General features: G+C 42.5%; 1 long non-coding RNA gene across 1 annotated transcript; it reads right to left on the bottom strand.

The window, feature by feature from the left end:
* Nucleotides 1-36,367: 36,367 nt before the first annotated feature.
* Nucleotides 36,368-64,825, bottom strand: LOC140728755 (uncharacterized). Its single transcript, XR_012099177.1, has 4 exons — nt 64,556-64,825; nt 58,239-58,297; nt 55,933-56,224; nt 36,368-37,767 (listed from the first exon to the last, which is right to left on the bottom strand). It is a non-coding gene; the product is annotated as an uncharacterized lncRNA (long non-coding RNA).
* Nucleotides 64,826-72,089: the final 7,264 nt, after the last annotated feature.

Here is a 72,089-nt window from a genome sequence, read left to right as displayed (position 1 = left end):
CCATAAGATACACCCAAAAGTATTCAGGAAGTAAAATCTTTGTTGTCTGGTGATATTGATGGATATGGGCTGCAAGGATATAACAGCGGAAAATGATCAATTGTCTGAGATCTGTCAGACTCAATCGGACAAATGGAAATATGAGTGCGAAATATGATGAGTTTCCTGGTTTGCTGAAACCTTGGTAAGGATTCATTTTCAAGCACATTTTGTGTATAATCTTGACAGCTACTGAAATATCACAGACAGAGTTAATAAGTTTAGGAACTAAACTGGCTCACATGACACCAGTTTTCTCAGACCTTTAGGAGATGAATTGTACCAATATTGATCAGATATTAAGAGCTTGCTTTTAGCACTAATACTCTTGGACAGCACAATAGGATGTGGACTAGATGCTTGTAGGGTATTGGTCAGGTCTACAATCCTGGGGTTGGCTCTGTATCTAACATGCTGAACACACACATACATGCTCACGCTCACATTCACTACCCCCCTCCCCGAGGTGATTGAAATAAAGGCAATATCAAATCGCCAGACTGCTGCATCTTTGTGCATTGTGCTTTAATGCACAGAATAGCTTCCACTGGAGACTGACAAAATATTTATTGAGATGAGGCTGATCAAAGCTCTGAGAATAGAGGCTGACTGTCAGTGGACAATGTCTGTAGCCCACTGGGAATAAAATCTCACGTTATCAGTGATCATTGTGCTTTACAGAGAATTGAAGAGTTGAAAGTATATTTTATTTATTTGTGCAGTACATTGTGATCTGCTGATAAAAGTCGCAACAACTTGGGACGCATCTCCAGTAAGTAGCATGTAGATTAAGAAATGATCCATCCAGATATAATGCTTATTCCAATGCTTTGGAGAGTCAAGCTGCTTCCCTGGACCAGGTCTCAATCATGGGATGCCATATTTTAGCACAACTCCAATAATCTGGCATCCACTTGATCAGAGATGCTGTTGGTGAGATATGTGGTGGTTTCTCTACCCTCTGTTTCCTTTAAATTCACCGGGGTTTTGTTCCCCACTCTCCCTCTAAATTTGCTGGGTTCAGTTCCCCCCACTCTTTAAACCCAGTGGTTCTGTTTCCAATGCTCCCTTTAAAACACAGGTCTCTGGTTCCCGTTCTCCCTGTAAGTTCACTAGTTCCACTTGAAAATGTATTATAATATTGTATAGCAGTACTATAGCATTCACTTCACAAAATAAAGTGAAATACGAGTGTGTTGGTGCATTAATAGGTGTAACATCTAATGCACCAAAAGATCTGCTGGTCACACAAGAAAATAAGAGCAGGACCACTTGATCCACCGATCAAGCCTGCCCCACCATTCAATACGATCATGGCTGATATACACTGTGACCACTTCATCAAATCAGGATCAGATCTAATATCACCGGTGTGTGTCGTGAAATTTGATAACTTTACGGCAACAGCACAACAAAACACATGATAAATAAATATAGATAAAAAACTAAGTTACCTGAAGTATGTGTGTATATATATGTAGACATATATTATGTATATATGTGTGTGTGTGTGTGTGTGTATATATATACATGTTGCACCTGCTGTAGACCTACTGTGGCGATAGGCAAATTGGACTGGAGCCAGGTCCTTCCAGAGGAGATGTTGATTCTAGCCGTGACCAATCTCTCAGAGCATTTCATCATTGTAGATGTGAGTGCTACTGGACAATAATCATTGAGGCAGCTCACACTGCCCTTCTGGGCATGTATAATTTCTTCCCTTTTGAAGCAGGTGGGGACTTCTGAATGTAGCAGTGAGAGATTGAAAATGTCTTTGAATACTCCCGCCAGTTGGTTGGCACGGGTTTTCAGACCAGGCACCCCATCAGGCCTCGCTGCCTTGCAAGGGTTCACCCTTTTGAAAGACTGCCATATGTCTGTCTCCAAGGCAGAGAGAGATCACAGGGTCATCAGATGCTGCGGGGATCCTCATAGCTGTGGTTTTATTCTCCCTTTCAAAGCGAGCATAAAAGGTGTTCAACGCCTCTTTGAGTGAAGCATCGCTGCCATTCATGATGTTGGATTCTACTTTGTAGGACGTAATGTTGTGTAAAACCTGCCAGAGTTGATGTGCATCTGATGTCACCTCCAGCCTCTCCCGAAATTGTTTCTTGGCTCTTGATATAGTCTTCTGCAAATCATAACTGGTTTTCTTATACAGATTAGGCACTTCCTGTACCTGATAATATGGCTGCTGGGTGTATGCTGGGCTCAGCTCCTCTTCTTTGCTGGTTCCCCATAACTGTCAATTTCTTGTCAAATACTTGTTGAAAATCTCAATACACTGTAGGTGGTTTCTGCATACAGCAGTTTGAGTAATGGAAATTCATCCTTACGGAATTCACAAATCTCTCCTGAGGAAGTACGAGATAAGGAATAAAAATCTGCTCTCAAATAAATTTGTGTGGAAAAAAGAAATTTTAAAAAATGTATTTTTTTTTTACAACTCACCTTTTGTGTGGCTTCACGTTACAGAAGATTGTGATAAGGACATGTTCTCTAGGAATACAACCTTCCTGTAATGTGAGGATTTCCTGTACCTAGCAGATTCTCCTCTATCAACTCTCCTTATCACATCTTCAAAGAATTCAAACAAATTTATCAAACACAATTTACATTTCATTAAACCATGTTGAATAGGTTCGATTATAGAAGGACATTTAAATTCTGTTAGAGCAAATTTTTATTCTGCATCTTTAATTTTTTTGGTACTGATTTATTAACTCTACAATGGGGATCTCCATTTCCCGACCTGTTGTAACCCAGAGCACACTCACACAGCACTCAACTTTCTAAATGTTAAGTTATTTGCTTTTAATTAATGATTCTTGCATCTTGCCAACATTAGATGTTATAAATAACTGACCTATCGTTCCCCACCTTCTGCCTTCCTCCTTTCTGAACGTGGGAGTCATGTTGGCTGTTTTCAGATCTTTGAATACCCTCCTTTAACTTAGCAAGTTTTGAAAATTTTCAACCAATGTCATCCACTTTTTTGGCAAAAACTTCCTTTAAATCCTTAGGCCAACCTTTTCCATTCCATGTGTCAATTTTTTCATGCACAAGTTCAGACGCGCCATACATCTCTTGTACCCCCATTCAATTCTTGTAAAAATATATTAATATAGACATATTTAGCAGTTTTACATGATATATTGATTTAATATAAAAACAAGATAAACATTACTTACCTTAATGAGACTTTTAACAAATATATTTTGTCTTCTTTTGTTTTCTGCCTTTTTCTTAATCACATATTCTTTCCGTAACTCAGACCCAAGCACTAGCTTCAGTTTTCCTTCTATTTCAGTCTGATGTTGTGTTTTACAGTGTCTATTAAGGTCATGTCTTCTATTATGTGAGTAAGTGTTTTCACAAACAATGCACAATGGTTTCCCTGACGGACCTGCTATAAATAAGAACTCATTTTCCCACTGTTCATTGAATTCACGCTTACTATCACTTTCTGTTTTTCTTTTGCTCATTTTCTTTTGCACTGTGATGGGTAACTAAATGTAAAACCAAGGATTAATTTTTGAAAAAGTACAAAACCGCAAATGTTCACAAAGGACGAACAAAGCACAACTCCGTAATGCACGGGTATCAATTGTAAACTGACTGTCAAAAACCTGCGACGCACCGCGGGTACAGCTGCCTGGCACCTCAGGATCAAACAAGTATCAAACGTGTATTGAACAGATTTGGAATGACTGCAGAACAAAAGTCCTTTCCTAGTTTGACTCATTGAACATTTTTTAACAATTGAAAACAGATTAATGTGAAAGAAGATAACATTCGCCAAAAGATGTGCATGAAATAATAAAATCACTAAAAATAATTGCTAAGTTTTAGATTTGTTATCAGTAAAACCCATTTCTAGCTCTAAGCTACTTGAATTCCTGTTATAATTTTTTTCTACAAATCGGTTTTTGGTTAATACTTTTTGCATGAGTAGGTGAAGTTTTTTATTATTATCACTGGGGTGTAATGTGCCACAGGTTGGCCATCCCTGCCTTAAGTGCAAAGTACTCTGTCCTAGCAATCTATCTGCCTTTATCCCCATGTGATTAGTTTAGTGCCACCAACCTCCAGAGATTTAATGTACACCTTCTGGAAAAGACATGACTCAGGATCCCATAGATCAATAGTGTTGTGTCTGTGCACAACTACATTTCAATTAAATAAAAGCATGCATGTGGGAGATGGCTTTAACTGGTGTATTCACATTGCAGCGAGAGAAAGAAAGAGAACAATGCGCATGCGTAGACAACAGATCAATACGTAGTGCCAAGGTGGGGGGGGGGGGGGTCATTACACGAAAAGAAAGAGATCACATTACACTTCCTCCCCCTTTAGATTAATGCAACATAAATCTACGTGTACAAAACGTTGAATTTCCCTTTCATAAACCCATATTCCAAATAAACATGCTTCCACAATAACAGTCCATGGTTCAGCCTTTTGGGTGGCGCTCCATTTCTTCCAGGATAGCACCTCTGGACCTGTGGAGTGGCATTGGGTTTGGCAGGTGACAACTTGTTTGTTTATCAGTGTCACGCTGCTGTCAGTGACGTAATCATCCCTGGGGAGGTAAGTTGGGTGACTGTAACGTGTCCATCTTGTTGGATGCGATCAACTCAGGCATGCTCTTCAGTTGAGCATTCAGTATCTGATCCACATGATGTGTCCATGTCTGATCTCCACCATCCACTACGTACAGCAGTAGTCCATTTCTTGTAGCTATCCTACTGGGTCTCTACTTGTCTTCTTGGTAACCATGTGCTAGGACTTCCTGTCCAATCTCGAAGCTCCTTGCTGCTTCACTAGGCAACTGGCTGAACTGTTTATTCTGTACTTCCCTCTGGAGATCATGTTTCAGGAGATCTGTGCGAGATCTCAGATTCCTGTTCATGAATAGCATTGAAGCTGTTTGCTTTGTTGTCACATCAATAGAGTTCTGACACACAAAACGGAAGTTGTCCACCTTGTCAATTGCTTTAATGGACTTCTTAATGGATAAGCCTTTCAGCTACCCCATTCATTGCTGGGTGGTGAGAAGCTGACTTGAAATGTCCGATGCCATTTTTCTTCATGAATCGTCGGAATTCTTCTGACGTGCATTGTGGTCCGTTGTCACTCACAGTGTGTTTTTGGCAAGCCATTTCTGACGAAGGTAGTCCTCAGAGTAGTCCTCAGCTGAGGTGGTTGACTTCATTGTAAAACCTCCAACCACTTTGAATGAGCATCCACAGCAATCAGAGACATGGAGTCCATGAATGGCCCAGCAAAATCAATATGCACTCTTTGCCATGGTGACAACAACCACACCCATGGGTGTAATGGTGTCTTTGGGTGGGGGGGGTGCATTTTGAACTTTTTGGCATCCTGAACAGCTTTTGGCCAAGTCTTCAATCTGGTTTTCTATCCCCAGCCACCACACGTAGCTCTGGGCGAGGCTATTCATCTTGACTGTAATCAGGTGTCCTTCATGCAGATTTTCTAACACTCTGGTGCACAGTTTAGAGGGAATGACAATACAAGATCCACACATCTTTGACATACCATCAGTTGGTCTTGTTTCACTGAGAACTCTGAAAACATTGGGTTACCATGAGCTGCCCATCCTTGCATGGTGATTTCAAGAACTTTTGACCATTTGGGGTCATTCCTCGTTTCCCTTTGTATTTCCGAATTTGTTACCGGCAACTGGTCCACCAATGAGGTGTAGAACACTTCTGTTGGGTCATCGTATGAAGACTTTTTTCTTCAGTTGCCAATTGTGGAAGGCGTGACAAGCCATCAGCATTGCTGTGTTGTTTGGTGCCCTTAACACTCTATGTCACAAGAGTGGGCTCCTATGAACGGGGCCCAATGTAGTAACTGGTGAGCAGTCATCACTGGAATTCCTTTCCTGGGATTGAAAATGGGCACAAGGGGCAGGTGACCTGTCACTAGAGTAAGCTTTTGTTTGTAGAGGTAGTGGTGGAACTTCTTTATTCCCCACACTAGACTAAGGGCCTCTCAGTCGATCAGTGCGTAATTGCATTCTGCGCTTGTCAGAGATCTTGATGCAATGCAATCAGGCATTCAGATCTATCTTTCATAACATGTGACAAACTAGCTCCAATGGCATAAGGGGATACATCACATGCCAGTCTGATGGGCGGAGATAGGTCATAATGGGTGAACAGATCATCTGATGTTATTAGTGTCTTTGATTCCTTGAAAGCTCTTTCACACCTTTCTGACCACTCCCACTTTGCTCCTGTCTGTAACAGTGTGTTCAATGGGTACAGCACTGTAGCAATGTTTGGGAGAAACCAGTGGTAGTAGTTTACAAGGCCCAAGTATGACTTGAGTTGTGACACATTTTCTGGTTTGGGATCCTGTAGCACAGATTCAGTCTTCTCTTGTGATTTATGTAAGCCATACTTGTCAATGACATGTCCACAACATGAGATCTCATTCTTGAAAAACCCACATTTCTCTCTCTTTGCACGCAGACCATACTCACTCAGCCTGGTAAGCACTTTACCAAGGTTCTGGAGGTGGTCTTCATCATTTTTGCCGGTCATGATAATGTCATCAAGGTAACATCGTGATCCTGGGATATCTTGGAGCACTTGGTCCATTGGTCTTTGCCAAATTGCTGGATGCGATGCCAAAGACTAGACTATACTGGAACAGTCCCTTGTAAGTGTTGATTGTGAAGAACTTCCTCTCAATCTCTTTTTGCAGATAGGCTGGTGACAAATTCCCTTTCTTGATTACCATGACAATGGACGTGGCCCACTCGTTCCACTCAACCTCGGAGAGAATACCAGATTCCTCCAAATTCTCAATTTCTGTATCCACTTTAGGATGTAGTGCGTAAGGCAGAGGACACACTTTATGCAATCTTGGTGTTGCTGTTTCATTCAGTTCAATCCTGACCTTCATGCCTTTGAGTTTACCAATCTCCTTCTCATTAGCATTAAGCAGCTGTGCCAGTCTCTGGTTAGTGCCACCATTTGGGCTGCCATTGCCTGATGATGCCACACTGAGAGCTTTGATTGAGTGCCAGTCTAGTTGGATTTTTCTCAACCATTCGCGTCCAAGATGTGCTAGCCCTCCAATTTTCAATACATAAAGCCCTAACTGCAGTGTTTGGCCTCCATACATCACATTTACTTTCAGTTTGCCTTTGGGAGACACTTTCTGCCTGTCTAAGTCTTTAGCATCACTGAGGTCTTCTCCAATGTTATCTTAGAAAACAGTCTGTTGTACTCAGCTTGTGGAATTATGGACAAAGCTGACCCTGTATCCAGTTCCAACTTCAGTTTGACACTGGACACATCTATCATGATCCAGATGATTTTGTGATCTGCTTCAGTTATACAATGCAGTTCTAGACATGACAGTTCACCTTTGTCAGACTCTATGTTGTCTGATTCTGTTTTACATTCGGTAACTGTATGCATTTGTTTAGTTTTGTACTTGAGACTTTCCACTCGGTTGTAGTTTTTGTATGCCACATTCTCTCTACGTGACCTTGTCTGTGACACTCTGCAGATTTTTTCTTTGAATCAACAGTCATTTGCATCATGGGAGGGACATTTTAAGCATTTCACATTCCAACCTCCTTTTCTGTAGTTCTGCTGCATCCTTTGCCGCAGTCTCTAGTGATATTGCAATGGTCAATACCCGTTCTAAGGTTGTGTCTCTTTCGGACAGTAGCCTGTTTTGAGTGCTTTGACTATACATGCCACATACAAGCCTGTCCCATATGCATCAGAAAGTCCATCTCTAAAGTCACAGTACTGGGAAAGTTTGCACAGTTCTGCAATGTATTCAGAAAGGCTTTCATCCTTTGACTGGTTCCTCCTGTAAAATCTAAAGCTTTCAGCTATTACCAGTGGTTTAGGGCTCAAGTGGTTTTGTAAAAATGTAATGATTTTATCGAACATCTTGATCTTTCCTCTTATTGGTTTTTCACCTGGCACCTATCAGCCTTCTCCTTCCCACCCTCCCCCACTTTCTTTATAGGGCCCCCTCCCCCTCCCTCTTCAGTCCTGACGAAGGGTCTCGGCCCGAAACGTTGACTGCTCATTTCCACGGATGCTGCCCAGCCTGCTGAGTTACTCCAGTGTGTTGTTGCTTTTGACCCCAGCATCTGCAATGTACTTTGTGTTATCGAACATCTTGCTTGCTGGCTTTGCAGGGTTACCAAGTTGCATAACAGACTGTAAGTCCTTGCACCCATTATGCTAAGAAGTGTATGGACTTTCTTTCACTCCTCCGTGTTGTTCACATTACAATACAGTTCAACCCTCTCCATGTACGGCTCCCAGCCTTCATTAGTACTGTCAAATTCATCAACCTTCCTGATTTAAGCCATTGCCATGTTATTTTCAATTTAAGTTCAGCACATCTTTCACTGTTATTCATGGGTCCTTTGGCATTCTCGTGCTGATTAACTCTTGCTGTTTCATCCTGTAACTGTCAGTGCAGTTCGCCATATTCTCTGACATCCAGGTTCGTACTCGTCACCAATTTATTGCATCTGTTCGCAACTATATATCAATTAAATAAAGGCACGCATGTGGGAGATGGCTTTAACTAGTGTATTCATTGCAGAGAGAGAGGGAGAAGAAAATTGCCCATGTGGAGACAACAGCACATGCACAGATCAATACGTAGTGCTGGGGCGGGGGAGGTGTCGGGGGAGGGGAGTCATTGCTCCAAAATAAATAGATCTATACAATACAAATAAGGCCACCAATGAAGAGAATGAAATGGGAACATGCAGACCCAAGGTAGCCTGGCTTTCCCCGACCCACTCCCAGCATTCTACCAACTTGCACCAAGAAATGAAGTTTCCAGCTTCTTAGAACAAACATTGAAAACTTTTGCAAACAATGCCCTCCGACTTTCTGCTGGACAGCCATCGGGATTACAACAAAGCAGTCAGGACGTCTGGGATCAAATCATCTTTGACCATTTCTCCGTTGACAGCCTATTTAATAATATTTTTATAGTTATGGCTGTCTCATTGATTGCTTAAAGAGGTGACAAGGAGAACTTATCACACTGTGAGGTGAAAACTTACAATTCAGTCATAACACTTTGCTTATTGGATAAAAGCAAAGGAACTAAGCCAAGCTAAAACTTACAGCTCATGCATTACAGATATCAAGAAATCATGGGGTTTAGATGCAGAAAATAGACACCGAGTTTAGCTTGGAATACAACTAGGAACTTGAAGTTTAGAAGAAATGATGGATTGAGGAACTTAATGGCTCATAAACTGAGAGAATAAAGATCATTCTATGTATTACTCTTATCTGAACCTCAAATGATACTTCAGCTGTGAAGATTGTGTTTATTATTTGAATAACACATATTGTAAAGTTCAGTTTTTTTTTGCCAACAACAGCTGTTATGGTTGCCATTGGCAACCAATGCTCTCTATCTTCATGTGATTAGCCTCACACTGAAAGATTTACAGTTATAATCCAAGAATCTTTTTCCTGGAATGAATGTTAACAGTTGATTACTTGGAAATACAGGCTGCATGTGATGATGTATTACTATTTAATTTCTATGCCGTCGTGTTTATAGACAAGCTTTTAATGAATGCGGAGGCCAAACTGGTCACACAGCATCAGTTGTTTCTGAGTTTCAGCTGCCAATGATAACAATTCCAATCAAGAATTAAGAGTCACAAACAAGACAAAATCTGCAGATGCTGGAAATCTGAGCAACACACACAAAATGCTGGAGGAACTCAGCAGGTCAGACAGCATCTATGAAAAAAAAGTACAGTCGATGTTTCAGGCCAAAACCCTTTGGAAGGACTGAATTAAGAGTGTGTGTTTTTATCACTACCTTGCTACTCTCGATAGATTGGACAGCACAATATGGTCCCAGGTGTGGGACATGCCTGCTGCTCAACCCCAAACTTCCTATGTACGTTTTGAACATTGTGTCAGCTGCCACGATATGGTGCTGGTCAGGTTTACGTCAGGCCGTCAAGCAGGCCTTGGCATGGCAGCTGACACAATGTTCAAAATGCACATAGGAAGTTTGGGGTTGAGCAGCAGGCATGTCCCACACCTGGGTTACTTAAAGAAATTATTTGTTTCACAGCATTTAGAAGAAAATTTGATTTCAGATAGGTGGTTTCTCTTGATGGAAGAGAAATTAGAGATATCTTTAAGAAGTATTGAGACTGAGGTAGGACCTGCCTACAAACTCTTGGACTTGGGAATCATCACCTCCCTTAACAACCGGATCCTCGACTTCCTGACCAACAGAACACAATCCGCAAGGATCTCAGAAACATTGGCAGCCCTCAAGGTCATGTCCTCAACTCTGCTCCCTGTAGCATTACTGCATGGTCAGATTTTGCTCTGACTCCATCTACAAGTCTGCTGATGACACCATAGTAATGGGTTCTCTCTCAAATAATGCCTCGTGATATGGTGTCATGACAACAACGTTTCCCTCAATATCATCCAAACCAAAGATGTCGTCAGGGAGGGATTGTGCATATGTTCCTACTTACATCAACAAAGCTGAGGCCAAGAGGGTTGAAAGCTCTTAAGAGTGCACCTCACCAATAGCCTGTTCTACTCCAATGACACCAACGCCATAGCCGGGTAAACTCTACTTCCTTAGGAGACTGAAGGAATTCAGCATATCTTCTTCGATCCTCATCAATCTTTATCGATGAGCCGTAGAAAGTTTCCTATCTGGATGCATCATGGTTAAGTGTGCAAAGTGCACTGCCCACGACTGCAAGAAACTGCAGAGGGTTGTGGACACATCTTAGCACATCACAGAAACTGGGGCCAAGGAGAGTTTCTATCCTATTTCACAAGACAATTGAACAGTCCCTTATCCTGATGAGAATACTCTTGACCTCACAGTCCTCCTTGTTATGGTTTTGCTCTTTATTAATTGCTTGCTCCACACCTTCTCTGTAACACTTACTCTGCATTCTCTCATTTTCCCCCTTGTCCTACCTCGATGCATTGTTGTAATGAAATGATCTGTATAGATGGCATACAAGACAAGTTTTGCAGTTTACCTGTGAAAATAATAAACCAATTTACCGATTTAATCACCTGATTATTAAATAACTGGGTTCACAGTGTACAATGTCACATATGCTGGTTCCAGCTCCTAACAGCTCAATCAGAGGCAAATGGGATAATCTGATTGTCATTTTGGTTGTTTGAAAGGGATCGGAGGACTTCCAGTGGCTGTAATGGAGTAGGTTGCAGTAGCTATGTGCTCCGAAATTATTCGCTTACTTTGCTGTTTAAACCTATCTCAATGAGAGCACCACGAGTAGAAAACACTCTAGAAAAGAGGTTACTTTAGAGACTTTGGCTGAAATGTCTCAACAAATGTCAGAGAGACTCGAAAAATTGGATAAACTGGATGACTTGGAATCCAAGTTTGACTTGTTACAGAATTCCTTCGACCTGGTTAAATCTGAACTGAAAACACTTAATCGGAAACTTGGAAGTATACAGCAGACTGTGAATGACCACGAAATTCGTATTAAGCTACACGAAGAATCTCTGCCGGTGTTGCAGAAGGATATCGAAGGTTTCAAGAAAATTTCTAAGGAACAACTTTAAAAATACGATGCGTTACTGAAGAAACTGACAGATTTGGAGACCAGGAATCGAAGGTGCAATATCAGAATTCTTGGGCTTCCTGAAAAACTGGAGGGTAATCAACCTATCGATTTTTGTGCTCAAATGCTGAAAGATTTATTCCCTGATATATTATTGGAACTACGGTACCCAAATTTGAGTACGTTCACCGAGTTACCCCGCCTAATTGGGATCCTGCCAAACCTCGCTCTATTATCATTCGCTTTTATGACTATCAGATTAAAGAACAGATCCTTCGTGACTCAAGGAAGAAACGCATATTACAATTTTGTGATCAACAGTTTCAGATCATTCAAGATTATCCACCGGAAGTTTTAAGAGCTAGACAGGCTTTTAAAGAGGTCATGTCTGATCTTTTTAAGCTTGGCTGTCGCCTTTCTCTCAGATCCGTGTAAACTCAAGGTTACTACTTCTGGTAATAAGGTTTCTTGGTTTACGAAGCCTGAAGAAGCTAAGAAATTTTTACATAGTCTCCATGCTTAAATTCAACCTTGAGTTGCTTTATGCTAAATGTTTTAATTTCAGGTGTTCGATCAAGTAATTGGCGCTTTGTTGATAACAAAGTTTCTTGGTTTTACGAAGTCTTAATCATTTGTTTGATTAAGTAACTGGTGCCTTGTTATCTTTCAAACTATGCAAAACATGCAGGCAGACTGCATCTATTTTCTCTTTTGCTGTTTTCTGCCTTTATATGGGTCCTCTAATGTTACTTTCTCGCAGCTCTTTTTAAACAAAACATTATATTCTCTGTGTTATGTTGATTTTTACCTTCCTTTTAGTAATTTGACTAAAAGTAATTATGTAGGGTGTACATGTAGTAACTACTGAGGAATGAAACTATAGGGTGTTTTGCTTTACCTTAAATTCATTCAGATTTTTCTTATCTTTTGATTATTTATACACCTTTCAGTCTTTTACTGTTTTTCAATAGTATACAATATTCTATATTTCTTATTGCTGGTTTTTGGTTTTTTCATTATTTTACCATATTGTCATTTTGTTTTTTTCCCCCTTGAATGCCTTAAATTAGTCCTGTAGGAAGCTATCTAAACCGCTTCCCTTTCTAATTATTTTCTATTTGTTTCTTTACTCCTTTTCTTTGCACCCGCAAGTATATGTTGTTTTACTTATTGATTTTCCTTATTTGTCTTTCCTTTTTACCAAGACTAATACTTGTATTTTCCCATGTTTTTTTCTCGTAAATAGCGAACTTATTTACTTTGATATTTTATTTTTGTATATATATATTTACAATCGTTTATTCAGCACAGCTATACATATATATATTTTTGGAGCCACTGGAGTTTTGGGTTGGGAACGTTAGAATTAGTCTTCAGCCTCCCTCGGCTAATTTCTCTCTTTGGGGGGAGGGAGGGGGAAATGGGTTCTTCCAGAAAGCTGATTGGAGGTTTTTACTGTTTTATTTATTCTCTATCTACATGTCTGATTACCTTTTATACATTACTAAAGGATACTTGATGGATTCTTTTATTAATATACTCAGCTTTAATGTGAAAGGTCTAAATAACCCTGTTAAATGAAATAAGATTTTTTCTTATATCCGGAAACATAAAACTCATATAATCTTTCTCCAAGAAACCTATATTCGTAAAGATGATATTTCACGCTTTTTCAAAGGATGGAAGGGTATACATTTTCACTCACCCTCTCAATCTAGATCGAGAGGCGTCTCTATCCTGTTTGATCAGAATGTATCCTTTATTCAACATAATGTAATTTCTGATACAAATGGCCGCTTTGTTATTGTTTCGGGTAGTCTTGAGAATAAACTAATCGTATTTGCGAATGTATGTGCTCCAAATACAGATGACTCCTTGTTCTTTGAACGTCTTTTCTCTTTTCTGCCTGATTTGAATCGGTATTCCTTAGTGATGGGTGGAGATTTTAATTTTTGGCTTGACCCTATATTAGACCACTCTTCAAGTAAAACCCCTGTCACTAATAAATCAGTCCTACTTTTTAAATCTTTTCTATTTCAATGTGGTATTCTCGACATGTGGCATTTTTACACCCCAAAGAAAAGGAATATTCATATTTCTCTCAGGTTCATCATACGTACTCTCGGATTGACTACTTTTTTATAGATAGAAACTTGCTTCCACTGGTACGATCCTGTGATTATAAGGAGATTGCTTTGTCTGATCATGCACCTGTGCTTCTGGCTTTAAGATTACCTGTTTACTCTGTATCAAATAGAAGTTGGCATTTTAACTTATCATTGTTATCTGATAAAAATTTTCTAAAGTTTTTGGAAAACCATATTACTTTTTTCTTTAAAGAAAATTTTAAAGGAGATACTGCTGGTACTATAGTCTGGGATACTTTTAAAGCATATATTCGTGGAGAAATTATCTTTTACTCTACCTATATAAAGAAAAAAGCTGACAAAGAAAGGTCTGACCTAGCAGCGATATTAAAAGATTTTGATCGAAAGTATGCCCTATCTCCAGATCCAACTATATATAATAAGCGTATTGAAATCCAATCCAAGTATAATCTTCTACTGACTTACCCAATTGAACGACAGCTGTTGAGAGATAAAACTCAATTTTACATTCACGGGGATAGAACAGGTAGTTTATTAGCTTAAAATCTTTTACAGTTATTCGTCAAATCACAGAAATTTTTAAAGATAATGGTACTAAGATATCTGACCACTCTGAAATTAACAACGTATTTAAAGACTTTTACCTTAAGTTATATCAGTCTGACTCTTCTCTAGATGATACCTATATGAATGCTTTTTTCAGTAATATCAACATTCCTACATTGTCTGCTGATAGTCTAACACAGTTAGATCAGCCTATTTCCAATGAAGAAGTGGCTGAGGCTATACGTGCTTTACATTCTGGTAAGACCCCAGAACCTGATGGCTTTCCTGGGGAGTTTTATAAAACTTTCACTACATTACTTACACCTTATCCTCTGTTTTATCAGAGTCCTTTAAATCAGGTAAACTCCCTCAATCTTTTTATGAAGCTTTTATTTCTCTTATTCTTAAAAAAAATAAAAATAAAAATCCAGTATGAATGTTCTTCATACAGACAGATCTCTTTATTAAATGTTGATGAAAAATCTTATCCAAAATCTTAGCTCGAAGACTTGAAAATATTTTACCATCTATTATATCACATGACCAGACAGGACTTATTAAAAATCATTACTCACATTTTAATATACATCGGTTGTTGAATGTGATATATTCACCATCCAAAAAATATCAGAGTGTATATTATCCTTAGATGCAGAAAAAGCCTTTGATAGGATTGAGTGGAATTATCGTTTTAAGACCTTAGAAAAGTTTAATTTTGGGCCTAATTTTATTCGTTGGGTTAAATTAATTTACTTGTCTCCTACTGCTCAGGTTATTACTAATTCAAATTTCTGAGCCCTTTAAATTACAACGGGGAACTAAACAAGGTTGCCCTCTTAGTCCTTTACTTTTTGCTTTAGCTATAGAACCCTTAGCAATAGCATTTTGAGAATCTAAGGACATTTCTGGTATACTAAGGGAAGTTATGACTCATAAAATTTCATTATACGCTGATGATATTTTACTTTGAAACACTGAGACTTCTTTACCTTCGGTTCTTTCTTTAATTTCCCAGTTTAGTTTTTTTTCAGGATATAAGCTGAACTTACATAAAAGTGAGCTATTTTCTTTAAATGACCTAATGTCATCAAATGCCAAATTTCCGTTCCAAGTTGTTACAAGTCAATTTACATATCTAGGTGTAACAATTACTAAAAACTTCAAGAATTTATTTAAAGAAAACTTAAACCCCTTATTGAATTATGTGAAAAAGACGCTTTCTAAATGGTCTCCTCTTTCTTTATCCCTAATTGGCCAAATTAATTCAATCAAAATGAAGATTCTTCCTAAATTTTTATATCTTTTTCAGGCCTTACCTATTTTTATTCCTAAGACCTACTTTGATTCTTTAGATTCAATTTTAACATCTTATATTTGGAATAATAAGCAAGCTCGTTTAAGTAAAGTTTACCTACAAAGAAATAAAGAGATGGGTGGATTAGCCCTACCCAATTTTAGGTTTTACTATTGGGCTGCCAATATAAGGAATATTACTTTCTGGTCTTATATTTATTGTAAAGATTGCCCATCATGGGTCTCCTTAGAAGTTAATTCTGTAAAAAATTCCTCTATTGTCTCTCTTCTTGGATCATATTCTTCTTTTTCAGCAAATAAAATAACAGATAACATAATTGTTAAGCAAACTTTAAGGATTTGGTCTCAATTTAGGATATTTTTTGGTTTAGTGAATTTTTCATTATCATCTCCCATTCTCCTTAATTATTTTTTTATCCCTTCCATGACTGACAAAGTCTTTAAGGATTGGGATGAACTAGGTATTAAGTGTTTTTGGGACCTGTTTATCTCAGGATTTCTTGCTTCATTTGACCAATTGTCAACTAAATTTGCACTCCCAAAAACACATTTTTACAGATACCTTCAAATTAGAGATTTCTTACATTCCCAATTAACTACTTTTCCTATAGGTCCTGATAAAAATTTACTGGATGATCTTTTAAATTTAAAACCTTTTGTTAATGGTTCTATTACTGGAATCTATAACTTGTTGATTGAATCTAGACAGGACTTTTTAGGTAAAATAAAAAAAGCTTGGGAGGATGACCTAAATTGTCAGATTTCTGATGACAGATGGAATAAAATTCTTAAACGGGTTAATAAATCATCTTTCTGTGCTCGTCATTCTCTTCTACAATTTAAAGTGGTTCATAGAGCTTACATTTCTAAACAGAAGCTGTCCAGTTTTTATCCGAATGTTTCTCCACTTTGTAATAAATGTAACTCAGCTGATGCCTCTTTAATTCATATGTTTTGATTTTGCCCTAAAATTGAAAAGTTTTGGCGGGAAGTATTCCATACCTTCTCACAATTTTTTAGGGTCCAATTTGACCCAAATCCCCTTACTGCCTTGTTTGGTATTATTGCAGATGAAGATATAACTTTAAATACTTCTAACCTACATGTTTTAGTTTTTACCTCTCTTTTAGCAAGAAGAGCAATCTTGCTTAAATGGAAGGAGTCTACCACTCCTACACATCTTCAATGGCTACATGATATTAAGTCTTATTTAAATTTAGAAAAGATCCACTGCTCAGTCTTAAATTTGAAACAATCTTTTTATGATATCTGGGGACCTTTCCTAAATTACTTTTCCAATTTATAAAGTTTAACAGTGCACAGACTTTTATGTATATTTTTATCTTCTCTTCTTAAGCGAATATGTTTTCTTTTCTAATTTATCCATTATCATCCATCAGCTTTTTTCATTGGTAGTTGGTAGGGGGTTGACTTTTTTATATAAATTTTTTTTTATGATGTATGACCTATCTTGATTTTTGATTACAGATTGTTATACCTTTATGTGTTATGCTATAACATTTTGATCAATTTTATCACAATATATGAATGTACACAAGTTACGTTGAGATGTATCTATGTGTTGCACTCTGTAAATCTTGTTTTTTTTTCTTCTGAATAAAAATATTGTAAAGAGAAAAAGGGATCAAAGCTGGGAACTATAAATTTTGGAATATTTGATTTTCAGGAGAGACAGGAAGGAAAAGGCATTGTTAATAAGAGGGGAAATAAGTACAGTTGTGAGCAATGGTGTAGGCTTCGAACTTTGCACAGTACAGGCCCTTCAGTCCATGATGTTGTGCCAACCTCTTAATTTCCTCCAAGATCAATCTAACTCTTCCCTCCTACACAACCCTGCATTTTCCTATCATCCCTTGTCTATCTAAAAGTTTCTTAACACCCATAATGTATCTGCCTCCATCACCACCTCGGCATTAGATTTTCTCGCACGCACCACTCTCTGAACAAAGAACTTACCCCTAACATCAGTACATTTTCCTCCAGTCAACTTAAAATGATGCATCCTTCTATTAGCCATTTCCACCCTTGGCAAAAGCCTCTGGATATTCACTCTGTCTCTTCTTCTTATCATCTCTATAAAGTCACCTCTCAATCCTAGCTTCACTCCAAGAGAAAAGCTCCAGTTCACTCAACCAATCTTCATATCCTCTGGTCCATCCTGGTAAATCTCTTCTGCACCTTCTTTAAAGCTTCCTCATTCTTCCTATAGTGAGACTACCATAACTGAACACAATATTCCAGCTGTGGTCTAACCAGGGTTTTATAGACAGGCAACTTTACCTTGCAGCTCTTGAATTCAGTCCCTCCAACAAATGAAGGCCGACACAACATGCACGTTCTTAACAATTCTATCAACCTGTACGAAGCCTTTGAGGAATCTATGGATGTTGGCCACAAGATCCCTCTATTGGGAAAAATCACAAAGAGCAGGGTCTCAGAACAGATCCCTGTAGAACACCACTGGTCACCGACCTCCAAGCAGAACCCTCACCATCTACTACTTCCCACTGCCTTCTATAGGCAAGCCAATTCTGTATCCATGCAGACAAGCTTCCCTGGAGCCCATGCCTCCTGACTTTCTGAGTGAGCCTACTATGAGGAGCCTAGCAAATGCTTTACTAAAATCCATGTATACCACATCCACCGCTCTACCTTCATCAATATGCTTTGTCCTCAAAAAATTCAATCAACCTCATGAGGCATGACCTGTTCCTCATAAAGCCATGCTGACTCTCCTTAATCAGACTATGCTTCTTCAAATACTCATAGCTCCTGTCCATAAGAATCCTCTTCAATAATTTGAAGTAAGACTCACTGGTCTATAAAGCCCAGGATTATTCTTGCTCTCTGTTCATCCCTTTCTCTAGAGTCCATGATAATTCCCTGCACAATAACAGAATATGACTTCATATTGTCTTAAGCCTATTCTATTATTGTGGTGAACTACATATACCTGTCTGGACACGCCCCCTGCTGACTGCCCCTGTGGCTCCTCCCACAGACCCCTGTATAAAGGCGATGGAGGTCTGAGCCCGGGCTCTCAGTCTCCAGGATGTAGTATGGTGGTCAACCACTGCTTGTTCCTTCTTCCAGTCAATAAAAGCCGATACCTCGCTTTTACGTCTCAGAGTGAGTTATTGATGGTGCATCAATTATGAAAGATATTTAGAGACTCGTGGAAAATTAGATATTGCGACTGGGGTCCTCACACAAAATGAGCCAGATGACAATGTCAATGCTTCTTTCCTGAGAATGTTTGGACTTGGTACAATTTCTGGACTGTCATCTGGGAATTTTCATATTGCTATATATGGGGGCTTTCTCTGCACCAATATGTCACTGTGACTAAATTTCAAAATGTCTTTTATTGGCTGTAAAGCAACATGGAATGCCCTGGGGTTATGATGGTGCTATGCAAGTACAAGATATTCTTTTCTGTAAACTGCTGAAAGCTGGAAGTTGGCTGTACTAGAGGAAGATGAGCAATGGAGCTGATTGAATTGCTCTTACTCCAAGGCCTGAACACTTTGAATAGCATGTATTTCATCCCTGTTTTGCGGACATGTGAATAATAGGGTTGAACCTCTGCCACTCTGGCAAAGAGAGGCCTACAGATCTTGTCAGATTTAGCGTGTTCATTGAATTCAAATACTTTGAAAACACTTCTTGCATTTGTCCCATGTATCAGTGAGCACCATGGCAACGGATAAATGAAAATGAGAAGGATGAGGGTTTTTAAAAGACTGCTACACTTCCTAGCTTTTTTTTCTTGAAGCGAGATTACTCTGACAAACTTAATTGAAGTCAACTACTTGCAGCAAGTAGAAGAAATTACTCTTTCATCGAATGGACAGGAGGGAAAAGCACACTAGAAAACACAGCCGTTTCTGAGCTGATGGAAATAATCCCAACAGTGCAGGTCGTAGCCAGCTGTGCAGCTTTACACTATTGCATGCAGTTCTCTGAAACAAATGCAATATGGGCCTGGGGATGCCAATCAGAGCCTCTTCAATGAGACTCTATATATGGTACGATTTCTAAGTTGTTATCTGGGCAATCGCAAGAAGTCTCTTGTTTCAAGGAGTGAGCATGAACTTTTAAAAAATGGGCTTGGTCTTTTGGAAATTGATATCGCAATTTATTAGCCCGATGAAAATAAGCCTCAAAAGGATCTGGTGAGAAAAGGTAAGTTTCTGGTAGTTTTTTCTCTGAGAAGGGGAGTGCAGTGGTGTTAGGGGAGCAGACAGCAGATCTTGTGGATGTGAATGAGACATCCAGATGATATTTTGCCAGGGTCAGGAACATCTAAGATCAGGTCCATAGCATTCGAAAGTGGAAAGGTGAGCATGTGTCACGGTAACAACATAGGTAGGAAAAGAGTTAAGGTCCTGAAGGGAGAATATAGGGAGCTAGGTAGGAAGCTGACAAGCAGGACAAGGATAGTAATCTTTGAGTTACTGCCTGTGTCATGCACTACTGAGGGTAATAAAAAGATGATCTGGCAGATGAATGTGTGGTTGAGGACTTGGTGTAGGGAGCTGTGTTTCAGATTTATGGATGATCGGGATGTCTTCTGGGAAAGATATGACCAGTACATAAAGGACAGGTTACACCTGAACTTGATGGGGAACCAATATCCTTGCTGGCAGATTGCTGAAGCAGTTGAGGGTTTCAACTAGTTTAGCAGGGGAACTGGAACCAGAGTGAGAGGTCAGAGAATGGAGCAGTTGGTGTACAGGTAGATGGAGTGTGTAGAGTGACTGTGAGGAAGGATAGGCGGTTGATAGGGCAAAATTGCAGTCAGTGGGATGGGTTGTGGTGTGTCTATTTTAATACAAGAAGAATCAGGAGCAAGGGTGATGAACTTAGAGCATGGGTCAGTACATGATACTATGATGTTGTGGCCATTACAGAGATATGGGTGCCATAAGGGCAAGAATGGTTGTTGGATATTCTGGGGTTTAGATGCTTAAAAGGGGACAGTAAGGGAATAAAAAGGGTGGGAGAGTGGCATCGCTAATAGTGGAATGTCATCACAACTTCTAGAAGTGAGGATGTCATGGAGGGATTGTCTATTGACTCAGAAACTGGGTGTAAGTCAGAAACAGGAAGGGAGCAATCACTATATCGGGAATATTCTATAAACCCCCAATAGTAATAGCGACACTGAGGAACAGGATGAGAGGCAGACTTTGGAAAGCTGCAAAAACAACAGGGTTGTTGTCATGGCAGTCTTCAACTTCCCTAATAAAGAATGGCGCCACCTTAGTGTAAAAGGTTTAGACTTGTTAGGGGCAGAATGTGTTAGGTGTGTCCAGGAAGGTTTCCTGACTCAATTCATAGACAGGCTGACTAGAGGAGAAACCATGGTGGATCTGGTGATGGACAATAAACCAGGACAAGCTTTCACTTGTGTGAGCTTTCACTGTGTGAGCATTTCAGAGAACTTGATCACAACTCCCTGACCTTTACCTTAGCTTTGGATAGGGTAGAAGATGGCATGGGAAGTATTTAATTGGTGAGTGTGAATTATGTTGCTATCAGGCTGGAACATGGAGGCAAAAAAGGACGGTAGGATGAAAGAACCATAATTGACAAGAGACGTGAAACATTTAGTTAAGAGGAAAAAAGAATCGTACTTAAACGTTAGGAAGCAAGGATCAGACATGGCTCTGGAGAGTTACAAGACAGCTGAGCAGAAGCTGAAGAATGGACTTAGCAGAGTGGACAAAAGAATGCCTTGGTAAGTAGGAAAATCTCAAGGCATATGTGAAGAACAGGAGGACGATTAAAGTGAGAGTAGAATCTATCAGGAACAGATGAAGAAACATGGAGCCCAAATTAGAAGAGGTCCTTAGTGAATACTTCGTTTCAGTATTCACCAATGAGAGAGACCTTGATGTTTGCAAGGATGGTGTAAAACAAGTTGATATGCTAGAACATGTTACGTGTTGATATAAAGAAAGAGGATGTGCTGGAGCTTTTGAAAAACATTAGGAGAGGTAAGCCTCTGGAGCAGACTTCATGCTACTAGGGAAGCGAAGAAAGAGATTGAGGTATGTTTGCTCCCTCACTTGGTTATGTGAATAGTACCAGCTGATTGGAGATGTTCAGGAAAGGGAATAGGGGTAATGCTGGGAGTTATAGACCAGTGAGTCTTACTTCAGTGCTGGGCAAATTATTGGAGAAAGTTATTAGAGACAGAATTTACAAGCATTTGGAGAAACATAGCCTGATTGGAGATAGTCAGTATGACTTTGTGAGGGACAGGTCATGCCTCATGAGCCTGAGTGAATTCTTCAAGAATGTGACAAAGCACATTGATGAGGGTAGAACAGTGGATGTGGTGTGTATGGAATTTCGTAAGGGGGTTGATAAGGTTTCTAATAGTGGGGTCATTCAGAAAGTCAGGACGTGTGGGATCCAGGGAAACTTGGCTGTGTGGATACAGGATACATAGAAGGCAGAGGGTGGTAATAGAAGAAGCATATTCTGCCTGGTAGTCAGTGACCAATGGTGTTCTGAAGGGATCTATTCTGGGACACCTGCTCTTTGTGATTTTTAATAAATTACTTGGATATGTAAGCGGAAGGGAGGGCTAGTAAAATTGCAGATGAAATGAAGGTAGGTAGAATTGTAGATGGTAAAGAAGCTGTTCATAAGCTGCAATTAGAACATTGACTAAATGCACAGCTGGACTGAGAGGTGACAGATGGAGTTGAACCGGTAAAAGTGTGAAGTGGTTCATCTTCTTCCCTCAGTAGCAATGACTAATACCAGAGCACATCTTTTTAAGGTGAGTGGAGGAAAGTGTAGGGAGATGTCATAGATGTGTATGGAACTGGAGAAGATAGTGGAGGTACTTAACGAATACTTTGCTTCAGTATTCACTATGGAAAAGGATCTTGGCAATTGTAGGGATGACTTACAGCGGACTGAAAAGCTTGAGCATGTAGATATTAAGGAAGAGGATGTGCTGGAGCTTTTGGAAAGCATCAAGTTGGATAAGTCACCGGGACCGGATGAAATGTACCCCAGGCTACTGTGGGAAGTGAGGGAGGAGATTGCTGGGCCTCTGGCGATGATCTTTGCATCATCAATGAGGACGGGAGAGGTTCTGAAGGATTGGAGGGTTGCGGATATTTTTCCCATATTCAAGAAAGGGAGTAGAGATAGCCCAGGAAATTATAGACCATTGAGTTTTACTTCACTTCAGTGGTTGGTAATTTGATGGAAAAGATCCTGAGATGCAGGATTTATGAACATTTGGAAAGACATAATATGATTAGGAATAGTCAGCATGGCTTTGTCAAAGGCAGGTTGTGCCTTATGAGCCTGATTGAATTTTTTGAGGATGTGACTAAACACATTGATGTAAGTAGAGGTGTAGATGTGGTGTATATGGATTTCAGCAAGGCATTTGATAAGGTACCCCATGCAAGGCTTATTGAGAAAGTAAGGAGGCATGGGATCAAAGGGGACATTGCTTTGTGGATCCAGAACTGACTTGCCCACAGAAGGCAAAGAGTGGTTGTAGACGGGTCATATTCTGCATGGAGGCTGGTGACCAGTGGTGTTCCTCGGGGATCTGTTCTGGGACCCTTACTCTTTGTGATTTTTATAAATGATCTGGATGAGGAAGTGGAGGGATGTGTTAGTAAATTTGCTGATGTCACAAAGGTTGGGGGTGTTGTGGATAGTGTGGAGGCTGTCAGAGGTTACAGTGGGACATTGATAGGATGCAAAACTGGGCTGAGAAGTGGCAGATGGAGTTCAACCCGAATAAGTGTGAGGTGGTTCATTTTGGTAGGTCAAATATGATGGCAGAATATAGATTAATGGTAAGACTCTTGGCAGTGTGGAGGATTAGACTCCTGGATAGGTACAAGGAGCTTAGAAAAATAGAGGGCTATGGGTAACCCTAGTAATTTCTAAGGTAAGGACATGTTTGGGACAGCTTTGTGGGCCTAAGGGCCTGTATTGTGTTGTAGGTTTTCTATGTTCTGTGTTCTATAATTACTTTACAGAGAGAATGCTAAGTGCCTGGCATGCACTGCCAGGAGTGTGGTCGTGTCTGATACATTAGGGACATTTAGGAGACTCTCAGACAGGCACACGGATGAAAGAAAAATGGAGGGTTATTGGCTATGTAGGAGGGAAGGATTAGATTGGTCATGGAGTTTAAATGTTGGCACAAAGTTATGGACTGAAAGGCCCGTACAGTGCTGTACTGAACTATGTTCTATTCTTAAATATTTTGTATGCTACCTGGTTAATGGAGGCCCTATGTCCCGGACCTAGACCCATCTCTACACCTGAAAGGTTGTTTATGTTGAACCAAGTGTGAGATCTGCAGCTGGACAGCTCTGGAAGAATGAAGATTTGAGTTTTATTTCCTGTTAAATAGTATTTCAGAAACAGCAACAACAAACTACTGAATCTTTCCCAAAATCACAAATGCCAGCAAAGCAAAATTCATCAAGTGCCATTCAGTGTTCTGCTTCTTCATTAAATTGCGTAAGTGGGCAGAGGAGAAACACGTGAAAAAAAACAAACAACTGCAGATCCTGAATATCTGAAACAAAAGCAGGAAATGAGGAAAACACTAAGCAACACACACAAAATGCTGGTGGAACACAGCAGGTCAGGCAGCATCTATGGGGAGAAGCACTGTCAACGATTCAGGCCGAGACCCTTCGTCAGGACTAACTGAAAGGAAAGATACTAACAGATTTGAAAGTAGGAGGAGGAGGGGGAATGCAAAACGATAGGAGAAGACCGGAGGGGGTGGGATGAAGCTAAGAGCTGATTGGCGAAAGTGATACAGAGCTGGAGAAGGGAAAGGATCATGGGACGGAGGCCTCAGGAGAAAGAAAGGAGGGGGGGGCACCAGAGGGAGATGGAGAACAGGCAGAGTGATGGGCAGAGAGAGAGTAAAAAACAAACAACTAAATATGTCAGGGATGGGGTAAGAAGTGGAGGAGGGGCATTAACGGAAGTTAGAGAAATCAATATTCATGCCATCAGGTTGGAGGCTGCCCAGCCGGTATATAAGGTGTCGTTCCTCCAACCTGAGTGTGGCTTCATCTTGACAGTAGAGGAGGCCATGGATAGACATATCAGAATGGGAATGGGACGTGGAATTAAAATGTGTGGCCACTGGGAGATCCTGCTTTCTCTGGCGGACCGAGCGTAGGTATTCAGCAAAACGGTCTCCCAGTCTGTGTCGGGTCTCACCAATATATAAAAGGCCACACCGGGAGCACCGGACGCAGTATACCACACCAGCCGACTCACAGGTGAAGTGTCCATAACTTCCGCCACCTCCAACAGGATCCCACTACCAAGCACATCTTTCCCTCCCCCCCCTTCTGCTTTCCGCAGGGATCGCTCCCTACGCGACTCCCTTGTCCACTCGTCCCCCCCCCATCCCTTCCCACCGATCTCCCTCCTGGCACTTATCCTTGTAAGCGAAACAAGTGCTACACCTGCCCTTACACTTCCTCCCTCACCACCATTCAGGGCCCCAGACAATCCTTCCAGGTGAGGCAACACTTCACCTGTGAGTCGGCTGGTGTGGTATATTACGTCCGGTGCTCCTGGTGTGGCCTTTTATATATTGGTGAGACCCGACGCAGATGAAGCCACACTCAGGTTGGAGGAACAACACCTTATATACCGGCTGGGTAGCCCCCAACCTGATGGCATGAATATTGATTTCTCTAACTTCTGTTAATGCCCCTCCTCCCCTTCTTACCCCATCCCTGACATATTTAGTTGTTTGTTTTTTTTCTCTCTCTCTGCCCATCACTCTGCCTGTTCTCCATCTCCCTCTAGTGCTCCCCTCCCCCTTTCTTTCTCCCGAGGCCTCCCGTCCCATGATCCTTTCCCTTCTCCAGCTCTTAAATTGGAAAATATACAAGCAACTTAAATTTTATATATAAAATTTGTTTTAGCTGTTTAGGTTTTGCTTTCTGTATTAATGTGTAAATGGAGAAAAATTTTTTTTTTAGATTTCTAAACATACATTTTCCAAAAAAAAACCCAATGTTACATAGAAATTCTTGTATTTTTTAATAAATGCAATATATTAAGTAATTTATAAACACAAGGAAGTCTGCAGATGCTGGAAATCCAAAGCAACGCACACAAAATGTCGGAGAAACTCAGCAGATTAGGCAGCATCAGTGAAAATGAATAAACAGGTAATGTTTCAGGGCAAGACCCTTCTTCAGGTCTACTGACCTGCTGGTGTTCCTCCAGCATTTTGTGTGTGTTGCTATTAAGTAATATACCACATTCAAATTAAAAACTTGATTACTTTGTAGTTATGTAGCCCAGGCCATGATTACGAACAGGTGCATATGATCAATGACATAATGTGTTGAATGATTAACTGAAGAGGAAACGAGTGTAGAAGGAATCAAACTAAGGACAAGCAAACTAAAAGTTGAGGGTGTGGCAGATGTGACAGTTTAATGCTCAAATCATCAATTCTGCCCCATGGCAAGAGTGAGCATAGCAACAAGACACAAAGAGGTCACCCTGCTTCAGCAAGGTCTCTCCCAAGCAGAAATTTCGTAGCAACAATAGTTTCAAGATGTGCTGTCCAAGCTCTTCTGAGGAAGCACATAGAAATGGGCAAGATTGAAGACCAGAAACAGAGTGGCCAGCCACAGAAACTGAGTGCAGGAGACGAGAGCTACATCAAACTGACTTCCCTTCTAAATCGGAGGAGGTTCAGCACTGCTGTCGGCTCTGAACTCACTGAAACCACTGGAACCCAAGTACACCCCTCTACAGTCCGAGAAGTCTTGTCAGAAGCGATTTTCTTGAAAGAGTTGCTGCCAGAAAGCCATTCCTCTGAAGTGGAAGCAAAGCCAAGAGACTCGCCTACACACAAAAACACGAGAGCTGGGGTGCTGAACGATGGCAGCCAGTGCTCTGGACTGACGAGTCAAACTTTGAAACTTTCAGCTCAAACTGGTGGCAGTTTGTCCATCGAAGAGCTGGAGAGAGTTTCCCAGGTGAGCCAACAGTGAAGCACAGAGGAGGTTCCCTCTAGGTGTGTGGCTGCATTTCTGCAAATGGGGTCGGTAATTTGATCAGAGTTAACTGAACCTTTAATGCTGAGAAGTACAAGCAGATTCTCATCCATCACACAATACCATCAGGAACGTGTCTGTTCAGTCCCATCTTCATTCTGCAGCTGGACAATGACCCCAAACACATGGCCAAGGTCATAAAGAATTATCTTCAGTGAAAAGAAGAACAAGGAGTTCTGCAACAGATGCTATGGCCTCCACAGAGCCCTGATCTCACCATCATCGAGGCTGTCTGGAACTACCTGGCTAGACAGAAGCAAGCGAGACAGCCAAAGTCTGCAGAAGATCTGTGGCAAGTTCTTCAAGATGCTTGGAACAACCTACCGGCCAGTTTTCTTATAAAACAGCATGACAGTCCCTAAGAGAATTGATGCAATTTTTAAGCCAAAGGACAGTCACACTAAATATTGATCTGATTTAGTTTTTACTGTTTCCTACTCTTTAGAGAATTTTTTGATATTTAGAAACTTTTAATTTCAATAGTTTTGAAAGCATCCTCACATTACAGAATTTTTTTACATGTGCCTCAGACTTTTGCAAGGCTGTCCTGGTAATGAAATGATTCCATTTATGCAGACATTTATAAGTTACTTTCATTCTTAAGTTGGAAAATATACAAAAATTACTCAATGTGGTAACCATATCTTCACAATGTTGCAACAAATGGCATCAAAAACACATGAGACTGAAAAGAAAGAATAGTTACTATAAAGTGGAAAGAGAGGAAACTAGTTCACAGAAACAAAAACGTACACACAAAATTAATCAGAGTCCAAAACTTCCACTATTTCCTGCCATAGATGCTCGAGAGTTCCTTCAGCATTTTGTGTGTGTTGTTCAAGATTCCCAGCATCTACAAAAACTCTTATGTACATACAGTGGACTTTTGAACTTAATTATATTATAAGACCTCAATCATATGTCTATAACGTAAAACAAAACTAATTGAAATAAAAACACGAATGGTGGGCTAACATGTATACAGAATTTTTACTTCTAGTGAAGCGTGTACATATGACATGGCATGCCATTCCTGTACTTTTACATATAACCCATAATGAATTATGTAACCAAAGAATGCTTAATCAAACAATATATTTACAGAATTACTCAAATATTACAGAAATATTAAATACACAGCACTTCTCCCTGCAGAGCTACAAACTGCAACTCAATACAGGATGCATCTCAACTCAAAAACGAAACATATTACTCTCTAATTGCTGTGGAGGATTTCTTTCTCCAGTGGGATAACATCTTTCATGACAAGGTTGTGGGGTGGGGTGGGGAGGGTCACTCTGCTTGGCAGGTGAGGCTTGTGGCCTTCACCGTGGTGGTTGTAGGAGCTGACTTGGGGACAGTGGTAATGTGGTGAACTACATATACCTGTCTGGACTGCTCCTGTGGCTCCTCCCACAGACCCCTGTATAAAGGCGATTGAGGCCTGAGCCCGGCCTCATTCTCCAGGATGTAGTGTTGTTCATTCTTCCAGTCAATAAAAGCCGATATCTCGCTTCTTACGTCTCAGAGTGAGTTATTGATGGTGCATCAATTTTATTGACTGGAAGTTAAAACATGGAAACCGTTTTACGTCTGGAAAGATTGGATTTGGACCCCCAAGACCCTGAAGCAGCTCTTGCCTTTGAACTCTGGCTTGCATGCTTCCAATCATACTTGGAGGAGGTTCGTGCCACTGACCCCGCTGTTAGGCACAGAATTCTCCTCTCGAGAGTCACCCCAAAAGTTTATTCATTCATCAGGGACCTCTCGACCTATGAAGGGGTGCTTGACGCCCTCAAAAGACAGTACCTGCGGCCGGTGAATGCCGTCTACACCAGACATCACTTGGCCACGCGCAGACAGTGCCCTGCGGAGTCGTCCGCCGAATTTCTCCAAGCTCTACAGGCACTCGTGCGGACTTGTGACTGCAAAATGCTCACGGCGGAACAGCATGCGGAAATCTTGGTACGAGACGCTTTTGTGACCGTACCAAGGTCAGTGTGTGTGCCAGCGGCTGCTGGAAAATGCTGATCTTACCTTACGCTCGGCGATCGAGACGGCTGACATGCTGGGGGCTGCTCTGCACGACGCTGACGCTGTCCAGCCGCGCGATTCCCCGCCGGTTCCATGGACACCTCCGACCCCGCTGCCACCGGTTCCCGTGAGCGAATTCGCCAACGCCGCTGCCAGTCACGGTTCCACGCACTCCCCGAACCCGACCAAGCGAAAGCTGTGTTATTTCTGTGGGCTTGAGAAACATCCTCGAAACCGTTGCCCAGCTCGAGAAGCGACCTGCTCCAGCTGCGGAAAACCGGGCCATTTCGCCAGAGCCTGTAAGTCTAAACCGCGCGTGGGGTCGAGCAGCGCTGCGTTTGAGACGTGGGGGCCGCCATCTTCCATGCCCGGATGTGGGCGGCCATCTTTGCTGGTGTCACCATGCCCCGCCCCTACCTACCTGTGTGAGACGTGGGGGCCGCCATCTTGCATGCCCGGATGTGGGCGGCCATCTTTGCCGGCGTCACCATGCCCCGCCCCTACCTACCCGTGTGAGACGTGGGGGCCGCCATCTTGCATGCCCGGATGTGGGCGGCCATCTTTGCCGGCGTCACCATGCCCCGCCCCCGACTCGCTGGTGTTTACCGGGCACCAAGACGGCATTTCAACTCTGGCCACCGTAACCCTCGACCAAAGCGCTCCGCACCAGCTCGCAAGGTCAATGATGGACATCCTGGTGGAGGGACACAGGACTAGCTGCCTGTTTGACACAGGCAGCACTGAGAGTTTTATTCACCCGGACACAGTGCAACGCTGTGGACTCGTGACACGGCCGGTAAGTCACAGGATCACCTTGGCTTCTGGGTCGCATTCCACAGACATCCGGGGGGGGGGGGTTGTGTAGCGACATTGGTGGTGCAGGGCACAGAATATCGGAACTTTGCGCTACTGGTCATGCCTCGACTGTGCGCACCTGTGCTATTGGGGCTGGACTTCCAGAGCCATCTCGAAAATGTGACTATGGCATATGACGGGCCCCTCCCACCACTCACTGTCAGGAATCCTCAGTTTGGTGGGACTTCGCCATATACCCCGCTACTGACCACACACACACACACACCGAACCACACGTCCCGCCCAGCACCATGCCGATAACTGTGCTACTGACACCACTTGCAGCCTCTCCACCCTCAAGATCCCTCCCCCATCGCTATTCGCCAACCTGACCCCCGACTGTAAACCTGTTTCAACTAAAAGCAGGAGGTACAGCGCAGGGGACAGGGCCTTCATTCAGTCAGAGGTGCAGCGGCTGCTCGGGGAGGGGATCATCGAGCCAAGCACAAGCCCTTGGCGGTCCCAGGTGGTTGTTGTTCGGACTGGGCAGAAAAATAGGATGGTTGTGGACTATAGCCAGACCATCAATAGGTTCACGCAGCTTGACGTGTACCCACTACCCCGTATCGCGGATATGGTCAACCAGGTAGCTCAGTACAAGGTGTACTCGACAATAGATCTGAAATCCGCTTATCACCAGCTCCCCATCCGCCCAGAGGACCGCCCCTACACCGCCTTCGAGGCGGGCGGCAGGCTCTATCACTTCCTGCGCGTCCCATTTGGTGTCACCAATGGTGTCTCAGTCTTCCAGAGGGAAATGGACCGGATGGTGGACCAGTACAACCTGAAGGCCACATTTCCCTATCTATATAACATCACCATCTGCGGTCGCGACTGGTCGGATCACGACGCCAACCTCCAACAATTTTTCCAAGTGGCCGAAGCTTTGAACCTTACTTATAACAGGGACAAGTGTGTGTTCAGAACCACCCGACTCGCTATCCTTGGGTATCTCGTGGAAAACGGGGTCATTGGCCCTGATCCCGACCGTATGCGCCTCCTGTTAGAACTCCCTCTTCCCACCACTCTCAAAGCCCTCAGACGGTGCCTGGGTTTTTTTTCCTATTACGCCCAATGGGTCCCCCATTACGCAGACAAGGCCCACCCCCTGGTCAAGTCTACCACTTTTCCCCTCTCTGCCGAGGCCTGCGCGGCCTTCAGCCGCATTAAAGGGGACATTGCCAAAGCAACGATGCATACGGTGGATGAAACCATTCCCTTCCAAGTAGGGAGTGACGCCTCCGATTTCGCGCTGGCTGCTACCCTCAATCAGGCAGGCAGGCAAGTAGCATTCTTCTCTTGTACCCTTCAAGGCTCTGAACTTCGGCACTCCGCAGTGGAGAAAGAAGCCCAGGCCATAGTGGAAGCTATTAGGCACTGGAGGCACTATCTCGCCGGCAAAAGGTTCACCTTGCTGACCGACCAGCGCTCAGTTGCATTCATGTTCAGCAACCAACAGTGGGGCAAAATCAAAAATGATAAAATTTTGCGGTGGAGAATAGAACTCTCCACCTACAATTATGATATCCTGTACCGGCCTGGCAGACTCAATGAGCCCCCTGATGCCCTATCCCGGGGAGCGTGTGCTAGCGCACAGCTCGACCAGCTGTATGCCCTTCATGCACATCTTTGCCATCCGGGGGTCACCCGATTTTACCATTTCGTTAAAGCCCGGAACCTGCCGTACTCCCTGGAGGACATCAGGACGATGACCAGGGACTGCCAAATCTGCGCTGAGTGCAAACCGCACTTCTACCGTCCTGAAACGGCGCAACTTGTCAAGGCCACCCGCCCTTTTGAGCAACTGAGTGTTGACTTTAAGGGCCCCCTTCCCTCCACCGACCGCAATGTCTATTTTCTCAATATTATTGACGAGTACTCGTGAATCCCCTTTGCCATTCCCTGCCCCAACACCACTACCACGTCCATCATAAAAGCCCTGCGCCAGCTCTTCACTCTGTTCGGATATCCCTGCTATATCCACAGTGATAGAGGGTCCTCCTTTATGAGTGATGAGCTGCGCCAGTACCTGCTAGCTAGGGGCATTGCTACTAGTCGAACCACGAGTTACAATCCCCGGGGGAATGGACAGGTGGAGAGGGAGAATGCCACAGTGTGGAAGGCCACACTTTTAGCCCTTAAGTCAAAAGGGTTGCCGGTCTCTCGATGGCAGGAGGTCCTCCCTGAGGCACTCCACTCTATCCGCTCCCTGTTATGTACGTCCACCAATGCCACCCCTCACGAACGCCTATTTTCTTTTCCCAGGAAGTCTGCCACTGGGACCACCCTACCGGCTTGGCTGACGTCCCCGGGACCAGTGCTGCTACGAAAACATGTGAGGAGTAATAAATACTCACCACTGGTCGAGAGGGTTCACCTTTTGCATGCTAACCCCCAGTATGCCTACGTGGTCTTACCTGATGGGCGGGAGGACACGGTCTCCGTCCGCGACCTGGTGCCTGCAGGAGCAGCAGACCACTACCCCGTACACTCCACGGTAACTATGAACCCTGTACCCGAGGTGACACCTCGCACACCGAGCCCTACACAGACTCCTCACGACGCTCATGTACCAGGCATCTCGTACGCATATATTTCGGGCGCCTCGCACACACATGAGGGATCCCTGACACCTCCAGTTAGGCCAGAACCAGCACAACCTCCGTCTCCTGTGCAATCACCACCTCCGGCACCTGTGCAATCGCAGCCGGAGCTACGTAGATCGCAGCGACAGATTCGACCACCTGATAGACTTAACCTGTAAATATACTTGTAAGAAACTTCGCCACCTGGGGACTCTTTTTAAAACAAAGGGGGGGGGGGTGAATGTGGTAAACTACATATACCTGTCTGGACTGCTCCTGTGACTCCTCCCACAGACCCCTGTATAAAGGCGATTGAGGCCTGAGCCCGGCCTCATTCTCCAGGATGTAGTGTTGTTCATTCTTCCAGTCAATAAAAGCCGATATCTCGCTTCTTACGTCTCAGAGTGAGTTATTGATGGTGCATCAGGTAATTGGATCTGACAGCTCTCTGCATTCGTGCTTCTGCTGTTAGTGGAATACCCTTCTGTGGATTAAAAATGGACACTAGTGGTTGATGATCTGTAATGAAGGTAAACTCTCACCCATACAAATACCAGTTGGAATGTTTCACACCCCAAACCAGACTCAAGGACTCTCCCTAATCTCTGAATAGATTTTTCTTGGCAGCGGTAAGGGAATGTGATACAAAGTCTATGGGGTGTTCACTTCCATCACTCATAACATGTGACATGACTGTACCTATACCAGAAGGAGAGGCGTCACAGGCAAGCTTCACTGGATGGTGTGGATCATAATGTGTGAGTACAGTCTTTGTCATCACCATTTCCTTTACCTTTTGGAAAGCCACCTCACACTGCTTTGTCCATGGCCATTTCTTCCCGATTTGTAGTAATGAGTTCAAGGGGTGGAGCCCAGTAGCCAAGTTTGGGAGGAACCTGGAATAGTAATTGATAAATCCTGAAAAGGACTGCAACTGTGAGCCATCCTTTGGCCTTGGGGCACTCCCCAGTGCTTGAATTTTCTCAGCATGCTTCTGTTAAACTTGTGCGTCAATGGTGTGACCACAGTAAATGATGCTTGGTTTAAAGAATTCACACTTTTTGCTTCGTGCTCTGAGCACATAATCATCTAATCTTTTTAACACTGTTTTGAGATTTTGGAAATATTCTTTGTTATCCTCACCAGTAACAATGCTGTAATCCAGGTAACATACTGAGTGCTTGGACAGCCTTGTAGCACCTGGTCCATGGCTTTCTGCCAGAGCACAGGTGTAGATGCTACTCCAAAAGATAAAGACTTTTGTGAGTGTTTATGTTGAGAAACGCTTTGGGCTCTTCTTCCATCTCCATCTGTAGATGGGCCTCAGATCAGTCCGCTTTGCTGAAACGTTTCCATCCAGAAAGGTTTGTAAAGATATCCTCTATCCTGGGCAGAGGGTGTTGATCTACTTTCAGTACTGGGTTGATAGTGATCTTAAAAACACTTCAGATCCTGACAGACCCATCCTTGGCTACTGGTACCACTGGCATTGCCCATGGTCTCCGCTCAACCTTGGAAAGAATGCCTTCTGCCTCCATGCAATGAAGCTCACTGGCCACTTTAAAACAGATGGTATAAGGAACCGAATGGACTTTGCAAAATGTGGTTGTGGCATTTTCATTTAACACTATCTTACCCTTGATATGTTTGAGTTTTCCAATGCCATCCTTGAGCACTGCTGTGGCATCATCCAGTAACTTTCTTAATTCACTTTCAGTTGACTCTGTTGTAAGGGACGTGGCATGCTAATGGTGGGCGGATCTTCAATCAAGTTGAAGTTATCTTAGTCCATCACAGCTCAACAATACTGATCCTCCTGTCTTTTTTAACCATACACAAGCCCAATGTGGCTTGTTGGTTGTTGTATTTCACTGTTAATGAATGCCATTCCCAAGGAGTTAGCTTTTCTCCAGTGTAAGTTCTTAATTGGATATCTACAGGCTTCAGTTCAGTATCTTTGAAATGCCATTCAAGCTCATTTTGTGGAATGACTAGTGCAGCCAAGCCAGTGTGCAACTCCATTTTAATTAATTTGCCATTCACTACTGGTGTAAGCAACATTGCTAGTTTTCACAAGGCTATCAGTCCTATGTCACTCTCATCATTATCAGATTCTTTTATCCACAGCATGCAAATTAGTGCTCTTTCAAAACTGCAATTTGACTTTTTATCTTTTTCTCTTCCCTATGCAGTCCATTTATTTTTGTCTCCCTGACATGCTCTCTGTATGTGTCCTACTTTGTTGCATTTTCTGCACACTTTGCTTTTAAACCTGCATTGGTTTGGTGTATGTGAACCCCCACCCCAACAGTAACACAATTTGTTCAGTCAGGCTGGTTTCTGCTTAAACCAGGGGTTCCCAATCTTTTTATGCCATGGACTCCTGCCATTAACCGAGGGGTCTGTTGACCCCAGGATGGGAACTTTTGGTTTAGACACTGCAATTTTGTTCATGTTTACTTACATTCCTGACTGCAACTCAATTGCATCTCTACTTGTGTTTCCATTGATACTGTGATTTCAACTGCTCTTTTAAATGTGAGTTGTTCTTCTGTTAGGAGCTGTTTTTGAATGCTTTCTTGTAAGATTCAATAAGCTAAACAATCTCTCAGTACATTATTAAACTCATCACTGAACTGACAATGTTCATACAATCTCTTAAATTCAGCCATATGTGTGAAATGGACTTGGTTCGAAATGTTCCTGCATTACTTTCATGATAACAGCAAAGCTCAATGTGGCTGCTTTAGTTAGAGCAGTCAAACTTCTAAACAAACTGTATGTCTTTCCACCCAATACACACAACAAAATTGGCACTTGCTTCTCATTGGCAGTTTCATTTGCTTCACCATACTGCTCAGTTCACTCAGTATACAATATCCAGTTATCTCTTCTGCAGTCAAACACATTTAGCTTTCTGATGTAGCCAGCCATTTCTGCTTGCTTTTTAAAATTTATTATTATTATCAACTGATACTCATTGTTTATGAAACTGCAAATTTTGTCTGTTACCTGCTTTTTTAAAAATTCAGGCATCTCACTTTACTCCTGAAGGAAAAAATATTGTCATGGTCCCTTCTGGCTATCGCCCACCTGGCTATTTACCTCAGGAATTGGGCCTCAATCACCTCGTTTAGTTCCAATCATTCTCAGGTTCCACTAACTACAAACACCTGCTTTCCATCAGCAAATGCCTTATAAAAACTCTGTGACCACAACAAGGAGCTGCCAGTTCGTTGGTTGACTCTGGTGTGAGTAACCTTGTCTCATGGTTCTTGGACTGCCAGTTCTAGGTCAAGCATCGCTCCTGGATACCGACCCCACACTCACTACGTTAATAATGCCGCCCAACTCTGCCTCCACGCCTGTGTTCTGCACTTCTGTGTCCTTGTAACAAATATATGCGGCACAGTTTATTTAACTCAAAGGTCTCTCTCTCCCCCTTGCAAAGAAAGAAAGTGCTATACTTCAATAGGTAGGTAGTCATCTTGAGTTTGTTTTAAAACTTACTTGTCACCACTGTTATGTTTTGTAACCCGAAGGTTAGACTAATTGAAAGAAAAACACAGGAGCCTGGGATAACATGGGTCTACAGCACACACATACGATGTGGCAGTGTAACAATGTATACCATTCACTTACTTTTATATATAACCCATAATGAATAATGTAAACAACAAAGAATGTTTAATCAAACAATATTATTTACAATATTACTCAAATATTACTGAAATATTATTCACAACATACATAACTCGAGGATATCACATGGAGGGAAGTTAAAGATGTGGTCCACCTCTCTGGAGTCAAGTTGTATTGTTTCTGGGGAGGGGGGTGGGAAGTTACTGAATAATAAATTGCAGTATCTCAATAGTCTTTGCAGATTGCATTAATGTAGTAATACATCACAAGGCAATTCACAGGTGCATCATTAAACAAGTTCAAAGTAAATTTATTATCAAACTGCATATATACCACCATACATAAACCCGAGACTCATTTTCTTGCGGGAATACTCAATACATCCAATAACCATAATAGAATCGATGAAAGACTGCATCGATAGAGCAGACAAGTGCGCAAATACAAAAAGAAAGAAAAGATAATAATTAATAATAAATAAATAGGCAATAAATATTGAGAACATGAGATGAGGAGCCCTTGAAAGTGATCCATAAGTTGTTGAAATAGTTCAGTGATGGGGCAAGCAAAATTGAGTGAAGTTATCCCTTTGGTTCAGGAGCCTGGTGGTTGAGGGGTAATAACAGTCCTGAACGTGTTAGTGAGAGTCCTGAGGGTCCTGTACCTTCTTCCTAATGGCAGCAGTGGGAAGAGAACATGAACTAAGTGGTGGAGATTCCTGATGACGGATGCTGCTTTCCTGCGTAAACGTCCATGTAGATGTGCTCAGTTATGGGGAGGGCCTGACTTGTGATGGACTGGGCAGTATCCACTACTTATTGTAGGGTTTCCCGTTCAAGGGTATTGGTGTTTCCATAACAGGCTGTGATGCAGCCATCATTATAGTCTCCACCACACATCTACAGAACTTTTAGGTGCCATGCTGAATCTTCATAAATTCCTAAGGAAGTCCAGGCGCTGCCATGCTTTCTTTGCAATTGCACTTACAAACTGGGTCCAGGACAGGTCCTCAGAAATGATATCACCGAGGAATTTAAAGTTAAAACAATTTTTTAATAAAATCAAATAAAGTTTGGTATAAAAATAAAATTTAAGATCATATCAAACCAATTGCTATTTGAGATCACCAAGTGGCCAAAGCCTTTAAAGCAGAGAAGAAGCAACGGAGGGAGATTGTTTGGGAAGGATGGACAGATCTTCAAGGTCCTAACACAATGCACAAGGACAGAAGGAAGTACAAGCAGGAGCAACTATCTGCCCTCCAAAACGATCCTGACTTAACTGCCCCAGGCTTCCACTCCTTCCCCATGGCTCTCAGTTACCTAATAGTTCAAAAACGTATGTTCTTCCTCTTCAAATTCCTTTGGTTATCCAGCTTCTACAAATATCTAGGGCAGAGAGTTCCAGAGGTTCACCGCCTTGGGCGAGAAGTTCTTATGCACATTCCAGAGATGAATTGATTGAAATCAGGACACCAGAAAGGTCAAAAATGAAGGAAGGCCAGAAGAGGTATTAGATAAAATGAAAGGTGGAGACCTGGAGTAATTTGCAAACGCTGTAAAGGTTTGACCTCAGTGCAAGTGAGGATACAGTGAGCAGGGCTTGCATCAATTTTCGATTGACCAGCATCATTTTGAAGCAGATAATTCGACATTTCAAATTTCCAGTGTTGATGCTTTCACTCTATTTCCATAGCCATATTGTGGCACAGCTAACCGAGCCTCTGCCTACACCCAGGTTCTGTGCTGACCTCCGGCACGGCTTGTGTAGAATTTGTGTACCCCCTCTGTATTGGTTTCCTCTGGATGCTCCAAATCCCAAAGATGTGCAGATCAGTAGGTTAACCGGCCACAGTGGATTGTTCCTAATCTGTAGGTGAGTGGTGGGATCTGGGAAGGGTGGGGGCAGGGTGAAGAGAATAAAATGGGATTCCTGTATATGGTCAGTACAGACTCGGTATTTCCACACTCTGTCACTCCGTGACACAACTGCTTCATTGCTTCTCAGCCCTGTAAACCTAGCCTTAACCAATTTATGATCTTCATTACTTCTTTATTTCTGTCCTCCTTTGTAACTACATTAAAGTTCAAAATTCAAAGTGCATTTATTTTCAAAGTATGTATACGTTATACAACCTTGAGATTTGTCTCCTTACAGGCAGCCACAAAACAAAGAGATCCAAAAGAACCCTTTAAAAAAGGCCAACACTCAATGTGCAAAGGGGAAAAAAATTCATGCAAACAATAACAGGAAGCAAATAGCATTCAGAACTGAAGTGTAGGAAAGACACAAAGCCAGAGCAGGCCACAGTCCCAGTTCAGTGCAGTGTCGAGTAAACGTCGCCGAGCAACAAACACAGCCAGGCAGAACTGGCTCGTATCTCGCCTCCATTCCTGACACCCTGACCTTTTCAATCTGACCCAGTGTTTAAACATCCAAGCATCGTCTTGTTCCTCACTCTCAAACGACTCTGGGACTAGACCTCGCGACCACCATACCTGACCTTTCTAATTCCGCCTGGCGCTTATATCGATCGAGCATTGGATCGTTCCTCACTCTTGGGGCGCCTCGACTCTGCCTCGCACCTGCTTGTCTCACCTCGCCCCTGCTCACCACTCCATTGTTAGGGGTGATTGTTAATTATAAAATGTTATTAATAAAATATTTACTAGTTTTCTTAGTTTTGTCTGCCACCAATAAGTATCAAGCGCAATCATGGCCACTACCATAAATGCACTCTCCCTCTATATTCCTTCTACCTACCTATCCTCACTCCTTGAAACGGAATCTAGAATTGTCCCTTCCCCCACCCCGCTATTGATGTTAATATTGCTTTCAGGAATTCTGTGCCCTCTGCACATATAACTCAAATTGTCTCCCAGGTATTGAAATCCTTCATAATATATTGTCCTACACGAGGAAATCTGCAGATGCTGGAAATTCAAACAACACACACAAAATGCTGGTGGAACGCAGCAGGCCAGGCAGCATCTATAGGGAGAAACACCGTCGACATTTTGGGCTGAGACATCCTGATGAAGGGTCTTGGCCCGAAACGTCGACAGCGCTCCTCCCTATAGATGCTGCCTAGCCTGCTGTGTTCCACCAGCATTTTGTGTGTGTTGCTTAATATATTGTCCTAATGCTTTTGCACTTACCAGAAATTTTCGTACTGTTTCGTGGCCTATTGTGAACTCCCAAAAATTTAAATGCCCCATTTTTGTTCTTTAATCCAATTCATTAAATCTTATTTGATGCTCCTTCTGACATATCATCTTTCACAATCATTTCTAATATTGTCTTTTTATTCCCCTTCTCTCTCATATTCAAACATTTTAACTAGCAATGTTAATCATTTGTTTCAATAACATCTGAAACATTATAGTTCTGCATATTTATCTGGGCCTTCAGATCATCCACCTATTTGAAGGCCGCTCTTTTCCGTTATTAAAACGGTCCGCTTCCTTTTTTGTCTGTTTCCAACCTTTGTTAGAAACTTCAAACATCCCATGCTGACCGGATCAGAGAACTGCAGCTTGACGCGCCACACAGTGGTTGGGTTGGGTAATTACAACCTCACAAGCTGCCAGTAATGAATGACTCCCTGGGAGAAGAAGCATTTGCGACGGTATAGGGAGCTCTCGGAAGCCTTGTGTGAATGAATCACAAGCTACCCTCTTCAGAATCCGATCTGAATCGGAATCGGGGTTATTATCACTGGCATAGAACAGAACAGGAGCCGGGACAGGCTGCTCAGCCCACAATGCTGTGCCAAAGAAATCAAATGAGTGAGCAAATAGCCAACTAAACTAATCTCTTCTGTCTACGCAATGTATATATCTTTCTATTCCCCTCACATTCATATGCCGATCTAAACGTCTTTAAAGAGGACCTAATGTATCTGCCTCTATCACTACCCTAGCAGCTCATTCCAGGCAACCCATCACACTCTATGTAAAAAACTTACCCCTCACATCTCCTTTCGAACTTACCCCCTCTCACCTTAAATGCATGCCTTCCAGTATTAGACATTTCAATCCTGAGAAAGAGATTCTGTCCGTCTACTATATCCATGCCTATCATAATCTTATAAACCTCTATCAGATCTCCTCTCAGCCTCAGCCACTCCAGAGAAAACAACCCAAGTTTGTCCAAATTCTGGTTGCAGCACATGCTCGCTAATCCAGGCAGCATCCTGGTAAACCTCTTCTACACCCTCTCCAAAGCCTCAATGCCCTTCCTATAGTGGGCAACCAGAGGTATATGTAAAGATTTATAAAGCTGCAATATAAACTTCCTGACTTTCGCACTCAGTTCCTTGACTAATAAAGGCAAGCATGCCATATACCTTCTTAACCACCCTATCAAGCTGCATAGCCACTTTCACAGAGCTATGAACTTGGACCCAAGATCTCACTGCTCATCAACACTGCTGAAGGTCTTGCCCTTAACAGTTTACTGTCTCGTTACATTTGACTACCAAGGTGCAACACATTACATTTGGCTGAATTAAACCCCATCTGCCATTTCTCCTCTCATAAATGCAGCTGATCTATATCTTCTAATTTTTGCCACTCTGTTACGCTATTCACAACACCACTAATCTTCATATCACATGCAAATTTACTAACCTACCTACATTTTCATCCGGGTCATTTATGATTCACAAACAGCAGATCTTTGCGGCACACCACTAATCACAGACCTCTAGTTAGAATTAAGTTCCTTCAACCACTGCCTTCTGTCTTCTATGGGTGAACCAGTTCTGAATCCCAGTGGATAATTCACCTTCAGTCCCATGCATTTTAATCTTCTGGATGAGCCTTCCATGAGGAACCTTGCCAAATGCCTTACTAAAATCCATGAAGACAACACCTACAGCTCTACCTTCATCAGTCATCCTCATCACCTCATTAAAAAACTCAATCACATGAGTACAATACAAACTGCCTGCACAAACCATACTGGATCTCCCTAAATAGCCAACATGAGGCAATCTGCAGATGCTGGAAATTCAAACAACACACACAAAATGCTGGTGGAACACAGCAGGCCAGGCAGCATCTATAAGGAGAAGCACTGTCCTGATGAGGGGTCTCAGCCCGAAACGTCGACAGTACTTCTCTCTCTGGATGCTGCCTGGCCTGCTGTGTTCCACCAGCATTTTGTGTGTGTTGTCCCTAAATAGCCTGCAGTTTTCCAAATGCTCATAAATCCTATCCCTAAGAATTCTCTCCAGTAACTTACCTACCACTGATGTGAGCTTCACCAATATAGTTTCCAGGATTATTCCTAGATCCTTTCTTGACTAATGGAACAACATTAGCTATTCACCAATCCTCTGCGAATTTGCCTGTGGCTAGAGAGGACATTATTGGTCAAGGTCCCAGCAATTTCTTGCTTCTCTCAAAAACCTGGGGTATATCCTATAATGCCCTGGGGATGTATCCATCTTAAGAGACCCAAAACTACTTCCTCCTTTACCTTGAAATGCCCTAGTGTATTAAAATGCTCGGCACTGATCTCCCTGTCCTTCGCATCCTTCTCCTCGGTAAATACTGACGTAGAGTATTCATTCAGGAGCTCACCCACGTCCTCCACACCCAAGCAAATGTTCCCCACTTTATCCTTGCGTGGTCCTGCCCTCTCCCTAATTATCCTCATGCTTTTGGTATATGTATAAAATGTTTTGGGATTCTCTTTAATCCTACTTGTCAAAGGACTTTCCATGGCTGCTCCTGGCTTTCCTAATTCCCTTCCTGAGTTCTTTGTCCACCTTCTTTATAAACCTCAAGGGCTCTGTTTGCCTCTAGCTTCCTCAACTTTAAATACTTTTCCTTTTTCTTTTTGACTAAGATCAGCACCTCTCTGAACATCCAAGGTTCTCTTACCTTGCTGGAACTTACCTGTCCAATACTCTATAGTTGGTCTTTAAATAGCTTCCACAAGTCAGATGTGGACTTGCCTAAATACAATTGTTCCCAATTAACTTTTCCTTCTTGCTACCTAATGCTCTTGTAATTTGTCCTGCTCCAATTTAATACTACCCCACAAGGTCCATACTTATCCTTATCTATAGCTATCTTGAAACTTAAGGAGTTAAGGTCACTGTTTCCTAACTGCTTGGTCACCTGACTAGACTCACTACCCAACACCAGGCCCAGTAAGCCCCTCCTTGTGTTGGACTATCTACATATTGATTTAAAGAACTCTCTTGAATGCACCTAATAACTTCTGCCCCATCTAGGCCTCTCACTCTAAGAAGGTCCCAGTTTATATTAGGGAAGTTGAAATCCCCCATGACAACAACCTATTGTTTTTACATCTTTCCTTAAACTGCCTGCATCTCTGTTCCTGATTGTCCTGGTTGCTATTAGGGGGTCTTTAGCACAATCTGATCAGAGTGATTGCATCTTTCCTAATTTTGAGTTCCACCCATGTTGTAATTTTTGAGGCAGCAGTACAGTGCAATACATAAATAATTACTGCACATAAAAAGTTACAAGAATGTTTTTAAAAAAGATAGATAGATGAATGAATGAATTGTGCGAAAAGAGAGCAAAATAGTGAGGTAGCGTTCATAGATTCAAGGACTCTGATGGCAGAGGGGAAGAAGCTGTTCCTAAAACATTGACTGTTAGGTTCAGAAGATTATACTATTTCTACGTTCTTTAGATTCTGATGTTTCCCGTTCCTTTACCATAATCATTGATTCTGTACAATAATCTTTCTAACAGCTCCGGCCTTGCACCGCATCTCAGACTTTTACTCCCACCATGACACACTTCACTCTCTAGGCTTTAAAGCTTGCTATATTGTCAGTTTTGCTATTTTGGTGAAACATTATTGATCTGAACTATTCACTCTTTCTCTCTCCACAGGTGCTTCCTCAACTGCTGGGTATTTGATGCATTCTTTAACTCAGTGCACAATAGTTACGGTGGGTAACTGCAGCACCACTCACTGGTCAGGTTAGGAACTGCAGCACTACTCGCAAGACAGGCTCCAACCACACAACCGTGCAGTGGTCAAGCTGGATAACTTCAGTACCGGACATTAGTCAGAAGAGGTAATTACATCATCACATATTGGCAGCATTGCACAATGGCCAAGCATGATAACTGTAAATGCAGAATCAGAGAATGCTCAAATAACTGAACAGTCTATTTTGTTACAGGGCCTCGTTCACTCTAAATGCTGTACAGATTCCATATCTATCTGATTCTTAAGGTATCCATTTATATTCACATACTTATTATGGCACTAAAGGAAGCCACTCAGCCCATTGAGCCCATGCCAGCTCCTGAAGGAACACTCCCATTTTCCCTGCAAATGATTCTTCCTCACATACCCATCAACACCCCTTTGATTCTTTAGCACTTATTTACGTTAAGGAGCAATCTCCAGTTGCCTATTAGCAATACAACTCAGCTGTAGGATGTGGGAGAAAACCAGAGCAATTGACAAAACCGGAGCTATGATGTTGTGGCCATTACAGAGACTTGGATGGCGCAGGGGCAGGAATGGCTACTTCAAGTGCCAGGCTTTAGATGTTTCAAAAAGGACAGGGAAGAAGGCAAAAGAGGTGGGGCATGGCATTATTGATCAGCAATAGTGTCATGTCTGCAGAAAAGGAGGAAATCATGAAGGGGTTGTCTACAGAGCCTCTGTGGGTGGAAGTTAGGAATAGGAAGGGGTCAATAACTCTACTGGATGTTTTTTATAGACCACCCAATAGTAACAGGGACATCAAGGAGCAGATAAGCAAACAGACTCTGGAAAGGTGTAATAATAACAGGGTTGTTGTGGTGGGAGATTTTAATTTCCCGAATATTGATTGGCATCTCCCTAGAGTGAGGGGTTCAGATGGACTGGAGTTTGTTCGGTGTGTTCAGGAAGGTTTCTTGACACAATATGTAGATAAGCCTACAAGAGGAGAGGCTGTACTTGATCTGGTGTTGGGAAATGAACCTGGTCAGGTGTCAGGTCTCTCAGTGAGAGAGCATTTTGGAGATAGTGATCACAATTCTATCTCCTTTACCATAGCATTGGAGAGGGATAGGAACAGACAAATTAGGGAAACATTTAATTGGAGTAAGGGGAAATATGAGGCTATCAGGCAGGGTACAGGAACCATGGTGCAAAAAGGCTGTTGTAAATCTAGTTAAGATATGAAGAGCTTACGAAAGGTTCAAAAAACTAGGTAATGATAGAGATCTAGAAGATTATAAGGCTAGCAGGAAGGAGCTTAAGAATGAAATTAAGAGAGCCAGAAGGGGCCATGAGAAGGCCTTGGTGGACAGGGTTAAGGAAAACCGCAAAGCATTCAACAAGTATGTGAAGAGCAAGAGGATAAGACGTGACAGAATAGGACCAATCAAGTGTGACAGTGGAAAAGTGTGTATGGAACCAAAGGAAATAGCTGAGGTACTTAATGAATACTTTGCTTCAGTATTCACTACGGAAAAGGATCTTGGCGATTGTAGGGATGACTTGCTGTGTACTGAAAAGCTTGAGCATGTAGATATTAAGGAAGAGGATGTGCTGGAGCTTTTGGAAAGCATCAAGTTGGATAAGTCACTGGAACTGGACGGGATGCACCCCAGGCTACTGTGGGAAGCGAGGGAGGAGATTGCTGAGCCTCTGGCGATGATCTTTGCATCATCAATGGGGACGGGAGAGGTTCTAGAGGATTGGAGAGTTGCGGATGTTGTTCCTTTATTCAAGAAAGGGAGTAGAGATAGCCTAGGAAATTATAGACCAGTGAGTCTTACTTCAGTGGTTGGTAAGTTGATGGAGAAGATCCTGAGAGGCAGGATTTATGAACATTTGGAGAGGCATAATAAGATTAAGAATGGCTTTGTCAAGGGCAGGTCGTGCCTTATGAGCCTGATTGAATTTTTTGAGGATGTGACTAAACACATAGGTGAAGGTAGAGTTGTAGATGTAGTGTATATGGATATCAGCAAGGCATTTGATAAGGTACCCCATGCAAGGCTTATTGAGGAAGTAAGGAGGCATGGGATCCAAGGGGACATTGCTTTGTGGATCCAGAACTGGTATGCCCACAGAAAGCAAAGAGTGGTTGTAGATGGGTCATATTCTGCATGGAGGTCGGTGACCAGTGGAGTGCCTCAGGATCTGTTCTGGGACCCCTATTCTTCATGATTTTTATAAATGACCTCGATGAGGAAGTGGAGGGATAGGTTAGTAAATATGCTGATGACACAAAGGTTAGGGGATGTTGTGGATAGTGTTGAGGGCTGTCAGAGGTTACAGCGGGATGTTGGTAGGATGCAAGACTGGGCTGAGAAGTGGCAGATGGAGTTCAACCCAGATAAGTGTGAGGTGGTTCATTCTGGTAGGTCAAATATGGCAGAATACAACATTCATGGTAAGGCTCCTGGCAGTGTGGAGGATCAGAGGGATCTTAGGGTCCGAGTCCACAGGACACTCAAAGCTGCTGTGCTGGTTGACTCTGGGGTTAAGAAGGCAAATGGTGTATTGGCCTTCATCAATCGTGGGATTGAGTTTAGGAGCTGAGAAGTAATGTTGCAGCTCTATAGGACCCTGGTCAGACCCCACTTGGAGTACTGTGCTCTGTTCTGGTCGCCTCACTACAGGAAGGACATGGAAACCATAGAAAGAGTGAAAAGGAGATTTACAAGGATGTTTAAAAAGCAAACACGAGGAAATCTGCAGATGCTGGAAATTCAAGCAACACACACAAAATGCTGGTGGAACGCAGCAGGCCAGGCAGCATCTATAGGGAGAAGCACTGTCGACATTTCGGGCTGAGACCCTTCTGGCCTGGCCTGCTGTGTTCCACCAGCATTTTGTGTGTGTTGCTTTACAAGGATGTTGCATAGATTCGGGACCGTGCCTTATGAGAATAGGTTGAGTGAACTCGGCCTTTTCTCCTTGGAGTGACGGAGGATGAGAGGTGACCTGATAGAGGTATACATGGTGATGAGAGGCATTGATCGTGTGGATAGTTAGAGGCTTTTTCCCAGGGCTGAAATGGCTAGCATGAGAGGGCATACTTTTAAGGTGCTTGGAAGTAGGTACAGAGGAGATGTCAGGGGTAAGATTTTTACGCGTGGAATGGGCTTCCAATGGCAGTGGTGGAGGCGGATACAATAGGGTCTTTTAAGAGACTCCTGGATAGGTATGCGGAGCTTAGAAAAATAGAGGGCTATGGGTAACCCTAGGTAATTTCTAAAGTAAGTACATGTTCGGCACAGCTTTGTGGACCAAAGGGACTGAATTGTGCTGTAGGTTTTCTATGTTCTCTATGTCCTATGTTTCTTGGAGAAAAATCCACATGGTCATCAGGATGTGATATAAACTCCATACAGTACCACCTGAAACCAGAGGCTGTGAGGCAGTGGTACTTTTCCTGAGTGCATAATTAGTTCAGCATATCGAGTCAGCCACATTGGGAACGTGGTAGCATTTACACAAAATTCCTTTGGTCAGCTGAATTTTCCATTCACCACAGTCTCAACCTTCCTTGCCCTTTATCACTAACTAAATTTATTATCAATGTATATACAAGGGGTGATTGATAAGTCCGCGGCCTAAGGTAGAAGGAGTAAAACCTGGCACATTTATTTTTTCAGCATAGTCCCCTCCTACATTTACACACTTAGTCCAGCAGTCATGGAGCACACGGATCTTGGACCTCCAGAAAGTGTTCACAGCAGGGATGATTGATAAGTTCATGGCCTGAGGTGGTAGGAGATGAGTTATACAGCTCTCGTTACATGTACATGCAGTTCAACTCTTTGAGTGATTATGTAGCATCTACTTTAGGCTACGAACTTATCAATCATCCCTGACATGTTATCAACTAATGAGTTATTAACTTCAAACTTTCTGCATAATCACTCAAAGAGTTGAACTGCATGTGCATGTAACAAGAGCTGTATAACTCATCTCCTTCTACCTCAGGCCATGAACTTATCAATCACTCCTCGTATATGTCACCATATACAACTTTGAAATTCATTTTATTGCATGCTTTCACAGTAGAACAAAGAAATACAATAGAATTAATGATGAACTGTGCACAAAGACTGACATGCAGCCGATGTACAAAGGAAGACAAACTGCAAATACAAAAAAATTAAACAAATAAATAGATACATAAATAATACTGAGAACCTCAATTGTAGAGTCCTTGAAAGTGAGTCCTTAGGTTGTGTTCAGTGACGTTCGGTATTGAGGTGAGTGAAGTTATCCACGCTGGTTCAGGAGCCTGACGGTTGAAGGGTAGTAACTGTTCCTGAACCTGCTGGTGTGGGACCTCAGGCTCCTGTACCTCCTTCCCAATGGCAGCAGTGAGAAGAGAGCACGGCCTAGACGGTGGGGTTCCTTGATGATAGAAGCTTGCTTGAGGAAGCACTCCTAGTAGATGTGCTCAGTGGCGGGGAGGGCTTTTCCTGCGATGGACTTTCCTGTGATCCACCACTTTTTATAAGAGTTTCTCTTCTTGGGCAATTAGATTTCCATACCAAGTTGTGACACGGCAGTCAGAGTACTGTGCATCTATAGAAGTATAGAAGTTGTTGACGTTCAGATATTGTGGCTGAATAGATGCCAGTGTTTTAAGCTATGCACTGCATGCAGAAGCATCAACTGGCAGAGTATAAGACTGTTGCCTTCTGCTCAAGTTGGCAGGTGGCTTAGTGTAGCCAACTAAGCTGTTGGTGCAGTTGCTGATGTGTGGCATTTGAAAAACATATTTTGGGTCTGGATACACAAGTGAGATCAATGAAGTTCTTCTAGCACTTCTGGGTTTGTTGAACATAGAACAGTACAGCACAGGAATGCGCTCTTTGGCCCACGAAGGGATTATTTGCCCTTTGCATTTGCAAGTCCTTTCTTCTCACCTCCCACATCCCTTACCAAGGCTTCTGGCCCAATATCCATGAATTATGAAGTTGCTGGTTATCCCCATGTTTCTAGGTCAAGTTCACTTGCAGGCCAAAGGCTGAGCAAAATAGGTCCAAACTCTGACTGGGTTTCTCAAAACTTTAAATCTCTCAAACTTCTACTCAGTCTTTTTTGCTCAAAACAACACAGCTTCTGCATGGAACTGTAGTACTCCAGTGAGATCCTTGTAATTCTTCTCTGCACACCTTACACTCTCCCTATATTGTGGCCTACATGATTTTTAGGAACTGCTCTGAAAGGATAGTGATAAACCTTTTAATATTGAGGTACAAAGGCATCTTGGAGACCAGGTCCATAGTTCACTGAAAGTGGATATGCAAATGGAAAGGTGGTGAAGATGGCGTGTGGGATGCTTGCCTTCGCTGGTAGGGGTTTAAGAGCAAGGAAGTCGTGCTGCAGCTATAAAACTTTAGGCAGACAACACAGTGTACAGTTCTGGTGGTTCCATTATAGGAAGGATGTGCAGACTGTGGGGAGGATACAGAACAGGATTACCAGGTTGCTGCCTGGATGAGAGAGATGAGCTATAACAGAAAAGGAAATTGGACAAATTTGGGTTGTTCTCCCTAGATCATCGGACACAGGGGGAGACCCGGTAGAAATTTCTTAAAACTATGAGAGGCATAGATACAGTAGGCTGTCGGAATCTTTTCTCAGGGTGGAAATGTCAAACACAAGGAGGCATCGTGTTAAGGTTAGAGAGGGGAAGTTTAAAGGTGACATGAGGGGCAAGAGTGCCTAGAATAGGTTAGCAGGGTGGTGGCAGAATCAGGCAGTTTGGTGGAGTTTGATAGACACGTGAATATGAAAGGAATAGAGGGTAATGAATAATAAATACACAGGAAGAGGACATTAGTATAAACTGATATCAAGGTTTGCACAACATCATGGGCCAAATGGTTTGTCTGCTGCTCTACTGTTCTATTATTGTTTGTGGCCTGGGAGAGGCAGACACGAGTCTGTACGTTCGGGAGCTGGGGCTGAATCAACCTGCATCTGGCATCTTGTCCTCATGGGTGGCCCTGAGGTGGCATCACCTGGTGGAGTCCTTGAAGCTCGCAAACCTCCACAAGACAGCAACGTGTTGATCCAGGTCATGGAGGGCTGCCCCCCCACTTGGCACTCAGATGAAGTTACCACTCAAAGGATCTAGGGAAGTTGGATTAAAATCAGCTAAGTGACAGTGTTCTAGCTTGGCCTAACTATTGTTTTGGAGAAATACACACAAAATGCTGGATGAATTCAGCAAGTCAGGCAGTATCTGGACCCCGGGGAAGTGAGGTCACCCTAGTACTACATAAAACAAGAAAGGCTGCAGATGCTGAACATTTGGAGCAACACACAGAAAATGCAGGAGAAACTCAACAGGCCAGGCAGCTTCTATGGAAGGTAATTAACTTTTAATGTTTCAGGCCAGGACTGACGGTTCATTTCTCTCCATAGAGGCTGCCTGACCTGCTGGGTTCCTCCAGCGTTGTGTGTGTTGCTCCAGATTTCCAGTATTTGCAGTCTCACTTTTGTCTAACACGTTATACAGTGCTCTTGTGAGATGTCACTGTCCCTGCGTTTTACACCATGGTTAATAAAGAGAGAACTCTTGAATGCTTTCTTAACCATGTTATTTTCCTGTCCCTATACCTTCAAGATCCGTGGTCCTATACTCTGAGTTTACACTATTCCTCTAAATATGTTTGGATTATTAATCACAGATCCCTTACTGTCCTGGCATCCCCGAATGTTAATACTGCATACATAAGAACATCACAGCACAATATAGACCCTTCGGCCCACAATGTTGTGCCGACCATTTAACCTACTTGAAGATCAAACTAATCCTTCCCTCCTACATAACCGTCCATTTTTCATCATCCATCTGCCTATCTAAGAGTTTTTAAAATGCCCCTGAAGTATCTGCCTCTACCAACACCTCTGGTCGGGCATTCCAGCGTGTAATAAACTTAGCTCTGACATTCTCCCTATGCTTCTCTCCATTCACCTTAAAATTGTGCCTGCTTATATTCACTTTTCCTACCCTAGGAGGAAGTCTCTGGCTACAGTATCCACTCCATCTATGTCTCTTATCATCTTGCATACCTCTATCATGTCACCTCTCATCTTCCTTCACTCCAAAGAGAAATCTTTTTTACAAATGATAGGTTCCTAAAACATGTCCCTGCTGAACACCGCTGGTATCCACACAGCCAAATTTCCCTGGATCTCATGCCTTCTCGCTTCCTGAATGAGCCTACCATGAAAAACCCTATCAATCGCATTACTAAAATCTATATACACCACATTCTCGAGAATTCAATCAGGCTCAAGAGGCATAATCTGCCCCTCACAAAGCCATGTTGGCTATCCCTAATAAAACTATATTTCTCCAATTATTCATAGATCCTGTCTCTAAGAATGCTCTTCCATAATTTCCCCACCATTGGTCTATAAATTCCAGAGTTATCCCTATTCCTTTTCCTGAACAAGGAAATAACATTTGTCACCCTCCAATCATCTAGTATTACTCCCGTGGTCAGTGAGGAAGTAAATACCATTGCCAAAGGCGCAGCAATCTCTTCCCCCACAACCTTCCCATCTGGCCCCGGAGAATTACCTATCCTGATGGTTTTCAAAAGATCTAGTACATCCTCTTTCTGAACAGCAACATGCTCAAGCATATCAACCTGTTTTACCCTGTCCATACAATCATCACGGTCCATCATACTGGTGAATACTGAAGCAGAGTATTCATTAAGGACCTCCCCTACCTTCTCTGCCTCCAAGCACATTTCCTCCACTATCGGTGATCAGTATTTCCCCCACTCTGGCCATCTTCCTGTTCTTCACATACATGTAGAATGCCTTGGGATTTTCCTTACTCCTACTCATCAAGGCCTTCCCATGTCATCTTCTAGCTCTCCTAAGTCCATTCTTCATTCCCTCCTGGCTACCTTGTAATACTCTAGAGCCCTGTCTAATCCTTGTTTTTTAAACCTTAAGTAAGCTTCCTTCTTCCTATTGGCAAGGTATTCCATATTTCTTGTTGGATCATAGTTCCTTCAACTGCCTCATGGGTTATATCTATCCAGAACTCCAGGCAAGTTCTCCCTAAATAACCTCCACATTTCTGCTGTGCATTTCCCTAAGTACATCTGTTCCCAATTTATGCTCCCAGTTTCTGCTTAATAGCATCATTATCCCCCCCCCCCCCCGCAATTAAATACTTTCCCATACCATCTACTCCTATCTCTCTTCGAGGCTATAGTAAAGGTCAGGGAGTTGTGGTCACTGTCTTTGAAATGCCGTCCCACTGAGAGATGTCACCTGACCTAGTTCATTGCCTAGCACCAAGTTCAAAATGGCCTCTCCTCTAATTGGTCTGTTTACAAGTTGAGTTAAGAATCTTTTTGAGACACACCTAACACATTCTGGGCTATCCAAACATTTTGCATCCCTTTTACCTCCCTGAAACATCCAGCAGCCCTTCCTGCACTTGTTACAACCAAGCCTCCGTATGGCTCCACCGTCATAGTTCCATGTACTGACATGTTCATTGCTCTTATTCCTAACACCTCTTTTGCATTAAAATAGATGTGTTTCAACCCATCTGGAAAATTGCCCTATCAGCTGCCTATCCTTCCTCACAGCCTCGCTACACGCTGCACTGATCTGTACACCAACTGCCCCATTGTCGGTCCTGTCACACTGTTCCCATCTCCCTTCTCTGGACTGAGTTCCATTTTCTACATTTGTGCCCAGCCACCCTGTCTATCGGTATCATGCTGTGGCCTAGAACTGTATTCCTCATGATTAAGACATTGCATAGAGTTAGAAAGCCAGAGAATGTGAGAAAAGGCCCTTTGGCCCACTGAGTTGATACTGACCATCAAGCACCCATTTACATTTACACCATTTTATTCCTCCCATGTTCCCATCAACTCCCTCCAGATTTTACCATTCATCTGGGGGCAATTTACAACAGCCAATTAACCTAGAAGCATCACACATAAAATGTTGGAGGATCTCAGCAGGTCAGGCAGCATCTGAGGAAATGAATAGCTAGTTGACATTTTGGGCCAAGACCCTTCATCAGGACTGAGAAGGAAGTGGGAAGTAAAAAAGGTGGTGGAGGGGTAGGAGGCTATTTGGAAGGTGATGGGTGAAGCCAGGTGGGCGGGAAAGGTCGAGAGCTGGTGAAGAAGGAATCCAATAGGAGAGGAAAGTGGACCACAGAAAAAAGGGAAAGAGTAGGGAACCCAGGGGGAAGTGACAGGCAGGAGAGAAGAGGTCAGAGTGGTGAATAAAGGAAGGGGGGGGGGAGAAATTAGATTACCAGAAGGAGAAATCAATATTCATGCTGTGTCTTTGGGATGTGGGAGTGAAACAAGAGAATCTGAGAGAAACCCACAGTCACAGAATGCACCAAAGTCAGGATCAAATTCTGGTACCTAAAGCTGTAAGGCAAAATTCTTAACTGTGATTCTTATACTCGTCCAAATTATTTACAAGCCATGTAAAACCAAGGGCCAAACACTGAGTCCTGTAGAATCCACTGCACATTGCCCTCCACTAGCTAAGATTCCCGTTAATGTTGGATAAATGTCTATGGCATGATTTGTATGAGTTCTGCTAAGAAACACTAACTGCAGCAAGTGTGTCAGTACAACGTTACATGCCTGAAGTATGGTTTTATTCCGTTCCCATAAGATCAGCGATGCCTCATGCGTCTTATTTGTAATACAGCACTGTCTAATGAAGCTATGAGACCATCAAGATTGCAGGAACACTTCTGCAAAAGACACCCCGAAAAGGCTACTTATGGTATTACTCGGTTTCAGAAGATGAAAGAAACATTTGAAAAGAGTTGCACACTGGAGTCATTTGCCAAGATAGCTAAAAATGACCTTGATAGTGGTCTCATTGCTTCTTATAACATTTCCAAAATGATAGCAAAGTGTGGAAAATCTTATAGAATTGGCAAAAGATTCATAATACCTGCTGTATCAGAAGTGCTCACCACTGTTCTCTAAATGGTTACCAGTGTTTTAAACTCAGTTCCTCTGAGTAGTACCTCATATTGACGAAACGAGTGAAGACATCGAGTATCAGCTATACACAGAGCTACTAAAAACAGAATTTGGGATATAACTGGATGAGTTAACTGTGTGAGACAATGAGGCATTGCTAATTGCATATGTACTGTTTATTAAAAATGGAAATGTTTATGAAGAGACTCTCTTTTATAAAAAGTCTAAAAACAATTATCAACAGAGAATCAACCTACAATGAGCTCAAAATGTATATTGAGGATAAAAGTATTCAGATTAGGAACACAATTTCTTGTGCAACAGATGGAGCACCATATATGACAGGTCGCCATGCTGGTTTAGTGGCACTTATGGAAAAAGAAATTCTAAGTCTGTTTGCAATTCGTTGTGTAATTCATCATCAACATCTCGCAGCCAAAAACCTCAGCCAACATCTTTTTTCAAGCATGACTCTTGTAATATCTACTATCAACAAAATTAAAGCTCATCCATTAAATAGAAAAATATTTTGCCAGTGATGCCAAGATAACGATGAAGAGTTTGAACACTTGCTTCTCCACATTGAAGCGTGTTGGCTGTCAAAAGACTGCTGCTTAAAACATTTCTTTGATCTTTTTGACACTGTGCTTGAATTTTTGCTCAAAGTCAACAAGAGCTTGGGAAACAAGATTGAACTTTTACGTGGAGATGTGACATACCTAGCCAATCTGCATGACAAAATGAACATTCTAAACATGAAACTGAAGGGTGAGAATTTCAATTTAATCCAAGCAAAAAGTGGAAAATTGGAAATATATAAGCAAACCACTGGGAGGAAAATGATCTCAGAGTTTCCCTGCATGGTAAGTTTGGCACTCTCTTTCACAGATGGTGATTTGCAAGAGTACTACTTACACTTGCAGTCACTGAAGAAGGATTTTCAGAATCAATTCAATGATTTGAATGATCTGGAAATTCTGGACTGGGTAATTAACATGTTTCTTTGCAAGGTAGAAGAATGGGAAGAGAGTTTGCAAGAAGAAATGATCAAAATTCAGAATGATGAAGAAGCAAAAATACTTTTCAATAATGTTGACTTTTGTGGTATGTGGCTACACTATTATAGGAGGTTTCCTGGTCTTCGGAGAAGAGCCGAACTGCTCTTCATTGCATTTCCATTCTCCTACCTTGCTGAAAGAGGCTTCAGTGCAGTGAACCTCATACTCACAAAAACAGAAACCACTTGGACATTGTTACGCGTGGGGACTTAAGGGTTTTGCTGTTACAATTTGAACCATATACTTCAACTCTTGCTAAAGGATCAAGCTGTGGTAAACCTGTCTGGACACGCCCCTCTGCTGACTGTTCCTGTGTCTCCTCCCACAGACCCCTGGATAAAGGCGATTGTATCACTGCTCCGCCCACAGTCATCCAGCATGGACGTGGTCCGTTTTGCTGCTAATAAAAGCCTTTCAGTATTTACTCAACTTCCAGTCTTTTGGAGTAATTGATAGTGCACCACAAGCTCGACATTGAACTGCTGTACAGCACACAGGTACTGTGTAAGCTAGGTTTAAAGACAAATAAAAATTCAAAGCAGAATCACGTTTCTCATGTTAACATATGGTAGACAAGTTTTTACACTGTGGGGGTTCCAGGAAGTGTTTTGTGCCCAAGAGGGATGTTGGCAAGTAAGAAGATGCTTTAGGGGGCATTGGGCTAAAAGAGGCTGGGAAACACAACTTTACAGCATTTACACCACGTTCAAGGCATAGAATATAAGAGGTTTGAAGCTATGTTGCAACTTAGCAAAACATTGGCTATGCCACACTTGTAGAATTGTGTACAGTTCTGGTCACCACACTAGAGGAAGGTGAAATTTTGCTGGAGAGAGTGAAGAGGAAATTTGCCAGGATGTTGCCTGGATTGAATACCTTCAGAGTAACACGCTCCAAATGTTGGAGGAATTTAATGGTTCAACGGTTCTATTTAACTTCAGAGAATGTATACAGAATACAACCTGGAATCCTTACTCTTCATAGACACTATGAAACAGAATGAATGACAGAAACTGTTAGAACCACAAAGCCCCCCTCCCCTCTCCCACACAGAAGCAGGAACAAAAGCATTAACCCTCCATTCTCCCCCCACTTGCTCCAGCAAAAGCATCAGCCCCCACCACCCAGCACACAAGCAGTAGGAAAGCTCCCAGAGACCATGAGCTAAAGTCCATCAAAAATTACTGTCCATCCCAACACAAGGGAGAGAGCGAGAGGGAGAGGGAGAGAGGGGAGAGAGGGGGAGAGAGAGAGGGAGAGAGAGAGAGAGAGGGAGAGAGGGAGAGAGGGAGAGAGGGAGAGAGAGAGAGAGGGAGAGAGAGGGAGAGGGGGAGGGAGAAGGAGAGAGGGGAGAGAGGGGGAGGGAGAGAGAGAGAGAGGGAGAGGGGGAGGGAGAGAGGGGAGAGAGGGGGAGGGGGAGAGAGAGAGGGAGAGAGAGAGAGAGAGAGGGAGAGAGGGAGGGAGAGAGAGAGGGAGAGAGAGAGGGGAGAGAGGGGGAGGGAGAGGGAGAGAGGGGAGAGAGGGGGAGGGAGAGAGAGAGGGGAGAGGGGAGGGAGAGAGAGAGAGGGAGAGAGAGAGAGAGGGGGGGAGAGGGAGGGAGAGAGAGAGAGGGAGAGAGAGAGAGGGGAGAGAGAGAGGGAGAGAGAGAGGGAGAGAGAGAGAGAGGGAGGGAGAGAGAGGGAGGGAGGGAGAGAGAGGGAGGGAGAGAGAGAGGGAGAGGGCGTGAGAGGGCAGGAGAGAGGGAGAGGGCGGGAGAGAGGGGGAGAGAGGGGGAGAGAGGGAGAGAGAGGGAGAGAGAGGGAGAGAGAGGGAGAGAGGGAGGGAGAGAGAGGGAGAGAGAGGGAGAGAGAGGGAGAGGGCGAGAGAGAGGGAGAGGGCGGGAGAGAGGTGGAGAGAGGGAGATTGCTTCTGTTACAGTGAGGGGGGGAGACCATCAGCTCGCTGTTTCAATGTTCCAATCTTGCCGCCTTGCTTGCCTGAGCCCCCCCGACTTGAAGACCAACAGACTGTCACTCACCATCAAAAGACAGAGAGAGAGGGAGCTCTCTCAAGTGCAGGGGCCTCTGACAGGTGCCCACACCACCCGCTAGCACAATTTTTCAATCTCCCACAAAGCTTCGGCTGGTGACGTCGGCGGGGTATCAAGTCGTCCACGGGGCTGCAACCTGAAGGTGTACTTCTTCCAAGCTACACCTGGATATCCTGAAACACCTGGCTGCTCAACAAGTTCCCAGAGCAAGAACCCACCAGCCGTGAAGAACTGCAGTTTGAGCATGGCTGTAGATCATGGACTCCAACAGGACCCCAGCCTTGAAAAGGGAAAAAGAGAAATGAGGAGATTTAAACTGTTTCGCGGACAAACTGGAAGAAGTTGCCCAGGTCTGCAAAAAACTCTGGTGTCATCTTTAACTCCTCCCATTCCATCTCAGCAAGATATCTTTGGTTATGGGGAGAGATTAGATAATCTGGGATTGTTTTCCCTTGAGCAAAAGAGGCTGAGGAGTGATCAGGTAAGATTATGAGAGGCATATATAGAGTAGGTAGCCAAAAGCTTTCTCCCATGGTAGAGGTATAAAAAGCAAGAGGGCATACATTTAAGGAGAGAGTTTTAAAGGGGATTTGAACAGAAAGAACAGAGTGGTAAATGTATAATATTCATACCAGATTAGATACAACGTACATTTATTTATCAAAGTATGCATGCAGTATGCAACCCTGAAATTCATCTTCCCAACAGACAGCCACAAAACAAAGAACCATGGAACCAACCCATTCAAAGAGAAGTGTCAAAACCCCTTCCCCACACGGTCAGAAAAAATCGTGCAACGGCAACAAAAAAAGAGTGGAAAAAAACACAAAATATAAAACTCAGAACTAAAAGGCATATTTCAGTACAGTTCAGTATTCATCGTCTGCAGGCCATCTGGATTCAAAAATCGCCCAAAAGTAGCAACAGGAAAAGGAATGACCAGAACTGGTACGCATCATATATTTGAATTAGAGCCTAAATCTACAAACTGCACCATTCTCCGACAACATCGAGGGAGAGAGATCACTCCAACGCAAGGACCTTCCCTCGAGGGCAGCCAGCGAGAAGGAGAGAGAGGGAGACCACTGCATGCAGACCAAAGTGAAGAGGCACTTAGACAGATACATAAATAAGCAAAGCATAGGATTGGAAAGAAGGATCGTAATGCTGACAATGAGGTTGGTGCAGATGGGTGAAAGGGTTGGCATGGTGCTTCTTTGCTGTACAACTCTATTACTGTGGTACAACAATAGTCCTCAACCCTACATCCACCTTTTCACTCTTCAGTCACATTTGCCCACCTTCTTTCCATATCAAAATACAGACAGAATCTCTAAAGCTAATTCTTCTTGATTTTTTTCCAGGACAAATCAAAATTGAGAGTACTTGTTTAACAGCCAGTTCAGCTGTTCCATGGACTTTAATGCCTTTCCTCAAGATACAACTTAACTCAAACTGTTGTGAGACAACAGGAGAACTGAGGATTTTATTTGAAGGGATCGTTATTATAATACTCCTCCTCACTTAGAACATTTAAAGGGAGGGTATGAACATTAAGTACAAAGACCTTGGGGCTACTACCATATGATAATTAATCTGGCAAGAGGTGAGACTCTTTATTCAAGTCAAGCAATCAAGCTTTCCTTGAAGCATAGGTAAGCACTGTATGCACATTAAAAAGGTTCACTCTTTAGGCATTTCAAAACATTTTTTCAGCCAGTAAAATGTTTTAGAACTAGAGATATTTGTTGTAATGTAGCAAACATTACAACAAATGGGGGGATGGGGGTTATATGGGAGGCAGGGTTTAACGGTCGGCACAACATTGTGGACCGAAGGGCCTGTACTGTGCTATACTATTCTATGTTCTATGTTCTAAACCAGTGGCATATTTATTTCTTGGTAAGTGGGCAAGGCCAGAATTTATTGTCCATTCCTAACTGCTCTTGATAACATGATGGTGTGTCACCTTCCTAACTCATTGCAATGTACAATATAACAACAAAAAGTACGGAAGAGTTATGACATATCAATGTATTATTCATGGTCACAGGAGGACACAACTTTGTATTAACTGTTACATTAAACCTCATCCCATACCAAAAAATACCGGAGCAAATTTCTTTATAACTCTCCCCTTATAAATTTGGCATCCAGTTCTAAGCGACGTATTGTGTAAAAAGTACTTTAGTAAAATTCTATGTTCTGTGTAAGTCAAATATTTAACCTATGGTAATTCCAGTATGGTAAATGGCAATTGGTCTTGTTACGAACCCCGTAACTGGGTCACTTACCAGCAAAGATAGAGAGGTCCGTTGAAGTCTGAGGGTACTATTTTTAAACGTTTTTATTTCTAAAGGGGCACAAAAGTAAGGTTAATACAAACATTCAGATAATATACGTCGTCAATACTCAATCTAAAGCGCGGGTATAGTAATAATCCTCAATAAAAAGTAGCTCTATCGCTTTGTCTAGGGGTAAAATATTGTCCGATGGAAATATAAAAGTCTCTCGAGCACACGCAGGCTTTAGCCTTTTGGGGACCGCTGGGTTTTCACTTGTTGGAGAGAGAGAGATTTTTGGTGAGAAAAGAAACTTGCCAGTCTTTTGGACGCAAACCGTTGAATCGGGAACGTGGGTTCCCCGTTGTCAGTTCAAAGTCCTTTTTTTTAAAAAAAATTTTTTATTAGTTTTTCAAAACATTTTACAAAATTAAAAACCCCAAATCCCAGTGGGGAGCATTAATACAGTGCAAGATTAAGCATACAATAACAATATGCTACAAACGAAGAGAATTTAACAAAAAAGCACCTAAATTAAAGACAAGTGAGCTTAGTGTCCTCCCCAAGCCCCACAACACAAGAAAAAAACAACAACAACTCCAGACCAACCACCACACAGTATAAAGAGTATAAGTCCGGACAGTCAAACTCCCAGACTGTAAATACACTTAGCAACAGAGGATAATAATGCCTGCTACCAGAAAAAAAAAGGAAGCTGAAAGCAAGGGACCGAAAAGAAGAGAAAAAAAAGAAAAAAAAACCCTAGTCAAGAGGAAGGTTATGAAAGTACTCGATAAAAGGTCCCCAGACCTTATGGAACTTTAGATCCGAATTAAGAACTGAAAAATGAATTTTTTCGAGGTCCAAGCAGGCCATAATGTCGTTAAGCCATTGCGCATGAGTGGGCGGGGCAACATCTCTCCATCTGAGGAGGATCAAGCGTCTCGCCAGGAGAGAGGCAAAGGATAGTATTCGGCATTTGGTCGGACCCAGACATAAATCTGTCTCGCCCCAAAAACCGAACAGAGCAATTAAGGGGTTAGGTTCTAGGTGCTGATTCAGAATACCCGATAATGTAGTGAAGACATCTTTCCAGAATTTCTCCAAGCTAGGACAGAACCAGTACATGTGGATGAGAGAGGCCACGCCCCTCTTGCATTTATCACAAAGCGGACTAATGCCAGGGTAGAGTCGAGATAGTTTAGATTTAGACATATGGGCTCTATGAACAATCTTAAACTGTAAGAGGCAATGGCGAGCACAAAGGGAGGTTGAGTTGACCGATTTGAGAACTGAGTCCCAGCTCTCCTCGGATAAGGAGATATTTAAATCCTGCTCCCAGGCCATTTTAATTTTATCCACAGGGGCCCGTCGTAAGGCTGCTAGTTTATCTCGGATAATTGAAATTAAACCTTTACCTAGTGGATTAATGGAAAGAAATAGGTCCATAGCATTTTTCGCAGGCATTTCAGGAAAGTTAGGAATTAAAGGAGCAGTAAAGTGTCGGATTTGGAAATATCTGAAAAAGTGAGCGTTAGGCAGGTTGAACTTAACGGAGAGCTGCTGAAAAGAAGCGAAGCGGTTATTAATGAAGAGATCTTCAAAATGTCTAATGCCCTTCCTGTACCAAACATGGAATGCTGAATCGTACGTAGTAGGTAAAAAAAGGTGATTATGTGCGACAGGGCTAGAAACGGAAAACCCCTGGAAACCATAGCATTTCCTGAACTGAGCCCATATACGCAAAGTGTGTCTGACCAGAGGATTAGCTATTGATCTGGGCAGACTGCTAGGGAGTGCAGAGCCAAGAAGTGCAGATATAGATAATTCTTTGGTGGAGCTCAACTCCATTGCCACCCAGTTAGGGCACTCGGGTTGACCGTGGAAGAAAGACCAGAAGGCAGCACAACGTATATTAGCTGCCCAGTAATATAAGCGAAAGTTAGGTAAAGCCATGCCACCCTCTTTTTTAGATTTTTGGAGGTGGGTTTTATTAATTCTAGAGCGCTTATTCTGCCACAGATATGACAAAATAATAGAGTCTAAGGAATCAAAAAAAGATTTAGGAATAAAAATTGGGATAGATTGAAATAAGTATAAAAATTTGGGAAGAACATACATTTTAACAACATTAATACGACCTACCAAGGACATAGATAGAGGTGACCATTGTACCAGACTCTGTTTTATAGCATATGAAAGATTGACAAAGTTTTCACGAAAGAGATCTTTAAACTTCCTTGTGACTGTAATTCCAAGATAAGTAAATTGATTATGGACTACTTTAAAAGGGAGATCACGAAATATTAGTTCTTGTGCTTCTTTATTAATTGGGAAAAGTTCACTCTTATGTAAGTTGAGTTTATAGCCAGAGATCTGGCTAAACTGGTCAAGAAGTGAAAACATTAGAGGTAAAGATGTAGACGGATTTGAGAGAAAGAGTAATAAGTCATCAGCATAGAGAGAAACTTTATGCTCAACACCCCCTCTCCAAATCCCGGTCAATTCAGGACAATTTCGAAATGCTATCGCCAGAGGTTCTATAGCCAAATCAAAGAGAAAGGGACTTAAGGGGCATCCCTGACGGGTGCCACGTTTGAGATTAAATACTTGGGATTTCTGCAAATTAGTTAGAACAGAAGCAGTAGGACACAGGTACAGCAATTGGATCCAAGAGATGAAACTTTGGCCGAGGTCAAATTTTTCTAAGACTGCAAAAAGGTAGTTCCACTCTATACGGTCAAATGCTTTCTCCGCATCAAGGGAGATAACACATTCAGGAGTCCCAGTTGGAACTGAGTATAAAATATTAAATAGACGCCGAATGTTAAAAAAAGGGAGACGGTTTTTAATATTGGTCATCAGAGATAATGGAGGGAATAACGGTTTCTAATCTATGAGCCAACACTTTAGCTAAGATCTTTACATCAACATTGAGCAGAGAGATCGGCCTGTACGAGGACCACTCTGTTGGGTCTTTGCCCTTTTTTAAAAGAAGAATAATAGATGCCTCATTGAAAGAGGGTGGCAATTTGCCGTAATTAAATGAGTCAGATAATACTGAAAGTAACTGAGGAGAAAGAAGTGAGGAGAATGATTTATAAAATTCCACAGGGAACCCATCAGGTCCAGGAGATTTCCCTGAGGACAGTGCAGAAATTGCAAAAGATATTTCTTCTGGTGATATAGGCACATTGAGTTTGGCTTTGAAATCAGATGAAAGTGAGGGGATATTCAGATTCTGTAAAAATTGATCCACAGAGATATTGTCATTCAGGGATTCAGAGGAATAAAGCCGAGAATAAAAATTTTTAAATGCGTCATTAATTTCTAAATGATCCGATGTAAAGTCTCCGTTCTCCTTCCGGATCTTTGTAATATGTTGTTTGGCTTTGGAACGCCTCAGCTGATTGGCTAGGAATTTACCAGACTTATCCCCATGAATGTAAAAGCGGCTCTTGCTTTCGAGAAGTTGGCGTTCGACAGGTTGAGTGGACAGAAGGTTAAATTTAGTTTGGAGTTCAACGCGCTTCTTGTATAATTCAGGGTTCTTAGTTTGGGCATATATTTGATCCAAATCTTTAATCTGGTTAATGAGGTCTGCTCGATCTGCACGGGATCTTCTATTGAGATTTGCTGTGTAAGAGATTATTTGACCCCTCAGATATGCTTTCATGGCATCCCAGACAATCTGGGATGGCACTTCAGGTGATGTATTAGTGTTAAAATAAAAGGTTATCTGGTCCTTAATAAATTTTACGAAATAATCATCCGATAGTAAAGTTGAATTGAACCACCAGTGTTTGTTCCTCTGAGGGTGACCGGGAAAGTTCAGAGAGAGGGTAATTGGGGCATGGTCAGAAATCAGTATACTCTGATAGTCACAAGAGTGGGCAAATGGGATAAGTTGGTTATCGAGTAAGAAATAGTCAATTCTAGTGAAGGTATGGTGAACATGTGAGAAAAAAGAATAATCTCTCTCCGTAGGATGGAGGAAACGCCATATATCAGAGATACCAAAATTAGAGAGAAACGGTTGAATAGCTAAGGCAGATTTAGTAGGTGATCTGGTAACAGAGGACGATCGGTCCAGTTTAGGATCCAACCAACAGTTGAAGTCACCACCCAATATAAGAGAGTATGAGTTTAAGTCTGGTAGTGAGGAAAAAAAACGTTCAAAAAAGTTAACATCATCAAAGTTGGGGGCATACAGGTTTGCTAGTGCAACTTTAGTGTTATATAGTTTACCAGAAACAATAATAAAACGGCCATTTGTATCAGATATTTTATTATGGAGTTCAAAAGGAATATTTGAGTTAATAAGAATGGAAACTCCCCTGGCTTTAGCAGCAAAGGATGAATGAAAATGCTGACCCGCCCACTTTGACAGAAGCCAGAGTTATCAAAACAACGAATATGAGTTTCTTGGAGGAAAGCAATGTCAGCTTTGAGTTGTTTGATATGTGCGAATACCTTCCTCCTTTTAACAGGGTGGTTCAGTCCCTTTACATTCCAGCTCACGAATTTAAGTGCACTAGCCATTATCAATTACTAATGCATAAAAGGCAGCAGGCATATAAAAAGTCAAGCAGTACGATAGCAGTCTGGGAGCAGAGATGTAAACATAGATTCGTAAGGTCGAAATATAAACATGTCCTAAGCAATAAAGAGATGTTGGAACTGGAAAATGCACCCCACCCGCACAACCCAAAACTAGACGGCTACCAAAACAAGTAGCTAGCTCTACCAAAAAAATTAACCCAAATACAACTTCCAGATCTGTATCATTGACAACATTTCTGTATAAATATTATAGCAAATAGTAACTAGTTTATGCACTAGAAAACATAACTACAGATTAGAACACCTTCTGCAGAAATATACAACTTAATACAGAGAAAATCGGAAGAAAACCAAAACTAACCTACCCGCGAAACATTATAGAAGAATAAAGTAAGAGAAAGGGAAAAAAAAGGTAAGAAAGAAAAAGAAAAAAAGAGGAAGGGGAAAGTTATAAATTCAAGATGAGTGCTTATCAACCATTTACAGAGAAGGGAGAAAAAAATTCAGAGATTAGAAAAAAGGGGTGAAGAAAAGAAAAAGATAAAATAAATAAATATTTAAAGCAAAGGAAAAATAAATCAGCAGTTGAACTGTGAACCGACATACAGGGAGGCCTTCACTAAAGACTTCGAACCTCCAAAACAAGTTAGAATTAGTTGTAGAACTCTGTAGGTAAAGTTATACAAGAATAAAGATAGGTTACACACACACCAAATCCCGGGAGAGATTGTCAACAGCCCTTAAAGTTTCAATGAATAATGTCTGAGTGATTCAAGTGAATTCTGAGTCCAGAGAAAGTAATTTTACTACGAGGAGTACTTATCCACCATTTTAGGAGGTCCGATCAGATTCCGAAGATGACTGGATAGCCGGAAGACTTGCCACAAACGCTTCAGCTTCCTTTGCTGATTTGAACCACTTGAATTCCCCGGTATTAAGCTTTATTCGTAGCTCAGCAGGGTTATGAAGGGAAGGTTTGAAACCACGATCAAAAAGCACTTTCATTGCGCCTTTAAACTCAGCGCGCATCTTTAAGGTCTGGGGTGCAAAATCTTCCACAAAGCAAATGGTTGTATCCTGGAAAGAAAAAGAGCCTCTGCGACGTGCCTCCACAATCAGACTGTGTTTTACCTGGTATTGATGGAAACACAAGATTACTGGTCGCGGACGGGAACCCAGAATTCCGGGGGGAACGTAAACCCTGTGTGCCCGTTCGAGCTCGGGCGGCTTCGGAAGCAAATCTTTCCCGAATAACTCACAGAGAAACTCGGCGAAAAACTTCATGGTTGGTCCCTTTTCAGTCGCCTCTGGTAATCCCAGAATTCTGATGTTGCAGCGTCTGCTACGATTTTCGAGATCCACCATTTTGGAAAGAAGTTTATTAGATTTTTCCTCTAAGCTGGAACAGAGAGTCTCCAAGTATCGAACACGACTTTCTAAATCTTCAGAAGTCGAATCGATGCGAGATAAGTGTTCAGCATGTTTGTCCACTTTATCGTTGATCCGATCCAGTTTGTCTTCTAACTGTTTGAAAGCGGTTTTAAATTCCTTTAAGATTTCGTCTCGGAGCCTTCCAAGCGCCACTATAGTCTCGTCCGACGGGGTCATAGCTTCTTTTCTCCCGGATTTAGAACTCTTGCTAGACATTGTAAGTTAGATATATTCACAGGCAAGTAAAAGATACCGAAATAATTCCTAACTAAGGTTTAAAAAATGGAGACATTTAGTGCAAAGGTAGCGGAGCAGCTAAACAATCGCCATCTTACTGGAAGTCCTCGAAGTCCTTTTCGGTGTTATCAGCCACCCGTTCCCCAGGCCAGGGGAAACGGACCACACGTGGCTTCCGAATAGCTTCCCGTTATCACGGGAGCGATGAGCGATGGTGTCTCCTTCTGGTGCGTCGCTAGGGGACTGCCCCCGGCAGCCCCTCTTTTATCTTGACTGGCAGGGTTGTCGATGTCAATCAAGGTGGGGTGATACAATCCCCACCCCACATTGCCTGAGGGTGTACACGTAGCCCTGATAGCTGGCACGTAGCATAGGGTCGCAATCCACAAAGGTGTCTCCAAGAAACAATGGTCAAATCCGTTGCGTTGTCTTTCTGAGGATTCTCTCTCACTTCCTGGGTCCTAGACCCGAATTAATAGCGATCTTGCGATTCTCAGGAAGGAGGGGGCTGGGATCATAACAGTCTTATTTATACTTGTATATATCAGTATTCAGACAAGTCCATATCTTTTTTCTCTGGGATGACAATAAGGTTAGACTCCAGCCATATTAATTTCCCTTAAAGCTACCATTTGTAGTTTACTTCTTAAATTCCAAGAAACTTTGATTTTACTGTGAATATAAACAGAAAGTTCACATTTGAAATAACTAAATCATAAGTAACAAAAAACTCTCCCGTCTCAGCTTAACCTTGTCAACAATTGCATTCTCACCCCTTCTGTAAAGATAAGATACATTTGCAGCTGTATCCTGCCCATGAAAACATTACCTTATCTGTTGGTCGTTAAGAAGCATCCTATATTCTCAGAACATCAGTTCTAAATGTAGCTAATTTAGCTTTCCCAACAGCCTTTGCCTTTAGTACACAACTTAGCACTTACAATATTTCACATGCTTACAAGTGCTGACTTGTACAAGAGCAATCTGCATTGACATTTCATTTTTCATTTTATCTAACTTATTATGTGCTGCTTTACCTGTTTTCCAGTCCTAAGTGAACTTAGATTATAAGTATTACTATTGCCAATATTGTTAGCTGTGTCATTAGCGATATACATGCACTATATATTTAATTCTGTGTTAGTGATAATTGGGAAATTTTCAGGATTCACGTATGTGAGGAACTGTTTAGTTCAATGTGCAACCAATGATTGTCTACCTCCATTCATCAATATCTTTCTTCATCCTTAATGTTAAGAACTGTATGGTAATGGTGTGGAGATGATCAACATGGCCTACAAGGAAGAAGCCCTGGCTAAAAAAAATCTCCTGATGAAGGGTTTCAGCCCGAAACGTTGTCACTACCTCCTCCCATAGATGCTGTCTGGCCTGCTGAGTTCTGCCAGCATTTTGTGTTTTTATATCCTTACCCATAAAGACTTTGCAAAGTGTCACTTTAAGATACAGTAAAGATGTGGAAGAAAGTTTTGTGGTCAGATTAAAGCAAAACTTCTTGGCTTCAACACTGTGATACATGTGGTGTAAATCTTATACTGCACATTGTTAAGTACCCCGTAACTGGGTGTCTTACCAGCAAAGACAGAAGTGTCTGTTAGAGTCTGGTACTATTTTTCAAAACAGTGTTTATGATGCACCATCAATAACTCACGCTGAGACTTAGGAAGTGAGATATCGGCTTTTATTGACTGGAAGAATAAACAGCACTACATCCTGGGGAAAATGAGCGAGAGCAGCAGCCCACAGTCGCCTTTATACAGGGGTCTGTGGGAGGAGCCACAGGAGCAGTCAGCAAGGGTCTGTGGGAGGAGCCACAGGAGCAGTCAGCAGGGTCTGTGGGAGGAGCCACAGGAGCAGTCAGACAGGTATATCTAGTTCACCACAGTTTATTAATAAAATATACAAATCAATATCAACAATGTAAATATACAGATAATACACGTTAGCAATACTAAACCTAAAAGTGTGGGTATAATAATAATCAATAATAAACAAGCTCTATCGTTGTCTAGGGGATAAGGAATTATCATGGGAAAGTATAAAGTTCAGTTCAGTTCATGTAGGCTGAGGTAGTTGTTGGTTCTTTTGTTGTAACCGTTGGAGGGAGAGAGAGAGAGAGAGAGAAAGGGTGAGCAAACAGTGACAGCTACAGTCATTCAAACCTTCCTTTACTTTCTTGATCCGTCGATGTGTTGTGACCATTCAGGTATGACCCCTCTGTCCTTCAGCTAGACCGTTCTTCTATGGTGGACTCATCACCCAGGCAAGGGTGGACACACACACAAGCCCCCACCGGCCTCGCTATAAACACTGTGAGTTAAAATTGACCAATCCTTCATTCGGTCTCCGATGCCCCACACTTTCTCGTGGGTTCCAACACTTAAGCAGTGCTCACTAGTGTGTCACTTGGTGTGTCTCAGGTGTGTCTCCCCAGAGCTCACTTTTATCCCTACTCACGGGGTCTAAGGTGTCAATCAGTTTTGAATGGCTTAGTCCATCAAACCAGCCCTCTCCGGCTGTCCACTGAGGAATTTTAATGAACAGAATGATACCAAGTAAACAGCCCTCTCCAAAAGACATAACAGTAAATCAATGGCTCCTCTCCTCTCTCTTATCAGCAGCAGATGTTCCAACTTGTTTTTCCTCTAGATCTCACCTTCTCTCTCATGAGCAGCGTGGTAATAGTAACAGTTTATGATTCTCCCAGGGGAGGGGGAAACATGGGCAACTCTGTACCCTTCTGCCCATCAGAGTTGTTCATCCTTCGTAACAACATCAGCCAGGTAACACCATCCCTACTGGTGGAGGTAGCAGTATAAGAGGGTGATACTATTCAAGTCCTGGTAGAACTGTCGTACATCCTTTGTTGATTCAAGTTTAGTTGCCACTTTGCCCATGAGATGGTTTTTTAGAGATCATAACTGGACCTCTTGTAACTTTCTTGGTCACCAGAAAGTTACAAGTTACAAGAGTCCTCTTGAATAGAAGACAAAGTGGATGACATGTGCCAATCATCAATGCTACATACACAGTATGGAGCTGGGTGTGGAACTGAGAGTCATAGAGGGAAATACAGAGAATAGGATTGAGGACTATGATGAGAAAGCTGGTGAAAGAGATGGAGACACATGAGAATATGGGTTTATGGATATGGTGGGGCGAAGGTAATTGGAAAGTGAGGGATGTGGATAAATCAAAAAACATTAGCTATCTTCTATTTGTTTTATTTTAATATTCCAAAGCCATTTTAAAAATGGACAAGTAAATTGATCAGAATTTTGAATATGTTGGGACATTTTTAAACAAAGAGCATATAGTTAACTGGGATTATTATGAACCATCTCAGGATAGTAATGGGTCCACGGTGTACAACATTAGAGAATTTCCCAGCATCAGATGACCAGCAAGTTCAAAAATGCAAAGTACAGCCCCAAGCATTTAAATCTAGGAAGGTGACAAATTATAAGACTTGCTGGCCAGTTCAGATGACAATTAATATTCAACTGCATTGCTATGTGTGAGGAGTCACATACATTCAGGCCAGATCGTCAAAGTTCAAACTAAATTTATAATTGAAGTACATATATGTCACCATACACAACCCTGAAATTTATTTTCTTGTGGGCTTACTCAATAAATCCATAATAGAATAATAATCATAATAGAATCAATGGAAGACTGCACCAACAGGGTGTACAATCAATGTTTCTATTTAATATCACTGAATGTATACCGTATACAACCTGAAATTCTTGTTCCTCGCAGACAATCAGTGTGCAAAAGTCAACAGACTGTTTAAATACAAAAAGACAGAAATAATAATAATAAATAAATAAGCAATAAATATCGAGAACATGAGGTGAAGAGTCCTTGAAAATGAATCCATAGGTTTCTCAAGAGTATTCTCAAGAGGGAGGGTGAGCAGCCAGATGTTGTGGTCCATGTAGAGACCAATGACATGGATAGGAAGAAGGAGGAGGTCCTGCAAAGAGAATTTAGGGAGTTAGGTGCAAAGTTGAAGGACAGGACCTCCAGGGTTGCAATCTCAGGATTGCTACCCATGCCACGTGCTAGTGAGGCTAGAAATAGGAAGATAATGCAGCTAAATATGTGGCTAAGGAGTTGGTGCAGGAGGGATGGCTTCAGATTTCTGGACAATTGGGCCTTGTTCCAGGGGAGGTGGGACCTGTTCCGACGGGACGGGTTGCACCTGAACTGGAGGGGGACTAACATCCTTGTGGGAAGGTTTGCTAGTGCTGCTCTGTGGGGGGGGGGGGGGTTTAAACTAGATTTGTAGGGGGAGGGGAACCAGAGTGTTAGAGCAGATAGTGAGGTGGAGGAGGATAAAGGTCATGCGAGAGCTGCAAGTACAGCATATGGAGTAAAGCCAGATATAACATATAAAGGGGCTTTGAGAAAAGAGAAACAGAATAAAGGGTGTAAAGGTAGTAAGGTAGAAGGGCTAAGGTGTGTGTACTTCAATGTAAGAAGCATCAGGAACAAAGGTGATGAACCGAGAGCTTGGATACATACATGGAATTATGATGTAGTGGCCATTACAGAGACTTGGCTGGCACCAGGGCAGGAATGGATTCTCAATATTCCTGGATTTCAGTGCTTTAAAAGGGATAGAGGGGGGGGGGGGGAAAGGGGAGGAGGGGTGGCATTACCAGTCAGGGATACTATTTCCAGCTACAGAAAGAGTGGGTAATGTAGCAGGATCCTCTTATGAGTCAGTATGGGTAGATGTCAGGAACAGGAAGGGAGCAGTTACTCTATTGGGAGTATTCTGTAGCAGCAGAGATACTGAGGAGCAGATTGGGAGGCAGATTTTGGAAAGGTGCAAAAATAACAGGGTTGTTATCATGGGTGACTTTAACTTCCCTTATATTGATTGGCACCTCAAGTCAACTTTTTTCAAGTCAAGTCAACTTTTATTGTCATTTCAACCATAACTGCTGATACAGTGCATAGTAAAAATGAGACAATGTTTTTCAGGACCATGGTGTTTCATGTACAAAAAACTAGACTGAACTACGTAATAAACAAAAACACAGAGAAAGCTACACTAGACTACAGACCTACACTGGACTGCATAAAGAGCAAAAAAACAGTGCAGGCATTACAATAAATAATAAACAGGACAGTAGGGCAAAGTGTCAGTCCAGGCTTCAGGTATTGAGGAGTCTGATAGCTTGGGGGAAGAAACTGTTACATAGACTGGTCGTGGAAGCCCGAATGCTTTGGAGCCTTTTCCCAGACGGCAGGAGGGAGAAAAGATTGTATGAGGGGTGTGTGGGGTCCTTCATAATGCTGTTTGCTTTGCAGATGCAGCATGTAGTGTAAATGTCCGTGATGGTGGGAAGAGAGACCCCGATGATCTTCTCAGCTGACCTCACTATCCACTGCAGGGTCTTGCGATCCGAGATGGTGCAATTTCCGAACCAGGCAGTGATGCAGCTGCTCAGGATGCTCTCAATACAACCCCTGTAGAATGTGATGAGGATGGGGTGTGGGAGATGGACTTTCCTCAGCCTTTGCAAAAAGTAGAGACGCTCCTGATTAGTTCCAATGGTTTAGACAGGGCAGAGTTTGTTAAGTGTGTCCAGGACAGGTTCTTATCACAGTATGATGTTGACAGGCCGACTAGGGGGAATGCCATACTAGATCTAGTATTAGGTAACAAACCGTGTCAGGTCACAGATCTCTCAGTGGGTGAGCGTCTGGGGGACAGTGACCACCGCTCCCTGACCTTTAACATTTTCATGGAAAAGGTTAGAATCAGAGAGGACAGGAAAAGTTTTAATTGGGGAAGGGCAAATTATGAGGCTATAAGGCTAGAACTTGCGGGTGTGAACTGGGATGATGTTTTTTCAGGGAAATGTACAATGGACATGTGGTCGATGTTTAAGGATCTCTTGCAGGATGTTAGAGATAAATTTGTCCCAGTGAGGAAGATAAAGAATGGTAGGGTGAAGGAACCATGGGTGACAAGTGAGGTGGAGAATCTAGTCAGATGAAAGAAGGCAGCATACATGAGGTTTAGGAAGCAAGGATCAGATGGGTCTATTGAGGAATATAGGGTAGCAAGAAAGGAGCTTAAGAAGGGGCTGAGAAGGCCTTGGCAAGTAGGATAAAGGAAAACCCCAAGGCATTCTTCAATTATGTGAAGAACAAAAGGATGACAGGAGTGAAGGTAGGACCGATTAGAGATAAAAGTGGGAAGATGCGCCTGAAGGCTGTGGAAGTGAGCAAGGTCCTCAATGAATACTTCTCTTCGGTATTCACCAATGAGAGGGAACTTGATGACGGTGAGGACAACATGAGTGAGGTTGATGTTCTGGAGCATGTTGATATTAAGGGAGAGGAGGTGTTGGAGTTGTTAAAATACATTAGGACGGATAAGTCCCCGGGGCCTGATGGAATATTCCCCAGGCTGCTCCACAAGGTGAGGGAAGAGATTGCTGAACCTCTGGCTAGGATCTTTATGTCCTCGTTGTCCACGGGAATGGTACCGGAGGATTGGAGGGAGGTGAATGTTGTCCCCTTGTTCAAAAAGGTAGTAGGGATAGTCCAGGTAATTATAGACCAGTGAGCCTTATGTCTGTGGTGGGAAAGCTGTTGGAAAAGATTCTTAGAAATAGAATCTATGGGCATTTAGAGAATCATGGTCTGATCAGGGACAGTCAGTATGGCTTTGTGAAGGGCAAATCATGCCTAACAAGCCTGATAGAGTTCTTTGAGGAGGTGACCAGGCATATAGATGAGGGTAGTGCAGTGGATGTGATCTGCATGGATTTTAGTAAGGCATTTGACAAGGTACCACACGGTAGGCTTATTCTGAAAGTCAGAAGACATGGGATCCGGGGAAGTTTGGCCAGGTGGATTCAGAATTGGCTTGCCTGCAGAAAGCAGAGGGTCGTGGTGGAGGAAGTACATTTGGATTGGAGGGTTGTGACTAGTGGTGTCCCACAAGGATTGATTCTGAGACCTCTACTTTCCGTGATTTTTATTAGTGACCTGGATGTGGGGGTAGAAGGGTGGATTGGCAAGTTTGCAGACGACACAAAAGTTGGCGGTGTTGGGGATAGTGTTGAGGATTGGCAAAGATTGCAGAGAGACATTGATAGGATGCAGAAGTGGGCTGAGAAGTGGCAGATGGAGTTCAACCCAGAGAAGTGTGAGGTGGTACATTTTGGAAGGATGAACTCCAAGGCAGAGTACAAAGTAAATGGCAGGATTCTTGGGAGTGTGGAGGAGCAGAGGGATCTGGGGGTACATGTCCACAGATCCCTGAAAGTTGCCTCACAGGTAGATAGGGTAGTTAAGAAAGCTTAATAAGCTTTATTAGCTTTCATAAGTCGAGGGATAGAGTTTAAGAGTCGAGGGGTAATGATGCAGCTCTATAAAACTCTGGTTAGGCCACAGTTGGAGTACTGTGTCCAGTTCTGGTCACCTCACTATAGGAAGGATGTGGAAGCATTGGAAAGGATACAGAGGAGATTTACCAGGATGCTGCCTGGTTTAGAGAGTATGGATTATGATCAGAGATTAAGGGAGCTAGGGCTTTACTCTTTGGAGAGAAGGAGGATGAGAGGAGACATGATAGAGGTA

Source organism: Hemitrygon akajei, chromosome 6, assembly GCF_048418815.1.
Source record: "Hemitrygon akajei chromosome 6, sHemAka1.3, whole genome shotgun sequence".
Taxonomy (NCBI): domain Eukaryota; kingdom Metazoa; phylum Chordata; class Chondrichthyes; order Myliobatiformes; family Dasyatidae; genus Hemitrygon; species Hemitrygon akajei.
This window is presented reverse-complemented; position numbering and strand designations above follow the sequence as displayed.